General features: G+C 44.4%; 1 protein-coding gene across 1 annotated transcript; it reads left to right on the top strand.

The window, feature by feature from the left end:
* Positions 1 to 17,284: 17,284 nt before the first annotated feature.
* Positions 17,285 to 42,688, top strand: LOC144690062 (otogelin-like protein). The gene is made up of 6 exons (XM_078557573.1): positions 17,285 to 17,505; positions 22,562 to 22,694; positions 32,210 to 32,390; positions 34,852 to 34,976; positions 36,240 to 36,455; positions 42,467 to 42,688. The coding sequence occupies exons 1-6, from the start codon at positions 17,329 to 17,331 to the stop codon at positions 42,649 to 42,651; spliced, it is 1,017 nt and encodes a 338-aa protein (XP_078413699.1). The 5' UTR covers positions 17,285 to 17,328; the 3' UTR covers positions 42,652 to 42,688.
* The last annotated feature ends 29,401 nt before the right edge of the window (positions 42,689 to 72,089 follow it).

Raw genomic sequence — 72,089 nt, 5'->3', positions numbered from 1 at the left:
AAAGATTGATGTGGGAGAAATGGGTTCCGATTCATGGAGCACTGGTACCAGTACTGGGGAAGGAGAGAGCTGTTCCATTGGGACGGGCTTAATTTGAACCATGCTGGGACCAGTGTCCTGGCGAATTGTATAACAAGGGCTGTAGACAGGACTTTAAACTAATTAGTGGGGGTGCGGGGGCATTTAATTGAAGGGAAGTTTAAAAAATCAAAAAGGAGCGAGAAGCAGAGGTGCAGGATAGTGAAGAGGCGACCGATGATCAAAGTGTGACAGGAAGGGGCAGAAAATACAAGCAGAGGAGCACAGCACAAATTAGAATCAGAATGAGTGACAATGGTAAAAAGTCAAAGCTTAAGGCTCTTTATCTGAATGCAGGCAGCATTTGTAACAAGATAGATGAGTTGACGGCACAAATAGAAATAAATGAATATGACTTGATAACTATTACAGAGATGTGGTTGCAGGGTGACCAAGACTGGGAACTCAATATTCAAGGGCATTCGATGTTCTAGAAAAATCGGCAAAAAGGAAAAGGAGGCGGGGTAGCTTTGTTAATGAAGGGAGGTATCAGTGCGGTGGTGAATAGTGATATAGGTGCAATAGATCATGATGTAGAATCAGTTTGGGTGGAAATAAGGAATAGCAAGGGGAAGGAATCATGGGTGGGAATCATCTATAGGCCCCCGAAGAGTTGCCTCACTGCAGGACAAAGTATAAACCGGGAAATAATGGGGGCATGTAAGAAGGGCACTACAATTGTCATGGGTGATTTTAACATGCATATTGACTGGACAAGTCAGATTGGCAGAGATAACATGGAAGACAAATTTGTAGAGTTCATCAGGGATTGTTTCTTAGAGCAATACGTTGCAGAACCTACCTGGGAACAGACTATTTTAGATCTCGTAATGTGTAATGAGGTGGGATTAATAAGAGATATCATAGTTAAGGATCCTCTCGGGTCTAGCGATCACAACATGGTAGAATTTCAAATTCAGTTTGAGGATGAGCAACTCTGGTCTCAAACCAGTGTCCTTAACTTAAATAGGAGCAATTACAGATGTACAAAGAAAGAGTTGTCTAAAACGGGCTGGGAAAATAGACTAAGGGGAAGGTCAGTGGATGAGCAGTGGCTGACACTTAATCAGGTATTTCTTAACACTCGGCGAAAATTTATCCTGGTCAAAAAGAAGGACTCAATGAGAAGGATGAACCACCTGTGGTTAACAATGATGGTCAAGGAGAGTATCCAATCAAAAACTAAGGCATACAAAGTATTTGACAAACTAATGGAACTAAAGGCAGACAAGTCACCAGGACCTGATGGCCTGCAACCAATGGCGTTAAAGGAAGTAGCTGCAGAGATCATGGAGCTATTGGTCGGAATATTCCAGAACGCACTGGATTCCAGGAGGGTCCTAGCAGATTGGAAAACCGCTAATATGACGCCCCTGTTCAAGAAGGGAGGGAGACAAAAAGCAGGAAACTATAGGCCAGTCAGCCTAACATCTGTCGTTGGGAAAATTAGTCCATTTAAAAGAGTCCATTATTAAGGAAGAAGTAGCAGGATATTTAGAAAAGCTTAACACAGTCAAACAGAGTCAACATGGTTTTGTGAAAGGGAAATCACATTTGACAAATTTGCTAGAATTCTTTGAGGATATAACAAACAGAGTTGATAAAGGGGAACCGGTAGGTGTAGTGTATTTGGATTTCCAGAAGGCATTCGATAAGGTGCCACATAAAAGGTTATTGTGCAATATAGAGGCTCACAGTATTGGGGGTAACGTATTAGTATGGATTGCAGATTGGTTAACACACAGAAGACAGAGAGTTGGGATTAATGGGCCTTTTTCAGTTTGGAAAGACGTAACTAGTGGAGTGCCACAAGGATCAGTCCTAGGGCCTCAATTATTTACTATCTATATTAATGACTTGGAGGAGGGGGCAGAATGTAATGTATCCAAATTTGCTGATGATACAAAAATAGGTGGGAGGGCATGATGCGATGAGGACATAAGGAATCTGCAAGGGATATAGACAGGTTGTGTGAGTGGGCAAAAACTTGGCAGATGGAATTTAATGTAGGAAAGTGTGTGGTCATGCACTTTGGTAGAAAGAATCAAAAGGCAGACTATTATTTAAATGGAGAGAGACTCCAAAAAAGTGCAGGACAGAGGGATCTGGGTGTTCCTGTGCATGAAACACAAAAAGCTAGCATGTAGGTGCAGCAAGTAATTAAGAAGGCAAAAGGAATTTTGGCCTGTATTGCGAGGGGCCTGGAGTTTAAAAATAGGGAAGTTTTATTACAATTGTACAGAGTGTTGGTGAGGCCACAATTGGAGTGCAGTAGAGTACCCCACCCCCACTAGGGCTATCTGTCACTTGCTTGTCCTGCTTTCTACCCTTAATGTCACATTCTATAGCTAATATCACCACCATCAACAACCCTTTGTCCTTTTGTCTATGACATCTTTGGCAATCTCTTCTTTGTCTCCACCTATCACTGGCACTCGATCCAGCTCTACCTGTCGCACCCCCCTCTCAACCAGCTTATATTTCATCTCATTTCTATTTTTCCTTAGTTCTGATGAAGAGTCATACAGACTCGAAACGTTAACTGTATTCCTCTCCGCAGATGCTGTCAGACCCGCTGAGTTTTTCCAGCTATTTTCGTTTTTGTTTCAGATTCCCAGCATCCACAGTATTTTGCTTTTATTATAGTATGGTTTTGGTCCCTGTATTTAAGAAAGGGTATACTGGCATTGGAGGCTGTTGTAAGGAGATTCACTAGGCTGATTCCTGGGATGAAGGGGTTGACTTATCAAGAACGGCTAAACAGGTTAGGCCTTTATTCATTAGATTTTAGAGGAATGAAAAGAATGATCTTATTGAAACATACAAGATTCTGAGGGGGCTTGACAGGGCAGATGTTGAGAAGATGTTTCCACTAGTGGGGGAATCTCGAACTCGGGGACAGAGTTACAGAATAAGGGGGCACTCATTTAAAACTGAGATGCAAAGGAATTTCTTCTCCCAGAGGGTAGTTGATGTCTGAAATTCTCTAACCCAGTCAGCTGTGGAGGCTAGATCACTGAAAGTATTTAAAGAGGCAGTAGATAGATTTTTGAAATATTAGGGAACTGAGGGCTATGAGGAGCTGGCACAAAAGAGGAGCTGAGGCCTGGGGCAGATCAACCATAATCTTATTGAATGGCAGGACAGGCTTGAGGGTCTGAATGGCCTACTCCTGCTCCTATTTCTTATGTTCTTATGTTAAACGTGGCAATAAGTGAGTCAGGTAAGATGACCCTCTGAAGTACAGAAGCAGGTGGGCTTTTTATTTTGTATTTAAAGATAATTTAAGGAATTTGAACTAAATGGGTATTAAATCCAACCAAGTAACACCCAATTTTCAGGTACTACGTGACCATCTAAGAACCCAAAATGGCAGCAGAAAGCACGCTACTGAGCAGAAGTGCATCATTTGCCATATTGGGTAAGGAGAAAAAAGAGGCAACCTTTCCTCGCACCTGGTTCAGGTCCTGATGCAACATTGCTAGTGCTGCCAAGATCATATGCAGCAGGTATTCTAACTGTTTCAACGCAGCCTTTTTCTATGTTTGTGTCCCATGCTGTTGTTCATTTAAGGGCTGGCTTTATGACTGCACACTGCTGGTGAGCTCACCTGCCTGCACCATACATCAGAATATGGCACTGCGTCCTTGTTATAGAGTTGATTTTCCAGGCATCTTTTCTTGGTGGACTTAACTTTATTTACATGACAGCAGCAGCAACTACATGTGTTCATCTAACTCTATCGCTAAAGAAGTACTCTATCCTAGAGGTTCCCCGTGCTGCTAACCCATTGGTTTACACAGATTATGCGATCTAACAGAACAGGTTTATTCTTAAAATTACAGTTCTACATTTCTCACAACTATAATTACTATACTCCTCCCCTTTTAATTTTTCTGTACATTTTGTATTTACAAGGATATTTATCTCATGACATTAAACTATTTACACAGGTCATGAAATTACAAGTTCAGTCTTTCAGGTGGTTTCCTGATCCATGTGGAACGTTGCAGCTCCACGACTTCCGATTCTTTTGCGAGAAACACGTTCTCTAGAACTGCATTAACATCAGGTACCTCATTAGACACGTGCAGCTCAGTGTCTTCCACTCTGACAGAGACATCGGGCATGTCTGTCCTTGGTTGAGCAACTTCAACAGGAACAGGTTGAGTAATGGTTACAGGTGGAACATCATTTTGTTTTCTCTCTTTTTCTTAAATGATCCACATGCTTATGGGTGATCCGACCCGCTACTTCTACATGGTACAACAATGGTCCGGTCACAAAGCTAACTTTACCAGGTAACCACTTTGGTTCTCCACCAAAATTCTTTACATATACTGCTTCTCCAGCAGTAAATTATCACTCACAAATATGCAAATCGTAAGTTGCTTTTTCGTTCCCTTGACTTTTCTCCACCTTCCCCTCCAAATTGGGAAATATCAGGCTTAGTCTTGTTCGAAGACGGTGCCTCATCAGTAATTCTGCAACCTCTTCCTATGTGTCTTTTCCTTTTTACCACGGAATTTAGTCTCAGCCTTATTTTTGACTCCAGTGTCAGCCAGACTTCTCTCAGATGCAATCTCAACTTGTCTTAGTTCAGTGGTTGAGTTACCTATGACTTCATTACCTGCTCTCATCTTGGAAAGTTCTACGACTTTTGCTTTCAAAGCCTCTTCAGCTTCATTTAGCTGATTCTTCAGCTCTTCTGTCTCCTTCTTGTATCTGTTGGCTTCCTCCTGGAAACTTGAACATTGCTGCATCCTCTCTGCCAACTGGTTTTTCAGTTTGTTCAGAGAGGTGTTAAATTCTTCCTGTTTCCCTTCATACTTTTCCAGAAGCACAAACTTTGACCTGAGGGATCCTTGTCGTGTGTGAATGTCTTTCAATAAGTTTTCCTTTTCTTTGCGAAGCTCACTCACTTCGTCTTGAATTCTGTAATTCAGCAGTCTCCTTGGATTTCTTCTGCTGTTCTACCATGTCGTTGTTTAAGACAGTCTTCAATTCTTCAGGTTGCTGAATGCTTACACACTCCTTTTCATCCTATTGTGGTCCTTGGACTCTCCAGGCTCTTTCTGAAGTACCTTGCCTTGTTCTTTTTCCAACTCAGGAACTCTTCCAGCTTCCTTTTGAAATCTCACTGGCCAAGCAAGGTTAATTTCCCTCAACCAATTTTGACCTAGGAGGCTTGGTCCTCTACTTTCTAATAACATCATTGGTAGTTGTGCCAATTGGTGTCTATAATGAACAGTTAATCTGGTGATAGCTTTTACCTGGATTTCTTCACCTGTGTACATTTTCAACTTGGCAGATGTTTGTTCCAAATTTGATTACTGATCACCTTTATTTAAATATCTAAAAGTGTGTTCTCCTATTACAGTGACAGAAGCACCCGTGTCTCCTTCCATTTCTAATAGTTTACCATTCATTTGCACTGTGTCAGTAATTGGCTCTGTCTTCCCAACTTTCATGTTGAATAATGAATAAATGACAGAATTGGATGTTTCTGGCTCTTCTACACTGTAGACTTCATTGGACGTCGATTGTTGTCTGGAAGCCTGTTTAAATCTCGCTTTGCAATGTTTCAATATGTGTCCTGTGACAAAAATAACACTCGACATTTTTAAATTGCCAGCCATTAGGAATACGATTGTTTCCATGTCGATAAAAATTAATTTGCTGCTAAGCTGTTTCCTCTCAGTTTTCAGTTAGTGGGGGCTGTTTTGTTGCTTCATAGCAGAGTCCCAGCTTTTTGCATCACTTTTGGCTGAGTTTCCTGCCCAATTAGGCGAAAAGCACTATTTTGCGCCCCTTAACTTGCTTGGTAAATCCCTTACTTTCCATCGCAAGCGCTATTTCTAATACTTTCTTAAAACCAAGATTCACTTCAGCCAGCAATCTTCGCTAAATAGCATCCTTCTGCACCCCACACACCAAACGATCCCTGAGCATGTCTTTCAGGGTTTCACCGAAATCACAATATTCCATTAGTTGTTTTAATTTCACCACATAGGTAGCAATGGTCTCCCCCAGGGCTCTATTTCGTGAATTGAACCTGAACATCTGCATTGTGACTGAGGGCTTGGGTTGAAAACGTCCCATAACGAGGTCTCCTAATTCACTGAAAGTCTTTGAATCTGGAGCAACTGGACACTGTCAAGTTTCAAATTAAACTGTAGGTCTTGCTCCCACAAATACTCAGGAGAATCATTCTCCTCTTCTCCTCCCCCGTGATTTTGTTGGCTTGAAAGAAGAACGCAAGATGTTCTATATATTGAGACCAGTCATGTGTGACTGGTTCAAAGGGATAAATTCTGCCAAACTGAGGCATCTCAGATGAGTATATCTTCCTTTCTTTTTAATTTTCTTAGATACTCACAATTACTGGGCGAGGTATGGCAATGGATTTGATTTATCCTCATCGCCAGTTTGTTATAGAGTTGATTTTCCAGGCAATTTTTCTTGGTGGATACATTTAACTTTATTTGCAAGAATGCAGCAGCAACTACATGTGTTCATCAAACTCCATAACTAAAGAAGTTCTCTATCCTAGAGGTTCCCCACGCTGCTAACCCATTGGTTTACAGAGATCATGTGATCCAACAGCACATGTTTATTCTTAAAGCTACAGTCCTACATTTATCAAAACTATAATTACTACAGTGCTGCACCTTTTTTTGGTCTATTCATTTAAATGGATATAAATTTGTGGGGAACATAACCCTGATTTACTGACATTCCCTTCTGGGAAGCAATGTTATACCACTAAAATTTGTAAAATCAGCCTGACAGAATATGTAATATTCATGGCTTATGTGCCATGCACTAAGTGTTCCACACACTCCAATAGCCACAGCAGGTTAGCTTGTTGAACAAATTGTATTGTCATACTCATGTCTTCCATTTATGACTGTTTATGTTCAGGTCTTGTTTCGTACCATGGAAAGTGCATCCAACCTCAGGATTGTCCGTGTTCATACAAGGGGGAAATATTTAAAAGCGGGCAGAGCATCCAATTGTTTTGCCTTGATTGGTATGAATTTTGGCCATGTGATTTCAATTATTCTCCAGTTGTATTGAATCATATAATTGTAGATTATTACAATACAGGAATAGACAATCATGTCAATATTAGGCGTTTCTCTCCAAGTACAATAAGCGTCTAAACTTTTAGGTTCATTGATTCACTAATGTCCTTTAGGAAAGAAATCTGCCATCCTTACCTGGTCTGAACTACATGCGACTCCAGACCCACAGCAGTGTGGTTGACTCTTAAATGCCCTCTGAAATGGCAAGCCATTTGGTTGTATCAAACTGCTACAAAGCCTAAAAGGAATGAAACCAGATGGACCATCCAGCCCTATCGACCCCGAAAGGTCCTTCTTACATCTGGCGGCTTGGATGGATGTCCCACAGTCTAGGCAATTAACAGCCTGCTCATGGATTCATACCTTACAGACAATGTCCCAGCCACCACCATCACCATCCCTGGGTATGTCCTGTCCCACAAACAGGACAGGCCCACCAGAATGAGAGCACAGTGGTACACTGTCATGAGGGAGTTGCCTTGGGAGCTCTCAATATCAACTCTGGAACCCATGAAGTCTCATGGCTTCAGATCAAATGTGGGCAAGGAAATTCACCTACTGTCCCCCCTCAGCTGATGAATCAGTGCTCCTCCATGTTGAGCACCACTTGGAGAAAGCACTGAGGGTGGCAAGGGAACAGAATGTACTCTAGGTGGGGGACTTCAATGTCCATCACCAAGAGTGGCTCGGTGGCAAAACTACTACTGACCAAGCTAGCTGAGTCCTAAAGAACATAACTGCTAGACTGTGTCTTTGGCAGGTGCTGAGGAAACCAACAACAGGGAAAAACCTACTTGACCTTGTCCTCATCAATGTACCTGTTGCAGATGCATCTGTCCTAGACAGAATTGGTAGGAATGACAATCGCACAGATCTTTTGGAGACAAAGCCCCGTCTTCACATTGAGGATACCCTCCTTCATGTTGTGTGGCACTACCACCTTGCTAAATGGAATAGATTTCAAACAGATCTAGCAACTCAAAATTGGGCATTCGTGAGGTTCAGTGGGCCAAAAACAGCAGCAGAATTTTATACAACCACAATTTGTCACCTCATGGCCTGGCATATCCCCCACTCTACCATTACCATCAAGCCAGGGGATCAACCCTGGTTCAATGAAAAGTGCAGGAGGGTATGCCAGGAGCAGCACCAAGCATACCTAAAAATGAGGTTCCAACCTGGTGAAGCCATAACATAGGGCTACTTGCAGACCAAACAGCATAAGCAGCAAGTGATAGGCAGAGCTAAGCGATCCTACACCAATGGATCAGATCTAAGCTCTGCAGTCCTGACACATCCAGTCATGAATGATGTTGAACAATTAAACAACTAACTGGAGGAGGAGGCTCCACAAATATCCCCATCCTCAATGAATGGGGAGCCCAGCATCTCAGTGCAAAAGATAAGGCTGAAGCATTTGCTACAATCTTCAGCCAGAAGTGCCGAGTGAATGATCCACCTTGGCTTCCTCCTGAGGTCTCCAGCATCACAGATACCAGTCTTCAGTCAATTCGATTCACTCCATGTGATATCAAGAAAGGCTATGGGTCCTGACAATATTCCAGCAACAGTACTGAGGACTCGTGCTCCAGAACTTGCTGCGCCCCTAGCCAAGCTGTCCCAGTACAGCTACAACACTGGCATCTTCCCGGTAATGTGGAAAATTGCCCGGGTATGTTCTGTACACAAACAGAAGGAAAAATCCAACCCAGCTAATTACTGCCCCATCAGTCTACTCTCAATCATCAGCAAAATGATGAAAGGTGTTGTCAACTATCAAGTGCTGTCAAGCGGCACTTACTCAGCAATAACCTGCTCACTGGTGCTCAGGTTGGGTTCCAACAGGGTCACTCAGCTCCTGACCTCATTATAACCTTGGTTCAAACATGGACAAAAGAGCTGAACTGCAGAGGTGAGGTGAGAGTGACTGCCCTTGACATCAAGGCAGATTTGACTCAGTGTAGCATCAAAGAGACCTAGCAAAACTGGAGTCAATGGGAATCAGGGGGAAAATTTACCACTAGCACAGAGGAAGATGGTTGTGGTTGTTGGAGGTCAACCATCTCAGTTCCAGGATATCACCGCAGGAGTTCCTCAGGGTTGCATCCTAGGCTCACCTATCTTCAGCCGTTTCTTCAATGACCTCCCCTCCATCATAAGGTCAGAAGTGAGGATGTTCACTGATGACAACGTTTGGCACCATTCGTGACTCCTCAGATACTGAAGCAGTCCATGTTCAAATGCAGCAAGGTCTGGACAACATCCAGGCTTGGTCTGATAAATAGTGTAACATACATGCCATACAAATGCCAGACAATGGCCATTTCCAACAAGACAGAATCTAACCACCTCCCCTTGACATTTAATGGCATTACCATCACTGAATCTCCCATCATCAACACCCAGGGGGTTACCATTGACCAGAACCTAAACTGGACTAGCCATATGAATACTGTGGCTACAAGGGGCTGGGCATTCTGCAGACTGGAACTCATCTTCTTTCTCCCCAAAGTCTGTCCTCCATCTACAATGCACAAGTCAGGAATGTGATGGAATATTCTCCACTTGCCTGGATGAATGCAGCTCCAACAACACTCAAGAAGCTTGACACCATCCAGGACAAAGCAGCCCGTCCACTACCTTCAACAGTAACTCCCTCCACCACTGATGGACAGTAGCAGCAGTGTGTACAATCTACAAGATGCACTGCCGCAACTCACCAAGGTTCCTTTGACAACACCTTCCAAACCCACAACTCCTACCATGTAGGACAAGGCAGGTGCATGTGAACACCTCCGCTTCCAAGTTCCCCTCCAAGTCACACACCAACCTGACTTGGAAATATATCGCCGTTCCTTCACTGTTGCTGGGTCAAAATCCTGGAACTGCCTGCCTAACAGCACTGTGGGTGTACCTACACCACAGGGACTGCAGCGGTTCGATGAGGCAGCTCACCACCACCTCCACAAGGGCAACTAGGAATAGGCAATAAACGTTGGCTTAGCCAGTGACGCCTACATCCCATGAATGAATAATAAAAAAACCCCAGAAAACCAAACACCAGCAAGAGCATTTAAACATCAAGACAGTGCAGTATTTAATTAGAGGCTTTGAATGAAACAATGCAGCAAACTGGCATATTCTTTTTTCTGACATGGTGCTCTTATGTTGATTTTTTTTTATTGCAGCAAATGCCAAGGTGGACAGATGGATTGCAGTGACTTGAAATGCCCAGGTAGGATTATGCCTTCTACAAATCCTGTGATGCAGAAAGGAGTATATTATTTAGAACTTTCTAAAGGTGTAATTGATTGGAAAGTAGAGGGAAAGCAGAAGCGTATAAGGATTTTCAGATGATATTTGATAAGGTGGCCTAATCAAGAGAATCAAAAGAAAGATGACTGCCCACATAAAGTCTAAATTCTGATGCAATTCCAATTCCTCTTCGATTTCCCTTTTTACTTTTGGTTAGTGGGGCCATGCACTGCTTCTCTCAACCCACCAACAGGATGGGGCATGGATCTCCCGGACACTGCTGCCAGCAGTCCGGAACATCTCTGCGTTTTAAACATTCTGCTATAACAGTGGTGATCCAATGTTGGGATGAACATAGAAACTAAGAGCAGGAGTAGGCCATTCAGCCCTTCAAGCCTGGGCTGGAACTGTAGGAATTCTGTTCTCAGGACTTTAAAGTAGGTCAAGTAGGGGGTACTGGAGGCTGGAAATGGGAGGCAGCCGAAGGGTGGAATCGGGGTAGGGTGGAGCGGAGGCTGGAAACAGGAAGCAGGCGAAGGTTGGAAGGGAGGGGTGATCATCCAGGGAAGGCAGGGTGGGGAGAGAGTGTCAGGGAAGGGGGAGGTTGAATGGTGAGAGGGACTGTCCAGGGAAGGGAGTGAGGGGTGTGGAGACCCTCTGGGGAAGGGGGTGAGGGGAGAAAAAGAGTGGCCAGATAAGTCAGAGGAGAGGGTCATGTCTGGGGAAGTGGTGGAAGACCGTCCAGGAAAGGGGAGGTAGACTGTCCAGGAACCCGGGCACAGGTGGAGGACTCTCTGGGAAGCGGGGAGACTGTCCCTGGGAGGAGGCCAGGGCGGAGGCAGCAATGGAATAAGCAATAGACAGAGCGGGTCCAAGAAGTCAGGGTCGGTGGTGTTGATGGTAGGGTCCTGGAGAATGAACTGAGGACACTGGGCAGAGGAGGGAATAATCACAGTCAGAGGGGGGAGTGGGTTATGGAAAGGTGGCAGGTGTAGGGTGATAGTCTGATTGGTGAAGGTTTCATTGGTGTTGGGGGGCAGTTGGTGTCAGGAAGGCGGACTACACAGGTGGCTCAGGTAATGGGAAGGGTCAGGGTGGGCATGGGGATGGTAAAGGTTGTCAGCTCTGAGGGGAGGGAAGGAATGTGAGCGTGGATAGTAATAAGGTAATGGGGGCGGGGGGAGGGTCAAGGGTGACAGAGTGGAGAGGAATGGTGATATTGGATGGGTGAATGCTGATATGGGGAAGTTGGTGGGTGGCAGAGGGAGGGTAGAAGGTGGTGGAGCAAGTTTGACAGGTGACGTGCACCATTTAAAAAAATATGACCTGGAGAACGCAGTTAGTCAGTAAGTGCGATTCCTCAAAGTGGGAGGAGGCTCTTTTCGGGTGGGTACTGTTCAAGGTCAGCATAATTGACCAACTAAAGGGACACCCTAATAATCAGGAGGCAACTGGATTTCAACCATGCACAGATATGTTCTCCCCTCTATGGTTAAGCCCACAAGGCATCAGGCTTGTTCCAACTTGGGTCTCATAACTTCGAGGTCCCAGCAAGGTGTGGCGCTGCCATTCATTTTGTGCCATTTGCTATTGGCTGCTGTCAGAGGATGAAGGGAGGGAAGGAGGTGGATGCCACAAAGGGGCACAGCTGGTGGACGGCAGCAAACCTGCGACTCTAAACCTTCATCCTCCAGGTGAATGGTCATCCCTGACAAGTGCTCATGTGGTTAGTCTTTCTATGTTATCAAGGGAATGGTCTCACTATACAGTCTCAAGGGTAGTGGAGGCAAGGTGAAATAGTGTCAGAGGGAGGCTTCTTGCATATGGCTGTCCTCACCCCGGTCAAAGAGCAATGGCTCCATGTGCAATCATGTATGAACGGGAGGAACATCATCTCTGGTCTTCAAGGATGTCCTTCACCTGAAAGGAGTGGGGTAGCGATGCCATGTCTAGACAGAGGATAGGCACAGGCCTTAGCACAGGCTTGCTGGCTCTGAGATGGAGGCAAAACTTTAAAAAATATGCTCACTAAAATTATGACTTGAATGAATTCACAGATCCACTAGATGGTGCAGGCTCCAGGCAACTCTGCCTTTGTATTGGCTCTCAACCAAATGAGGAGAAGCAGGGGCCTGTTACAGATTGGTACAGGGTCAGGAGGAGCAACGCCCTGAGCAACAAGAGACACCGAGGCCTCAGGATGGTCAGGATGCTGACGAGTAGGGTCCACTGCACAGCGAGCATTGGCCGAACCACGGGGGTTTATTGCAGGCGGTGCAGTTACATACAGATGAGTGAAAGGCAACGTTGGAGGTGTCTGCGGATGTCCTGGAATGTGGTTTCTCACATCTGCCAGGTTCTCCACAATAACCTGTGGCCGCAAGGACTTGGAGGGGATCCCATGCTGGTGGCGTTGAATGTCACTACCACACTAAACTTTTTTGCCAGTGGCTCCTTCCAGGGCTCCACTGGGGACTTGTGCAGCATTTCCCAGTCAGTGTAAGGCAAGTCACATGGGAGATGACAGATGCCCTGTTCAAGAGGGCGCACCAATTTGTCCAACTCTGTGTGGATCCCAAAAGCCAGGTTGCAAGACCATTGGGATTTGCAGAAATCTCAGGTTTTCCGCAATGTAGGATGCTATTAGCTGTACACCTGTGGCCTTGAGAACTCCCTGGCAACAGCTAGTCACATTCATCAATAGAATATGGTTCCACTCTTTGAACGTGCAGCTCATATGTGATCACAGAAGACAAATCCTGCCTGTTTGTGCTCAGTTCCCAGGGAGCTGTTATGGCGCCTACATTTTGACCACTCTCAGGTGCCACAGGTTTTTGAAGGACCTCAGCGATTGCAGAGCTGACTCTTCAGGGACATGGGATACCCCAGAAGACCTGGCTGACAGAGTGCTGCTGAGGAGAGCAACAATGATGCACATGACTCCACCAGGCCCATGCTTGAGCAGATGATAGGTCTCCTAAAGATGAGATTCAGATGTTTGGGCCATGCAGCCTGGGCTCTCCAATACTCACCACAGAAAGTGTCCTGGAACGTCATTGTCTGCTGTGCCCTGCTCTTTGCGCTACAGAGGGGGCATGTCTTGCCTGAAGGAGACATGGAGGACTGTGATGTCTCCTCCGACAAGAAGACGGTGAAGGGGATGCAGCTGACGAGGGCCAGGCAGTTGCCGACCCACATGCAGAGGCCATAGCAGGGCTGTGTCACAGCAAACAGTCCTGTGACAACCTGATAGCTACCAGATTCCAGGCAGAGTAAGCTGCCAATACATTTCTTTAACATTTTGGTTTTCTATCCTCTGCTGGCTGGAAGGGCCCCAGCTCCTTTATGGTTACAGACAACATACTTTGCCCTAATGTATCTTGATTTATGAGAGCTGAATTAAATTGCTAGTTACAGTCTGCCCTGTTGGTGGTTTGATGCTTTGCATGTGCCAAACTATCTGGATATGCAGAGCCCTGCCGCTAAACAACACTTCGTTCTCCTGTGACCGCAGGAATCTGTAAGTGGGATTGTCATTTTACACATGCCTCTACAAAGCCCTTGTCCTTGGCAGCTTGGAAGCAATCTCAAATCTAACCTCAGCAGAGATGCACTCATGTCACCCTCACACCTGCCCACAAAGAGGAAGGGCGGGGCGGTGGTCGACCTGGCAGAGGGCTTTTGCAGGCAGTGCCAGCTAGATGGGTTCACAAGGAGGAGCAGCATGAGAATACCATTTGGTCCCTCCATGCAGCTTGATCAGGGACGATCATGTTCCTGCCACCCACCCCTCCCCCCGACTCCCACCCGCCAATCGCCACTGGCCTATAGTAAGCCCATATCCCTTGACATTTTTATCATGTTGAGAAGTTTCCCTGTAACTTTGGAGTCCAGTCACTGAGAGTACTTCACCTGCGCTATGGGTTGTTGAGGTGCAACCACTCCAGACCCTCCAGTGCTGAGACCCCTACAAGTCTCAGTCCTGGATGGCCTTAGCATTAGTACGAGACTGTGCTCTGTCATTGTGGATACCCCAGTCAAGGTAAAATTCTTTCCTGCATGGACCCTGCAGAGGCCTGTTAGAGCTGATGCTTTTTTAAGAAATTCATTCATGGGATGCCGTCATTGCTGGCTAGTCCAGCATTTGTTGCCCATCCCTAATTGCCCTCAAGCAGGGGCATAGATTTAATGTAAGGGGCAGGAGGTTTAGAGGGGATGTGAGGAAGAATTTTTTCACCCAGAGGGTGGTGGGAATCGGGAACTCATTGCCTGAAAGGGTGGTAGAGGCAGAAACCCTCATAACATTTAAGAAGTATTTGGATGTACGTTTGCAATGCCATGGCATACAAGGCTATGGGCCTAGTGCTGGAAAATGGGATTAGAATAGCTAGGTACTTGTTTGACCGGTGCAGACCCAATGGGCTGAAGGGCCTTTTTCTGTGCTGTAGACCTCTATGACTCTATGACTGTACTGAATGTCCAGAATTCCACCGCCAGTCTGGGAGCCCTTGCACTTGTTCTGGGCATTCTTGTCTTGCAGAAAGACAGAAGGATTGATTGTCATCCCAATGGTTGCATGAGCAGTTCAGGAGCATACTGGCAGCTGCTGAGCCCTCCCCAGTGTAGTATATGTGTATCTGACATAGCAAAGGTTAATGTGGGACTGGGAACAGTACTGCCCACAGTGTGATGTAAAGAGACACATGACCTGAGAATAGGATCAGCTGTGGACTGGACAGAGACTTGTGTAGAAGCAAGCATGGAGTTAGCTCATTACTATGTACAAATGTACAGGGTATAGTCCAAGCAATCTGTTATCAATAAATACTTAATTATCAACCGTACAAGACTCAGAACCTCTTCATGAGCCCTACTGAATGTACAACATACAACATGGTGACAACGAGTGGAGAAACCCAGAACCTCAGAAGCTGGAGCAGAAATTCAAATGTTGGAAAACTAAAGGTAGCAGCATTCTGAACTGATTGAAAGCACCTGAAGCAAAGACACAGAGGGAGATCGCCTGAAAGAAGCTCCATTGCAGAATTGGAAGCAGAAGAAAAACTCTACTGTGCAGCCAAGGACTCCACGAAAATCTTGTGGAGCTCAATCGTGAATGCAATCAAAGGACCTAGCAGGGATGAGCATTAAATTCAGTTCTCAGCCAGGACTAACTTAACAAGGTTCAGTGCTGTAAAAACGCCAGAAAAGCCCGTTTCCGAAATCGCTGCTGCTACTTTGGTTCAGAGTCAGCACCATACCACATGGTGGCTGAGCTCATTACAATAAAAAGAAAAGCAGAAGGTTTAAAATCTCAATCAAAGCCAGGAATAGATTGTAAAATACCTGAAAATCCTCCAATAGCACAGCGATGGCCCAGAATAGTTGTCTGAGTAAATTGCTGCACAAAGCTAAAGACGAAAAGAGGTCCAGACCACCATCAGCGCAGGAGCCTGCCAAAACACGACAAGCATGGAAAGATCCTTCAAAAAAACTGTTACTGCAGCGCCATACTTAAAACCTGCATGCCATTTAAAGCTGTACTCACCTGAACTTTAAAGCAACTATGGACAACAAATCAACATTACCAGACCAATTTGGACTGATCCAAGGGCCAGACGAAACACAAGATAGGGAACTTTGGAAGAAAAGATTCTTAAGATACATGTTAGCTTCAGGGTTAGATAAAAAGACAGAAACTGAATAAATGAGCATATTACTTTATTCAGTAGGTCTGATGGTCAGTGATGTTATTGTGAGGCAAGGAATAAACAAATTCTCAGGTAAATTGATGAAGTTCTGATATCATTCAATACATATTTTGATCTAAGAAGATACACAATTTTAGAGAAAGTGAAATTCAACAAATATGTCCAACAGCCTGGAGAACTGGTTGACTCCTTTATAAATGAATTATACAGATTAGCTGAAGGCTGTGATTATGGTGACTTTACGTCAGAACTCATAAGAGACAGATTTGTTGTAGGAGTGGCTGACAATACCTTTTCAGACATACTACAAGCCAAGGAAGATCTGACTCTAGATAACTGAACATACAACATACAACATCCAGTAAGTGATCAAAAAAGCAGATATCCTGAAACTGATATTAGACTAAGACAATGAAGTGGCTGGCACACATTCGGTGCAGATGTCTCATCTGCTGGTGAGTGCTGCAATGCAAACTCCTGCCTGACATCCCTGTGCACTCACACACTTAGACTGCCTGATGCCCTTATGAGAGTCAGTTTGCAGTCAGTAGACGGTGCAGTTAACCAGGTGGAGTGCAGCAGATCATTCACCCTCTTCCCGCACTGCTGGGCGTCTCTGCACTGGATTATATGGCCACTAACTTCCACTGAGACCTCTGCCTATGCTGCTGTGGTCAGATGGAAGGCCCTCCTGCTGCTACCCCAGGGAAACAGCACCTCCCGCCTTTCCTGGATAACATGGAGGAGACTTTCCAGAGAGACATCACTGGGCCGCAGGGCCACATGCTGTCTGCATTTTTGTGACATCCTGGATGAGTAAACCAGAGCTCCTAGCTTGCAGTAAGTGAGTGACTGTCTGGCTGTCCTTTAAATAGGGGGCCTGGACCTTTGACCCCATGAGGTAACAGTGGGAAGGGCAACTTCCTGGCGTGATATTCACCATACTCTGCATAGAATCATAATGAGCTAAACAGGACAAGATCGCATACACTCAGCTGTCCCGCCCTCCAGTGGAAATCACTGACTTCCACTCCTGTCACCGAATTTAGACTTCACAATGGAAGATTCTGCCCAATTATTCTATTCTATAACATTTTTCTTTTAAAAGGTGGACTTGTATATTTCCAGGAACTCCTATTTCATTTCATATTATCAGTGTTTGCAGTTTTCTTATTGCTTTAGCAAAACTAGTCGGTATGATATCAGTCACCATGTATTTGTTGTCTCTCCACTCAGTGATTTGTTCGGTCAGTGGAAGTCAGTACATCACGACCTTTGACGGGACTCGTTATTATTTCAGTGGAGGATGCACTAATATCTTAGTGACAACTGACTTGTTCACTGTCTACCTTGGCACAAACACGTGTGAAGAGGTAAGAACAGTGACTTTGCTGATAATTAAATTCTGCAAGGATAAAGCAATAGGAAAATGGTGTGTTGATCTCATTTCATAGTTCCTGATCTTAGTTCTCTCTGTAAAATGGACACAAGAATTTTTAGGAGCAGAAAAAGGCTAAAAGAGGTTAAGCAAGCCCATCCAATTAAAGAGATCAACTCTTCCTATATATCTTCCCCTAAATCTTTGGTCTTAAGAAATACATTCAGTTGTTCCTTGAACCCACTTTTCTGTTCATGGCATATCTGTGTCACTTGCAAGGCCAGCATTTATTGCCCATCCCTAATTGCCCTTGAGAAGGTGGTGGTGAGCTGCCTTCTTGAACCGCTGCAGTCCATGTGGTGTAGGTACACCCACAGCGCTGTTAGGGAGGGAGTTCCAGGATTTTGACCCAGCGACAGTGAAGGAACGGCGATATATTTCCAAGTCAGGATGGTGGGTGGCTTGGAGGGGAAATTCCAGGTGGTGATGTTCCCGTCTATCTGCTGCCCTTGTCCTTCTAGATGGTAGAAGTCACAGGTTTGGAAGGAACTGTTGAAGGAGTCTTGGCAACTTGCTTATACTATCTGCTTCATTGACCTTTGCTGGCTACTTTATCTACAAGTCTGTTATTCTTTGTGAAAGATCTGCCTGACTTCCTTTCTTACTCAAAATTTCTTACATTTTTATCTCTGTTCCCTTGAGCTTGAAGCCTTCACTACAGTAAACAGTTCAGCTTGATCATATTGTTTCATGAGCTCAAGAATTTCAATCAGATTATTTTGAAGCCTATGTACCAAAGGAAACTGTTGTGCTACATTAAGAGGTGCCAAATGGAGGCCAGGCATTTTCCCCACAACTGGAAGATGAATCATTCTTATGCTGCTGAATTTAACCACTTAATTTCAGCATTAATATAGGTCTGTGGGAAGAAAAGAAGTATTCCTGATAGCTCACAGGAAAACAGCACTATCTTTTCTTAAAATTTATTCATAGGATGTAAACTTCCCATCCCTAGTTGCCCTTGAGAAGGTGGTGGTGAGCTGCCTTCTTGAGCCACTGCAGTCCATGTGGTGTAGGTACACCCACAGTGCTGTTAGGGAGGGATTTCCAGGATTTTGACTCAGCGACAGTGAAGGAACGGCGATATATTTCCAAGCCGGGATGGTGAGTGACTTGGAGGGGAAATTCCAGGTGGCGATGTTCCCATCTATCTGCTGCCCTTATTCTTCTAGATGGTAATGGTCGTTGGTTTAGAAGATGCTGTCTAAAGACGCTTGGTGAATCCCTGCAGTGCATCTTGTAGGTGGTATACACTGTTGCTACTGAGTGTCGGTGATGAAGGGAGTGAATGTTTGTGGATGGGGTGCCAATCAAGCGGGCTGCTTTGTCCTGGATGGTGTCAAGCTTCTTGCGTGTTGTTGGAGCTGCATTCATCCAGTGGAGCAAATGTTACTTGCCACTTGTCAGCCTAAGCCTGGATATTGTCCAGGCCTTGCTACATTTCAACATGGACTGCTTCAGTATCTGAGGAGTCATGAATGGTGTTGAGCATTGTGCAATCATCAGTGAATATCCCCACTTATGACCTTATGATAGGAGGAAGGTCATTGATGAAGCAGCTGAAGATGGTTGGGCTTAAAGCACTACCCTGTGGAACTCCTGCAATGATGAATTGGAACTGAGATGATTGACCTCCAACAGCCACAACCATATTCCTTTGTGCTAGGTATGACTCCAACCAGCAGAGAGTTTCTACCTGATTCCCATTGACTCCAGTTTTGCTAGGGCTCCTTGATGCCACACTCAGTCAAATGCTGTCTTGATGTCAAGGGCAGTCACTCTCACCTCACCTCGGGAGGTCAGCTCTTTTGTCCATGTTTGCACCAAGGCTGTAATGACGTCAGGGGCTGAATGGCCCTGGCAGAACCCACACTGAGTGTCAGTGAGCAGGTTATTGCTAAGCAAATGCCGCTTGATAGTACTGTTGATGACCCCTTCCATTACTTTACTGATGATCGAGAGTAGACTGATGGGGCAGTAATTGGTTGGGTTGGATTTGTCCTGCTTTTTGTGTACAGGACATTCCTGGGCATTCTGGGTAGATGCCAGTGTTGTAGCTGTACTGGAACAGCTTGACTAGGGGTGCAGCAAGGTCTGGGGCACAAGTCTTCAGTACTACTGCCGGAATATAGTTAGGGCCCAAAACCTTTGCAGTATCCCCACATTGGTATTCCCACATTGTAGCATAACATACTTTCTATTTTATTAAATGCCTATGTTGCACCTGCAAGCACAAAACCACCTAGTGTCTGTCCTCCCCCTCAACCAAGCCACCTTCCCCCCACGCATTGAAAGGGACTATGCTTTTGCATGGACATTACAATTTGAAGGACATTTCCCAGGGACAAAAGTCACGTTAAGGCTACCCCAAATTTGAGGGAAGGGAGAAAATTGCCAAGAAATGAGTTAAACTCATCTGTATTACCTCAGGTGTCATTTATCTGTGCTTCTTCCTTAATTACACTTGCTTGTCTTGATTCATTATGCTAATTCATTGTTAGGCTAATCCACAATGCTTGAGAAGGAAACAATGTTGCTTGATAGTTTGGCCAATACTTTGCTCCTCTGTTCCAGCATTTGACTGCACTTTGCACTACATTTGCCATCCATAGTAGGGCCTGTCTGTTGTGTCTTTCAGAATGGGAGAGCTGTTACACATCTGGCTCCACGGTGTCTTGGTGGGGAATTGCCTGGTTTCAATGATCAGGCAAACCTGATTAATTGAGGGCAATGTCCTCCTGCAACTTTTCGTCCTTCTGCATAGCCATCAACTGATTGACCATTGAAGGATTTTTGTTGTGATAGGACTTATTGATTGGTGATTCTTGCTCACCATGTCACAGCGTGCTGTAAAGTATGTAGACTCATCCTATCTACTTTGCCCCACCTGATGCACCCACTGCAGTCCATGGCTGCTTCCTTGTCAGGAGAGATTCTGCCTATTTCACAGTAGCCTTAATATCTGGATGTTGTTCCTGCTATCTGCCATACACTGATGTGGTTGGTAGTAGCAGCTCACCCCAATACTTGGTGCTACCTGATGCTTGCCTCTCAGCACACGGCAAAATACTTGTTCTTGTGACATGTGGTTAGGTCTGGAATTAAAGTATATTGCACCTAGATGTCACTGGAAACCAAGTTGAAAGGCCAAATTGTAGGAAGGCACCAAGTTTGGAAGAAATGAAGAAGAAAATGGTCAGCCAGGTAACAGTGATTAAATGTCACCATGTTTAGATTTTTAAAAACTTGGAGATTGGAGAAGAAAGTTCGAGGAAGATAATGCATTCCATGTCATTGTAAAGGATGATAGGTTCGAAATGTTGTAATGAGTCTTTATTTGGACACATTGATAAACAGGAGTAGGCATGTGTAGGATGGCATATTTGGAGAACAAGGCAGGAAACTTAAGAAAAGTTTGGCGTGGATATAGCAGTTCCAGGGAAAGTGGTAGATTTACCAATGTCCGAGCAGTAGGAGGCACGGTTCTTAATGAATACTTTGCCCTTGTCTTCAAAAAAAGAGAAGGACAAATCTGACCTTGTAATTGAGGAGGAGTGTGAAATATTAATTGAGGTAAACAGTAAGAGATATTAAGATGTTTAACATCGTTCAAAGTGGATAAGTCACTTGGCCCAGCTGAAATTTATCCCAGGCTTCCAAAAGAAGCAAGAGAAGAAATAGTGGAGGCACCACAATAATTTTCCAATACTCTCTGGTTACTGGCTGGAGGACTGCTAATGTTGTGACATTATTAAAATGAGAGGAAGGGACAGCCTGAGTAATAACAGGCCAGTCAGCCTAGCTCCGATAGTGGGAAAATTATTGGAAAACGTTCTGAAAGCCAGTGTCAATTTTTTTTAGAAAGGCATGGATTAATCAAGAAATCAGCATGGATTAGTTAAGAATAGTCAGCATGGATTAGTTAAGAATAGTCAGCATGGATTAGTTAAGGGAAGGTCACGTCTAACTAACTTGATTTAATTTTTTGGAATCACAACGAGGGGGGTCACTGAAGACAGTGCATTTGGTTTAGTCTACATGAATTTCAGGAAGGAATTTGACAAGATCCCACGAATACCGTAGAGTGCAAGAAGATAATAATGGGCCAGTCAGGTGGTTGGAACAGTGGCAGATAGAGTTCAGCCCAGAGAAGTGTGAGATAATGCATTTGGGGAAGGTAAGGCAATGGAATGAACAATAAATGGTAGATACTGAGGTATGGAAGAATGCATGTTCACAGGTTCCTGAAAGTGGCTGGGCAGGTAGATAAATTGGTCAAGAAGGCATATGGGATATTTGCCAAGGCATTGGGTATAAGAGCTGGGAGGTAATGCTGGAACTGTATAAAACACTGGTTAGGCCACAGGTGGAGTACTGCGTGTACATATCTCTCGAAAAGACATGATTGCACTATGGAGGGTACAGAGGAGATACAGGAAGATGTTGCTTGGACTGGAGAATTTTAGTTATGAAGAAAGTTTAGATAGGCTAAGATTGCTTTACCTTTGGAAATGAAGAGGCTAAGAGATCTACCTGGAATGTATAAAATTATGAGAGGTCTAGGTAGAGTGGATAGCAAAGTCCTATTCCCCTTAGTTGCAGGGCATAGATTTAGGGTAAGAGGTTGGAGGTTTAGAAGGGACTCAAGGGGAACTTTTTCATCTAGAGAATGGCGGTGATAATCTGGAACTCACGGCCTGAAAGGGCAATAGAGACAAAAACCCTCATCACATTTTAAAATGTATTTGAATATGTAGTTGAAGTACCAAAATCTGGAGAATAGGCTGGATGGCTACTTATTGGCTGGAAGAGACATAATGGGCCCATTGACCTCCTTCCATATCACAAATTTTCTGTAGTTTTGTGGGCTGGATTTTATGGCCACAAATCAGCTGTGCCCTAATTTTTCTACGTTTCAATGATTCTACTGCCACAGATCAGTAGCTGATCCCAGTTAACACTTTGCTAATCTGGTTTTCTGTTTTATTTAGGCTGACAATGGTAACTGTATTGAATATGTCACTCTGACAATCAAGGCAATTGGAATATCAATAACGCTTACTAAAACTGGCCGTGCCTTTCTTGGAAAAAATGAAACTGAACTTCCCTTTGTCTATGGGTCAGGTAAGCCCCACTGCTTCAGAGTTCAGGCTGTGTGTTTTTATGTTTCTTTGTTTACCTGAACCTATTTATCTCTCTTAGAACCTCTCTTGGTCTGCCACACGGCCCATTTGATGCAGGAATGTGCTCTTGAAGCAAGGTTGAATTCTTTCTGATTTTCTTGTTACATTGCTAGAAGGGTACAGTAATGAAAAGTGAATTTTTAATGAAGAGGTCTGAATGAATGATCTAGGAATAGGTGTTCAAATCCAACTGCAGCAACTGGTGAATTTAAATTCAGATAAATAAATAAGATATGGGATTTTTAAAAAACTGGAATAAGTAATGGTGACCATGAAACTACAAGATGGTTGAAGGCATCTGCTTACAACATTTTCCCTTTTGAGTCGGAAAGTGGGAGTTGGGCCATTTCCTGATGTGTTCCTGAGTTATGAAAGTCAGCCCCTTTACATTAACTTTTCATCTTCCAGAGTTGGGGTTGAGCTGGAGTTGAAGCCTCCAAGGCCGCAATGGAGGTGGGTGGATGCTAATGCAGGAAGGTTAGAAGGCTGCCTCCATTCACTGGAACATCTCTACATGGTTGTTAGGCTTCCTAGCCCTTACCATCCCATTTCATCTCCATGTCCCCCATGAATCCTTCAAACCCTTTATGCTTGCCATGCACCCAGGACCTGATGGCCTATGTCCCAGGACTCTAAAAGTATAGTTGCAGAGATAGTGGGTGCACTGGCAATAATTTTCCAAAATCCCCTAGATTCTGGAACAGTCCCAGCAGATTGGAAGCTAGCAAATGTAACATTGCAATTGAAGAAAGCGGGGAGAGAGGAAACAGACCAGTTAGCCTGACATCAGTCATTGGGAAAGTGCTGGAGCCTATTATTAAAGAAGTCTTAACAATACACTTAGAAAATCATAGTATGGTCAGATGAAGTCAATATAGTTTTAAAAAAAGGAAATAGTGTCTGGCAAATTTATTACCTTGAGGATGGAACTAGTAGGGTAGATAAAGGGAAAGATGTAGTATACCTGGATTTCAAAAAGACATTCGATAAGGTGCACATGAAAAGTTAATAGGTAAGATAAGGGCTTATGAAGCTGGGTTAATATACTGGCATGGATACAGGGTTGGTTAATGGAGAGGAGGCAAAGAGTAGGCATAAATGGTTTACGTTGTAAGGGTGGCCGAGTTGCTACTATTGTTGATAGAGTTGATCTGCAGATATTTCTTGGGTGGAAACATTGGGATGTGCATCCCGACGTCCTGGCACGTCATTCAGACTTTCAGATCGGCGGGCGCGCACCCAAGTCGGCTGCACACCCACTGAACTGTCAAAGGCCTATTAAGGCCATTTAAATATCAATTAAAACAATAAAATGAGTTGCCCGTCCAACCTTAAGTTTGGCGGGCAGGCAAAAAGCCCAGGTGGCCTTCGCATTTTACATGGAACCTCATCCACGGGTGAGATGACGTTCCATGAAGGGTTTATAAATTAAATACATTTTTTCATTAATGTTCCTTGACATGTTCCAGCTCATGTGACGCTGAGGGACGTGTCTTAAAATATTTTCCTTTCTTTATTTAAACTTTTAAACCTTAAACTATTCTCCCTGAGGCACAGAGTTCTGTGCTCTTTCGCGCAGACGTGCAAATGAGCGCAGGCCCCAACTCAGGGAATCTCCCCCACCCGCACAGGGAGCGCACAGCGCTTCTGGGCACACAACACGCTGGGCGGGCTTTAATTGGCCCGCCCACGTAAAATGGTGGCGCGCACCTGATCGGGTTTGCGCCCACCCCCCGCACAATCCCCCTCCCAACGGGGGGACATTTCTGCCCATTAAGTTTATTTACAATATCCTCAGCAACAACTGCACGTGTGCTTTCAACTCCGACTCTATCTCTACACTGACTGCTGAGATAGCCCATGCTACTCTCCTATTGGTTACTACAGATCATGTGATCTTCCCTAAAAGTATTATTCCTAAAGGTTCATTGCACACTAAATAAAACCATAATTACTGCAGTTTGTTTTCAGGTTGACAGACTGTGATCAGTAGAGTGCCACAAGGATCAGTGCTGGGGCATCAGCTATATACAGTCTACATTGGTGACTTAGAAAGTAATGTATTTAAGTTGTAAAATTGATGTTCAGAGAGACTTGGGTGTGCTCGTACAAGGAACTGCGAATGTTACTTGCCACTTGTCAGCCCAAGCCTGGATATTGCCCAGGTCTTGCTGCATTTGGACATGGACTGCTTCACTGTCTGAGGAGTCGTGAATGGTGCTGAACATTGTGCAATCATCAGCAAACATCCCCACTTCTGACCTTATGATGGAAGGAGGGTCATTGATGAAGCAGCTGAAGATGGTTGGGCAGAGGTCACTACCCTGAGGAACTCTTGCAATGATGTCCTGGAGCTGAGATGACTGACCTCAAACAACTGCAACCATCTTCCTTTGTGCTAATATGACTCCAACCAGTGGAGAGTTTTCCCCCTGATTCCCATTGATTCCAGTTTTGCTTGGGCTACTTGATGCCACACTCGGTCAAATGCGACCTTGATGTCACGGGTAGTCACTCTCACCTCACCTCGGCAGTTCAACTCTTTTGTCCATGTTTGAACCAAGGCTGTAATGAGGCCAGGAGCTGAGTGGTCCTGGCAAAACCCAAACTGGGTATCAGTGAGCAGGTTATTGCTAAGCAAGTGCTGCTTGATAGCACTGTTGATGACCCCTTCCATTACTTTACTGATGATGGAGAGTAGACTGATGGGCCGGTAAGTGGCTGGGTTGGATTTGTCCTGAGTTTTGTGTACAGGACATACCTGGGCAATTTTCTACATAGCCAGGTAGATGCCAGTTTTGTAGGAACAGCTTGGCTAGGGGCACGGCAAGTTCTGGAGCACAAGTCTTTAGTACTATTACCAGAATATTGTCAGGGCCCATAGCCTTTGCACTATCCAGTGCCTTCAGCCATTTCTTGATATCACGTGGAGTGAATTGAATTGGCTGACGACTGGCATCTGTGATGCTGGGAACCTCCAGAGGAGGCCGAGATGGATCATCCATTCGGCACTTCTGTCTGAAGATTGTAGCAAATACTTCAGCCTTATCTTTTGCACTGTTGTGCTGGGCTCCTCCATCATTGAGGATGGGGATATTTGTGGAGACTCCTCCTCCAGTGAGTTGTTTCGTTGTCCACCACCATTCACGACTGGATGTGGCAGGACTGCAGAGCTTAGATCTGATCCATTGGTTGTGGGATCACTTAGCTCTGTCTATCACTTCCTGCTTATTCTGTTTGGCACACAAGTAATCCAGTGTTATAGCTTCACCAGGTTGGCACCTCATTTTCAGTATACCTGGTGATGCTTCTGGCATGCCCTCCTGTACTCTTCATTAAACCAGGGTTGGTTCTCTGGCTTGATGGTAATGGTAGAGTGGGGAATATGCCGGGCCATGAGGTTACAGATTGTGTTTGAGTATATTTCTACTGCTGCTGATGGCCCACAGCACCTCATGGATGCCCAGTCTTGAATTGCTAGATCTGTTCGAAATCTATCCCATTTAGCACGGTGTTAGTGCCACAAAACACGATGGAGGGACTTTGTCTCCACAATGACTGTGTGGTGGTCACTCCTACCGATACTGTCATGGACAGATGTATCTGTGGTAGGCAGGTTGGTGAGGATGAGGTCAAGAATGTTTTTCCCTCTTGTTGCTTCCCTCACCACCTGCTGCAGACCCAGGCTAGCAGCTATGTCCTTTAGGACTCAGCCAGCTCGGTCAGTAGTGGTCTTACCAAGCCACTCTTGGTGATAGACATTGAAGTCCCCCATCCAGAGTACATTCTGTGCCCTTGCCACCCTCAGTGCTTCCTCCAAGTGGTGTTCAAAATCAAGGAGCTCTCATTCATCAGCTGAGAGAGGGCGGTACATGGTAATCAGCAGGAGGTTTCCTTGCCTACGTTAGACCTGATGTCATGAGACTTCATGGGGTCCAGAGTCAATGTTGAGGACTCACAGGGCAACTCCTTTATTACTGTATACCACTGTACCCTCGGTCTGGTGGGTCTCTCCTGCCGGTAGGACAGGACATACCCAGGGATAGTGATGGTGGTGTCTGGGACATTATCTGTAAGGTATGATTCCGTGAGAATGACTATGTCAGGCTGTTGCTTGACTAGTCTGTGAGACAGCTCTCCCAATTTTGGCACTAGCCCCCCGATGTTAGTAAGGAGGACTTTGCAGGGTCGACAGGGCTGAGATTGCCGTTGTCGTTTCCGGTGCCTAGATTGATGCCGAGTGGTCTGTCCACTTTCATTCCTTTTTTGTGACTTTGTATTGGTTGGTTACAACTGAGTGGCTTGCTAGGCCATTTCAGAGGGCATGTAAGAGTGGAGTCACATGTAGGTCAGACCAGATAAGGATGGCAGATTTCCTTCCCTCAGGACATTAGTGAACCAGTTGGGTTTTTTTACAACAATCGGTAATGGTTTCATGGTCGTCATCATCAGGCTTTTAATTCTAGATTTTTGTTGAATTCAGATTTCACCATATCTGCTGTGGAGGGATTCAAACCCAGGTCCCCAGAGCATTACCCTGGGTTTCTGGATTACTAGTCCAGCGACAATACCACTACACCATCATCTCCCCTCTCTTAGCGGTGGATCACTCAGCTTGAAGAATGCAGTTAGCTGCAAGAATTAATATGAATTGTAGATGTCCTCTGATTCTTGAGCCTTCCACTAACCAGTGCAGTTTTTCCCTATCTATTTTGTCCAGTAATAATCTGGATTAAGATATGGCAGAGCAGGTTTTATGTCTGGACATAGGTAAAGCTAAGGATCAGGTTCTACCGAGGGAGTTTGAGGAGCTAGATTCTAAATTAATAAACAGAACCTGAAGGGTAATCTCTGGCTTACTACCCAAGTTATGCACAAATTGGCATTGCGTCTTGCCAAATCTAATCATGAAGGCTCACTGTTTCACCTGTTTTACTTATTCCAAACACATTCACCTCTTTCTTTGTTGGCTATACACTAAACATGAGCGGTATTTTTTTCACATATGCAAGCACTTGCAAAACCAACAGCTCCTTTCAGGATTTCTTTCTCACTTCTCATTCTACACACTTGACTTTCCATTCCTCAGAACCTCATCCTGATTCCATTGTGTTTCTTCCGCAGTTCTTCGCATCTACACTGTATGTGACTGTGCTTAACATCTCTATTTTCTTTTTCAAGGCCACCCACTTACTTTTGCTCTGTCTTTCTGAAGGACAAAACAGTGTATAATGATAGGTGAAGATCAAGATCAAGACAGGAATAGGAAACCTCACCCAAATGGAGTAGGATCCCTGCAGATTAATGGTTTGGCTAAAGTTATGAGCATTAGAAAAGATGAGGTTGTTGGCTTAGCTGAAATAAACATTATGGGTTATAAATTGGTCTGCATCCATTTTTCAGCATGGGGCATGCAATTTATGACCTGTGTATGCCTGATCTCATTGAGGCAGGTAGCATACAAACTTGGCCTCCTCATTTACCTGATTGTAGCATTGGTCCAAGCATTGCTGAATGCTTAGGCATTTAGCATGGGGGTGTGCAGCATGTGTGGATATCTCATGGTGCAGCCAACCTGCTCATCTTAAAGGCAGTCTCCTCTTAAAAGGGAGCTGCTGCTGGCTGCATGTAAGAGATGCACAGATGGAGCCCCAGGACAGGGCTCCTAGTTTCATGAATGATGTGCTGGAAACTTTCATGGTCAAGGTGGACAGGGGGGGGAGGTGAAATTTCCACAAGTGCCAGGAGGTTTTCAGCAGGTTCTCAGAAGGAAATGGAAACAGGCGGCCAGGGAAGTGAACACAAGGAGTCTGGCCCAAGGACCTGGCAGCACGCCAAAAGAATGTTTAATGGTCTTACACAAGTAGTCGAGATCTGTGAATGCATCTTCAAAGGACCTCAGACTCACCACACACCAAATGACTCAGGCTGCTCAATGCACTGCCTGCTCTCCAATCACCAAACAGCTATTGACAGTCAGGAGGTGAGGTACTTGCTGCAGAATTCCAAGCCTCTGATCTGTTTTTGTAACCACAGTATTTATGTAACTGGTCCAGCTGGTTGCCCCCAGGAGGTTGCTGGTGGAGAATTCAGTGATGGTAATGCCATTCAATGTCACAGGGAGATGGTTAGATTCTCTCCTGCTTTCAGATGGGGTTTTCTGGTCCCTCCCACCGGCCAGATCTTCCGGTCCCACCAAAGTCCACAGACATTTGAAGGGCTGGCCTCATCCACTGCAGAGAAACCTGCCATGGCCGGGCTTGAAAGTCACTTGCCGCTTACCAGTCCAAGCCTGAACATTGTCTAAGTGTTATGACACAGCAGTTGATAAAGGCTGAGTTATTTAAAATCCCAGAGGGAAAATTTAAACAACTGTCATAACCTAAATTTTCAATTGGTATGTTTGAGATGCAACTCTGAATTCAGGAATAAAACCCACCAAGCCTCAAGAGGTTTTTTATATAAATTAAATTAAACATTTATTAATTTAACAACAAATTTAAACACATACATGTCTACAAATTACTTCTATAATAAACAAATACCCAAATTAATCTTCACCAAGGCAACAATAACCCATAAACAGAAACCAGGCAAAGCATATTTTATCTTACAAATTCAAAATGATGTTCTTTTCAATTTGGTTCCTTCATACAGTGTGGGGGTTACAGGCTTAGATCTTACATGCCCCTGACTTACACACAAAACTCTTCTGTATATATCTAGCCTTCCCTTTGAATGTAAATCCTCATTGTATCACCATGCCCTTTGAACTCCATCTCTCCTAACAATTAAACCCCTTTCATAGTTCCAATTGTATTAGTAATATTGGTGTCTCCTCGCTAGGTGCAAGGTTTCACCCCCAGTCTTTGAATGGTTTATTCAACAAAATGCAAATGTACCCTCTACCTTACTGTTTATATCTCAAAACTACTATACATCAAAGCACCCAGACTAGCTGGCTTTAATCCTGTTAAGGCACACACACTTACAACCACAGACACAGGCCCTACTCCAACTCCAATTTAAAATAATTTCCAATAACATTATATACATTAATATCTTCATGACACTAGGTCTTGCTGCATATGAACATGGACTTTTTCAATACCTGAGGGGTTACGGATGGAACTGAAGACTGCAATCATGATCTTTTTCCAGTAATAAAATATAAATTGTTATAGGAAATAAATTAAAATGCATCACTTTTGTTCCAGACGGTACTTGCTAATTAGCCTAGGACTTAGATGAAATTAAAAATGCTGAAAACCCACAATAGGGTAGATTTTCAACTTGCCCAGGAGGTGTGAAATTGGCACTGCAGGAACCTTCTGTTTTTGTAGCGTCTGCAATGGATGGCTGACCTGCAACACTTGTTTTATACTTAGCAAGTTGATAATCCAAGATAAAAGCAAAAAACTGCAGATGCTGGAAATCCAGAACAAAAATAAAAATACCTGGAAAATCTCAGCGGGTCTGGCAGCATCTGTGGAGAGGAACACAGTTAACGTTTCAAGTCCGTATGACTCGTCAACGGAACTAAGTAAAAATAGAAAAGAGGTGAAATATAAGCTGGTTTAACGTGAGTGGGGGGGGGTGCGGGTAGAACTGGATAGAGGGCCAGTGATAGGTGGAGATAGCCAAAAGATGTCATAGACAAAAGCACAAAGGGGTGTTGAAGGTGGTGATATTATCTAAGGAATGTGTTAATTAAGGGTACAAAACAGGACAAGCAAGGTACAGATAGCCCTAGTGGGGGTGGGGTGAAGGGAAGGGATTGAAATAGGCTAAAAGGTAGAGATAAAATAATGGATGGAAATGCATTTAAAAATAATGGAAATAGGTGGGAAAAGAAAAATATGTATAAATTATTGAAAAAAAAAGGGGGGGATCGGAAAGGGGGTGGGGATGGAGGAGAGAGTTCATGATCTAAAATTGTTGAACTCAATATTCAGTCCGGAAGGCTGTAAAGTGCCTATTCAGAAGTTGAGGTGCTGTTCCTCTAGTTTGCGTTGAGCTTCACTGGAACAATGCAGCAGGCCAAGGACGGACATGTGGGCATGAGAGCAGGGTGGTATGTTGAAATGGCAAGTGACAGGGAGGTCTGGGTCATGCTTGTGGACAGACTGAAGGTGTTCTGCAAAGCGGTCACCCAGCCTGCGTTTGGTCTCTCCAATGTAGAGGAAACTGCATTGGGAGCAACGAATGCAGCAGACTAAATTGAAGGAAGTGCAAGTGAAATGCTGCTTCACTTGAAAGGAGTGTTTGGACCCTTGGACGGTGAGGAGGGGGGAAGTAAAGGGGCAGGTGTTGCACCTTCTATGGTTGCATGGGAAGGTGCCGTGTGAGGGGGTTGAGGTGTAGGGGGTGATGGAAGAGTGGTCCAGGAACGATCCCTGTGGAATGCCGCCGGGGGAGTGAAGGGAAGATGTGTTTGGTGGTGGCATCACGCTGGATTTGGCGGAAATGGCGGAGGATGATCCTTTGAATGCGGAGGCTGATGGGATGATATGTGAGGACAAGGGGGACCCTATCATGTTTCTGGGAGGGAGGAGAAGGTGTGAGGGCGGATGTGTGGTAGATGGGCCGGACACGGTTGAGGGCCCTGTCAACCACCGTGGGTGGAAAAACTCGGTTAAGGAAGAAGGAAGGCATGTCAAAGGAACTGTTTTTGAAAATGGCATCATCAGAACAGATGCGACGGAGGCGAAGGAACTGAGAGAATGGGATGGAGTCCTTACAGGAAGCGGGGTGTGAGGAGCTGTAGTCGAGGTAGCTGTGGGAGTCGGTAGGCTTGTAATGAATATTGGTGGACAGTCTATCACCAGAAAGTGAGACAGAGAGGTCAAGGAAGGGAAGGGAAGTGTCAGAGATGGACCATGTGAAAATGATGGAGGGGTGGAAATTGGAAGGAAAATTAATAAATTTTTCCAGGTCCGGACGAGAGCATGAAGCAGCACCGAAGCAATCATCGATGTACTGGAGAAAGAGTTGTGGGAGGGGCCTGGAGTAGGACTGGAACAAGGAATGTTCCACATACCCCATAAAGAGGCAGGCATAACTGGGTCCCATGCCCCAGTTGATAATCCACTTTAGTAGGTGTGAGAGTCCTCCAAACAATAAAATACAGGTCAACTACTTCCTGCCTCTGAAACAATAATGTTGAACATCTGCAGTAATTAAGATTGCTTGGAAGATAGAACATAATGGCTTAAAAATGTAATAATAGCTGAAAGAGGAAAATTAAGAACTTCTAGGAGCAGGAAACAGCCAACAAGTCTGTCAAATGCCCCATGCTACCAAATATCTCAGTCCTTTCTCCCACCAGAAAATGTTCTAATTGCCTCTTGAGCCTATTTGTACAGCCTACTGCAGGCTTTTTTCTTGATAACTCAATTGAATGAAGAAATTCCACCTGGCTCCCCTTTTTACTCATAGCTTCTCAATCTTCTTTAGGCGCTGCCTTGAGTGTTCACCTGGCGTCCTCGATATTCCTGGAGATAATGAGTGTGTCCGGTGTTCACATCCAGTATGATTTCAAGGGAGGTAGAATCTACATGATTCTCCAGCCAAATATGATGATAAAAACCCGGGGGCTCTGTGGAACATACAATAGGAATCACATGGATGATTTCATGTAAGTAAATATTTTTCTGTTTCTAGATGTCTTTATTGTGCAGAGTGTTTCCTCCAGCCCCAGAAAATAAACCTATGAAGCATCACCGCAGCCCCCCACCCCCCACCCCCGCAACATCACCTGCCCTGAAATCTGTCCAACCCTGCCTCCACGATCCCTCCTCAACCACCCGTCCCCCATGATCACCAATCCTGCCCAATCACTGATCATTCACATTCACTGGACTTCCACCAAATCATACCCTAACCCACTGCCTCCTGGATCTGTCCACTCCCATCTCCATGATCTTCTCCTAATTCCCCCCCACAACAATCATTAACCCCCTGATTTACTGACCAACCCCATGGTTATTGATCTTCCATGATCACCAACCCGCCATCTGGTACCGATTCCCCTGCGACCGCTGATCCACCCTGCCATCACAAACCCCTCCAACCACAGTCTACCCAAGTGCCACCCCCACGATCTCTCCCTCCCACACCATTAACCTTCAGATGTGGCATATGGCACTGTCTTTGTCACCAAACAGGCAGCCGGGTTTGTCACTCAGGCTGGCTAGCAGGCATGGTTGAAGTTTCATGCCTTTTGAGAAATTATGTCCTCCCATAGCTTCTCCCCCAGGCTTCAAAATGACACTCCTCTAAATAGGGTCCATAGGTTCAGGGAGAGGCCATTCAGCCCCCAGAGCCTGTGCCAACATTGAGATCGTGAATGTATAATACCAAACAGGATTAAAAGGCTAACTTTTATACAGGTTGTACTGCACATGTTCATTTCAGTGACATCAGAAAATTTCTTTGTATTTGATGAAAACTACTTTCACTGGACCTACTTGTGCTCTTTTTGCCTGCATGTCCACTTTCATCGATGTCAACACTACTGGTCCACTAAAGAGCTACCTACCCTATTGGTCTCCTACCCAATTAAGTCATTTACATTCGAAATTTATGTGAATGATGCAGTTCAGACGTTGGTTTGGGACCTGGAATACATCCTGGTGTCAGGTTCTTGAACATTCTTTGAAAACCCGGCCCAATGTTTCAGATCAATGATCTCATTCAAAACTTTGTTACTGCCCAGTGCCTGAATAGCCAGGAACCAGAAAGCTTGACCACCTCAATAGAAGCTGTGTTTGTAGAGTTTAGTGCTGCATCTGGCGGTAGAGCACACATGATACCATTTTTTACGCTGAATCCAGCACATCTGGAGGCAGTAGTTCCATATTGGTTGCATAAGCATACTACCGGACAATATTTTGTCATTGGCAGCAGTGTAATAATGTAAGCAGAACATTGCAGAAAAACATTACAAGAATCGTTCCAGGGATGAGGGACTTCAGTTACTTGGATAAATTGGAGAAGCTGGTGGAATGTTGAGAGATTTTATAAAAGTGCTCAAAATCATGAGGAGTCTGAATGGAGTAGATAAAGATAAACTATTACTATTGGTGGAAGGGTTGACGATCAGCAGTCACTGATTTAAGGTGGATGGCAAAAGAACCAAAGGTGACATGAGGAAAAGCTTGCTCACACAGAAAGTAATCAGGATCTGGAATGAACTGCTGAAAAGGTGGTGGGGGCAGGTTCAATCATGGTTCTCAAAAGGCAATTAGGTTATTATCTGAAGGGAAAAAATTTACAAGACAAAAGGGGAAAGAACTATGGGAGTGGCACTGAGTTGCTCTTGCACAGAGCTAGCATGAATATGAAGGGCTGAATGTGGCCTCCTTTGCCGTGATGATTGCACACAAGCTATACAACAGAAATATCCCTATTTGAAGAGTTTCTTCCTCTCCTGGCCTATAATTTTTATTTTTTTATTTTTACATTTATGGGGCATCTTCAGCTGTACCACTGTTACAACTGGTTAGGCAGTGAAACCCATTTGGTTTACTAATGTCCTTTAGGGGAGGAAATCTGCCATCCTTACCTCCTCTGGCCTACATGTGACTCCAGACCCATAGCAGTTTACTTTTAACTGCCCTCTCAGCAGTTAACTCTGTCCTTGAATTCAGCGGCAATTAGGAATGGGGAACAAATGCTGGCTTTACCAGCGATGCCCACATCCAATGAAATAATTTTTAAAAATTGTGGCCCTACCTATGTTGGACGTCTTAGAAATGGTGGTGTCTGGAATGTTGGCATTAGTAGGGCGGAAAACCTCTTGACCTATTTTGAAGTTGTTGTTGCCTTATTAATGCTAATTTGGCCAAGCTAACAAGAGTTGTGTTGTTGACTGAGAGCATGATTACTCTTGGCTATGAATTTTCACATTTAAAGAATATTCCGTTGTATGAAACTCTGAAGACAGAATAAGTTTAGAATCATTTTTTTTTCAAAAGGAATGCATTTTGGAAGAGGAGAGATTAAGAAATGCAGTAGTCAGTTTAATGTACAAGTCAAAGACGATATTATTCCTTGCTTTAAATCAGTAACTTAGTTTATCTTTATTTATTATATAGGTCCTCGAGTAACCAGGTTGAATCTGTTCCGATGGCCTTTGCGAACTCCTGGAAAGGAAGTACACAGTGTGCTGATTCACCTTTGTTTCCAGTGCATAAACCTTGTAAGGTTAACCATCAAAAAGGTAAAGATTGGTTAGAATGTTTTACTCTAAGTTGTGGAGAGCACCCAGTGGATGAAATCTTCATGGTCTTATTGAGACGGCTCTGAAGGCTGGGTCACATTGGCAATGCAACGGCCAACTGAGTGGCCACTTATGGACAGATTGGCGACACTGCCAGGATCTTACCTCCTCCAAACTAAGGCTGAATCCCAGAAGATGGCTGGAGGTTGCCTTCCAGCAACTGGCCAGGGGACCAGCAAGGCCTCAGTTATTGTTTTCCCTCCAAGCTTGGCAGCTGTGGCCACACTCATTTTGAAGTGTTTTAGTGTCTTCAGAGGGCACCTCCAACTTGAGGCACCACAGCTGTGTCCCTCCTATATCCACCTCTCTTAGTGGAGCTGTCAGGTGCCCAGAACCGCAGGCAGTCCCATTTACCTGCCTGCCACCCCTAATTGGACAGGTCTCTCAGAGGCAGCCTCTTAATTGGCTGCCTCCAGGAGAATTGTGCAGCTGGGCATGACTCACAGACTATTGGGTTTGGGACCTGCATTTATCCCTAATAGGAGAATTTTTCAAATATGGTAAGATCCCACCCATTATTTCTCAAGTGGACATGAACACAAATGTTGTGTCAAAATATTTAAGATTTCAGAGTATATGAACGGCATGCTATGTTTGGGTCTAATATGCTAATCTCGTATGGTAGTTTGAGTATCTGCACCATTTCTCCATTACCTGCTGAGTTCTTAATTTCAGCCATGTACTTACTTGGAAGTATTACGCACAGGGCAATTATCTTCATTAAGGAATGGACAATAAGAAACACAGTTACTGCTGGACTTGCTGTTCTGAATTTATCAGCCAACATGTGCAGAGGAGCATTAATGGCATTGGCAGATGTAAATTCACTCACATTCTGGTTCATCAATAATGTATGGCAAAGAAAAAGAAATAAACTTTTAAAAATCCTAATTATTTTAGCAGGAGCAAACTAACAATGAGACACAAATTATCATTGAAGTTTCATATGTCAAAGGAACGCTGATAGGAAGCCATCACACTACAAAAAGTTTGGTCTTCTGGAATTTTGATGTTCAAATTAAAGACAATTACTGCAAAAGTGGGTTATAGCTCATGAGATTTCCATGGAATAGAAATTCATGGGTGATAGTTTTGTCCCTTGTAACTGTGAGCCATGGTGTGCAACAGCTTTTGACATGTTATGCATTCTGAAGTCAGCGCATGGACAGTAAACCACACTTATGCTTTTGTTCTTTGTTATAGAATCATATGCAACAAAGAAATGCAGCATCATCAGAAGTCACATATTTAAGAATTGTCATTTCATCAGTCCAGAATCATTCTATGATCAGTGCAGACGTGATGTTTGCAGCTGTTCAGACTCTAAAACCTGCCTGTGCACAGCTCTAGCTCACTATGCTCATGTTTGTCTCCTGCATGGAGCCTTTATTGACTTCCGAGCTGCAGTTCCTGAATGCAGTAAGTATGTTCTCTGACTGTTGTCATGATATTGTTTGTGATGATCTGTATAGCATGAATGAACAAACCCACAAATAATAATCTAGCTTGTTTCCCTTTGAAGTTTTCGTACTACAACAGCTGTGGAATGGGCCTGTTTAAGTTTAATAATTAAACTATTAATTATAACGTTCACAGCTTTATCTCTCTTCAATCGTATTTTAATGGTAGATGGATGGCATTTTATTTTCTTGATAATAATCTACGGACCCCTGAAGTATTCTAGCAATCTGCGTAGATCGAAGCAATGGGCAATATATGCTAGCAATCAATTGTTAGCAATGCTCACATCCTGAGGATGAATAGTTTAAAAAAAAAATCTTTATTCCTAATATTTGTTAATTTAGTTTTATTGGTTTCATCAAAGGAGTAAAAAAAAAACTTGCTTGTTTTTCTGCAACAAACTAGCAAACAATCCTGAAATTCTCCAGCTGGTTAAAATACTAAAAACAAGACACTGGCTAATTAGTGGTTTAACTGGGTAACCTCACTGTCCAATCTGATCGCCCTAAGAACCCTGGAATGGGAAGGACAAGTTCAGCAGTATTTATTCCTGAATTTAATGTTAAGATTGTGGGAAGGCTATCTGACAGTTTACCAGTGTTTTTAGTTGTGTTGATGGCAATTATGTTGGCTTTAGAGTGGGTGGTGAAAGTAAAGCCATTGAGAGTCATCATTTGTTCAGATTCATCATCAGCAATGGTCTCTATCCACTCCTGTTTTTCTGAATCCAGACAGGATTTTATATTTGAAATGTTTCATTTATTGTATAACATGCAACAGTTGGGTATTGTGGTGTGTTTTTTTATGGATGTCAGCACATAAAGGTGAGGTAGGGAGTGAGGCAGCAGATTCGTTGGCTAAAAGTTCTATAAATCACTTGATTCTATATACAGAGATTTCATTAGGGAAGACAGAAACTAAATCTATTATTAAACAACAACAAAAGTGGGATATGGATGAGAAAGGAAACATTTATATCAGATTCAAAACAAGTTATCTACTAAATTCACTGGCAAGTGTAGAAGGGATGAGGAATGATTATCTGTGATTGTGAGTAGGATTAGGACTGGGCACTGTGGGTTTAATAAACCTCTGTATTTAATAGGGAGACATGTCGATGGTTTGTGTCAGGAGTGTGGGGAAGGATTCCTGCAATCGGTGGAGCACGTTTTACACATTGTACCAAGTTTGCAGCTGAAAGGGGAACTATGCAGTCTAATTTACAACAGAACGGTATACGGTGTGATACGGTGGCTAGTATTTTAGTAGTTAGATTTGGGTATTGGGATATTTATAAAGTCGTGTTGTCTTTTTTATATTTCACAGGATTAGTGGGTAGAATTTAGTTTTTTTCTTTGCATTGCACTTCTTTCTCCAATACAGTAGGGAGCAGTAATAGACTAAAGAGGTGTGAATTTTCCAGAAACCATAAAGAGAAGAAAGAAGCTTTCATTGTTCTATGCTGTGTTAGCTGATCTCAACTGGAGAAGTAAATGGAATGTCACATTTGGTCTCAGTATCCTTGAACTAATGGAGGGGTCCTGCTCCTGATCACTATCCAGAAACTCATGGGTGCATGTGATTATTGGGTGAGAACGGAAATAGGGTTATCCAGAATCTCTACAATTAAGTAGTCTGCTCGCACTCACTATTTAGGCTCAGACATGAATAATAGGCACTTGATTTATTACTGATATTTTGCCGCTGCCCATGAACTGTTTCCAATAAGAATTTGTGCTGTGATCCCATATAGGACTATTCACTGTTGTCATTTTGTGAAGACAGGAGGTTGAGAGCATAGATCTAGATTTGAACTATTCCACTATGCTTAAGAAATAGTTATCTTGCCTCTTTAGTTCCATGTAAATGCTCCATCAAAGTGTCTAAAAATGGCATATCATTAGAGTTAGGAAATTATTTTAGCTGTATGATAACCTTGACTTATTTTAGCAGGATTTAAAAGGGTGCCCCTTTATAGTTACACTGGACTTGTGGTGTCAGTTTTTGACCTTTCAGTGCACTTCTTTAAAAAGCATTTTGATGACTTGGGTGACTCAGTAACCACTCAAACCAATTCCAGGGCACTGCTAATAATTCTAATTTTAATTCTAATCTGCCTGTTCCTGCCCCACGGAACTCATTTTTTGCTATCTTGACTCCATTCTCTCTCCCCTTGTCTAGTCTCTTCCAACCTACATTTGCGATTCCTCTGACACCCTACATCATATCAACAATTTTCAGTTCCCTGGCCCCAACCGCCTCCTCTTCACCATGGACGTCCAATCCCTCTACACCTCCATCCCCCACCGGGATGGTCTGGTGGCTCTCTGCTTCTTCCTCGAACAGAGGCCCAAACAATCCCCATCCACCACTACTCTCCTCCGTCTGGCTGAACTTGTTCTCTCACTGAACAATTTCTCCTTAAACTCCTCTCACTTCCTCCAAATAAAAGGTGTGGCTATGAGTACCCGCATGGGTCCCAGTTATGCCTGTCTCTTTACGGGGTATGTGGAACATTCCTTGTTCCAATCCTACTCTGGCCCCCTCTCACAACTCTTTCTCCGGTACATCGATGACTGCTTCGGTGCTGCTTCATGCTCTCGTCTGGACCTGGAAAAATTTATTAATTTTGCTTCCAATTTCCACCCCTCCATCATTTTCACATGGCTCATCTCTGACACTTCCCTTCCCTTTCTTGACCTCTCTGTCTCAATTTCTGGTGATAGACTGTCCACCAATATTCATTACAAGCCTACCGACTCCCACAGCTACCTCGACTACAGCTCCTCACACCCCGCTTCCTGTAAGGACTCCATCCCATTCTCTGAGTTCCTTCGCCTCCGTCGCATCTGTTCTGATGATGCCACTTTCCAAAACAGTTCCTCTGACATGTCTTCCTTCTTCCTTAACCGAGGGTTTCCACCCACGGTGGTTGACAGGGCCCTCAACCGTGTCCGGCCCATCTCCCACGCATCCACCCTCACACCTTCCTCTCCCTCCCAGAACCATGATTATCCTCACTTATCACCCCACCAGCCTCCGCATTCAAAGGATCATCCTCCGCCATTTCCGCCAAATCCAGCATGATGCCACAACCAAACACATCTTCCCTTCACCCCCCCGGCAGCATTCCGCAGGGATCGTTCCCTCTGGGACACCCTGGTCCACTCCTCCATCACCCCCTGCACCTTAAACCCCTCCCATGGCACCTTCCCATGCAACCGCAGAAGGTCCAACACCTGCCCCTTTACTTCCTCCCTCCTCACCGTCCAAGGGCCCAAACACTCCTTTCAAGTGAAGCAGCATTTCACTTGCTCTTCCCTCAATTTAGTCTACTGCATTCGCTGCTCCCAATGCAGTTTCCTCTACATTGGAGAGACCAAACGCAGACTGGGTGACCGCTCTGCAGAACACCTTCGGTCTGTCCGCAAGCATGACCCAGACCTCCCTGTCGCTTGCCATTTCAACACACCACCCTGCTCTCATGCCCACATGTCCGTCCTTGGCCTGCTGCAATATTCCAGTGAAGCTCAATGCAAACTGGAGGAACAGCACCTCATCTTCCGACTATCCTGAATATTTAGTTCAACAACTTTAGATCATGAACTTTCTCCCCCATCCCCACCCCCTTTCCGATCCCCCTCCTTCCGATATTTTATATACATTTTTCTTTTCCCACCTATTTCCATTATTTTTAAATGCATTTCCATCCATTGTTTTATCTCTACCTTTTAGCCTATTTCGATCTCTTCCCCCCACCCCACCCCCACTAGGGCTATCTGTACCGTGCTCGTCCTGCTTTCTACCTTTAATGTCACCATTAGCACATTCCTTAGCTAATATCACCACCATAAACACCTCTTTGTCCTTTTGTCTATGACATTATCCAGCTCTACCTGTCCCACCACCCCCCCCCTTAAAACCAGCTTATATTTCACCTCTTTTCTATTTTGCCTTAGTTCTGATGAAGCGTCATTCGGACTCGAAACGTTAACTGTGTTCCTCTCCGCAGATGCTGTCAGACCTGTTGAGGTTCCAGGTATTTTTGTTTTTGTTTTGGATTTCCAGCATCCGCAGTTTTTTGCTTTTATCACTGCTGATAATTGATCAGCCACTGATAGGGCCTGGAGAGCTGGACCCGTAACTGCAGATTTAGATTCCCACGCCCATCATGGGGTGAGGGGTCCTAGCTGAACAAGCATGGAAAATTTATAACTGCTGGATGCTAGTGAGTGGTTCACTTTTAGCAAGCTCTATTTGTTTTCTCTCTACTTTTCCCTTTGTTGCTGCCTGAGGCAAATAAACTTTACAAAGAAGCATGCAAGGCCAGCCAGGTGAACCCCTCGACATTTCCTCTGTCCTGAAGGGAGACGTCTGGCCTTCACTCAGCATGTCTCTTGCAATTACATAGGATTTCTTGGCACATAAACAGGCATTTGGCCCAACCAGTCCCTACCAACGCTTATACTCTACTCCTCCATCTTTTCTCACCTAAATCTACCATTGTATCACAACTTCCTATTCCCTTCTCATATGCTTGTATAGCTTCCACCATTTGCAGCTAAAAATCTGATATGTCCCACCTCTCTATTGTGTTCAAGGGATGAAATGGCCTACATCTGTACTTATCTCCATGTTGTTCCTATGTGCCAGTGCTTCAATGTACATCAATAACACTCTTCCCCTTGTCATTACTCAAAGTTCCCTTGCAACTTTTTCAAAATCTCAGGAATGCATGTGTAGTGTGGTGGGGGTTTAACAGAATAGTTATGGTAATAAGCGATGTGGACCAAGAGGTAACAGTGACATCAGCAGTCATGTGCTAAAGACTCTGTACGGCAGATAGAGCAGGCAGTGCTCAGGAGAGATGTGCATACTTAGCTCATTATGTATATATTGTACATAATGTAAATAGAACATTGATTGAAGTGACTACTCGAGTCAGGCTACACTCTATGTAGATAAGATACACCAAGCTGACAGTTTATGAAACAATATGCAATTTCATAAACTATTTCATTAGCCAGGTGCCTGATATGCACAAAAGTCCATGATTAGCAATCTTCCAACGAAACTCAGAAGAAATTCACACTAGGGCAGTTTCTGTTTTGTGTAATAAGAAGAAATCCCTGTCTCTACAGGGACATACCCTACTTACTCCTTTTATGCTTTTGAGACAGTATAAATCCAAAAGTTTAAGATTTCTACTTGAGCTTTAGCTTGCTAAAACTGCACAACACACCAGTATCCAGCATTTATAATTTCCCATGCCTGTTCATGCCAGGACCTCCCACCATCCCTCCCCCTCCTCCTGGTTAAGCACATGGTCCTGTAGGAAAGAATCCAAATTCCCAGTTCTCCAGGCCTTGTTAATGGCTGGCTAATTATTAGCAGTGTCCTGCAACTGGCTTGAGTGGACTGCTGAGTCACCCATAAAAGGTCGCCAGTTCAAATTTCTGTTTCCAGATGTGCCATCTTGAAGATAATTAGGCCACAAAAGCTTGCTATCTTCATTCCAAGTAGGTAACTGGGAAAGATTGTAAAGTAAGTAATTATGGCAGGAGCATTCTCACCCCATGATGAAGACTACCAATGATTATATTACAGTCTATTTCGGATTTGGAATGTTCCAAACTCATTGAAAAAGAGGAAATATTTATGAATATTGTGCAAGAGAACAGCAAAGTTGCAAAGAGTAGGGGATATAATGAGATAAGTTAAGAAATAGGCAGTTCAAGATTATAAACGCCCTGCATTCCATAAGAAGGGAAGAATAAAGATTCCCACAGTCTGAGCACTTCAAAGAAAGGATGAGGCTAAATTGGCACAATGAATGGGGAATGGAGGTAAATTCCCAATATTGCTTGACTAATGAGGTGCTTTCAGTTCAATTTATATGAACAGGACTCAGAAAAATTGTCAATCTTGTGACTAATTCCTCTTTCCTTTCTTTCCCATCTGTCTTACAGCAATGAATTGCACTAGGAATATGGTGTATACTTTAACCAACCATGCATGCAAAAGAAACTGTTACTACCTCAGTACAGGAAGTAGCTGTCTCAAGCTTCCATCATCAGGCTACTTGGAAGGATGCAACTGTCCTGAGAACATGTACTTCAACCCACACATTAAAAACTGTGTTGCCAACATGTAAGAAAACTTTCATACCTCCGTAAAGAATCAAAGCCTCAGAGAAATCACAGTTTGGTACTTTGGTCCTAAGCATTTCTGATCCACACATTCTTTACATGTGGCTTTCTCTTGATTTGTAAATTAGTTGTGTGTCAAAATAAGGCACATCAATGTTGAATAAGAGAAAAAACATATCATTTATCAACTTGGGGATAGTGTGGGAAAACACTGATGAGGAACAAGAACTCAAGAAATAGGAGCAGAATTAGACCATATGGCTCTTCCAGCTGCCCTGCCAATCAATATGATCAGTTGATCTTGGGCTTCAACTCCATTTTCCTACCTGCTCGGCATGAGAGGCCAAAAATCTGTTAATCCCAGCCTTAAATGTATTCAACGATGGTGCACCCACAACCCTCTTGGGTAGAGAATTCCAAAGATTCACAACCCTTTGCGTGAAGTGATTTCTCCTCATCTCAGTCCTAAATGATTGGCCTGAGACTGTGTCCCTGTGTTTTAGATTCCCCAACTAGTGGAGACAGCCCCTAAGATCTACCCTATCAAACCCCCTCAGAATTTTGTAAGTTTCAATGTGTTGGAAGATCAGTGATAATCGACTTGAATGGCGGAGCAGGCTTGATGGACCAAATGGCCTTCTCCTCCTCCTATTTCCTATGTGCCTATGTTGTCAGTAGTTTTAAGGTTCTCAAAATCAAAAGCAACTAATGTTTGGTACAGAGTAAACCTCCCTTCTCCTACTGTTTGCAACTTTGCTGCTCTCTTGCACAATCGTCATAATATTTCATCTTTTACAATGAGTTTAGAACATTCTGAATAATAAAATAGACTTGGCATAATCAATGGCAGTCTTCGTCATTAGGGTGAGAATGCTGTTGCCATGTTTAGAAACTCAATTCCCAAATATGCAGATGACACCGAATTGGAGGGATGGTCAACACTAAGGAGAACTGTAACAAATTAATAAACTTGCAGAATGGGCAAATAATTGGCAAATGAAATTCAACACAGATAAATGGAAGGAGTAAATTTTGGGACGATGAATAGAGAGGTCACTTATTACTTGGAGTTGCAAGCCTAAGTGGGGTAGAGGAACAAAGGGATCTCAGAGTACAAATACACCAATTACTATAAGATGCACCACAGGTTAGCAAGGCCACAAAAAGAAGCAAACCAAGCACTAAGCTTTATTTCCAGAGGAATAGAATTAAAAAGTAGGGAACTTAAGCTAAACCTGCATCGAAACATGATGAGACCACACTTAGAGTACAGTGTGCAGTTCTAGTCATCATTTTAAGGAGAATATAGAGGCAGTGGGAGTGCGGAGAATGCAGAGAAGATTCACAAGGATGATGCCAGAAAGGCATGGGTGTACATATCAGAAAAGGATTAACAGGCTGGGTCCCTTTAGACCATAAGACCATAAGACATAGGAGCAGAAGTAGGCCATTCGACCCATTGAGTCTGCTCCACCATTCAAAGAGATCATGGCTGATCTGATAATCCTCAACTCCACTTTCCTGACTTTTCCCCATAACCCTTGATTCCCTTACTGATTAAAAATCTATCTATCTCAGCCCTGAATATACTTAACAACCCAGCCTCTACAGCCCTCTGCGGTAAAGAATTCCACAGATTCACTAGCCCCTGAGAGAAGAAACTCCTCCTCATCTCTGTTTTAAATGGGCACCCCCTTACTCTGAGATTATGCCCTCTGGTCCTAGACTCTCCCACAAGGGGGAACAACCTCTCAACAACTACCCTGTCAAACCCCCTAAGAATCTTGTGGGCAGAATTCGCCCTCGTTGGGCGAGTCCACCCCAGGCAGGGGTGGTCGGAAACCTGACCGCTGCCCATGATCAGGGCCCGACCACAATTTCATGCTGGTGGGCCAAGAAGGGTCCAGCGGGGACCTGTCGGCCGCCGGGTCCAATGGCGGCCCAGCAGCCTGTATAAAAATGGCCCAGGCAGCCCCAGAAAGGCTGCCAGGGAAGGACGTGTGTCTGCTGCTGCAAGGGTGGAGCCAGGCTGGAGAGCAGGTCGACTGGGCACTCAGCACCCCCGTTTTTCTGACAAGCCTCGCTGCCCTCCTGGAGGAGGTGGCTGCCAGAAGGAACACCCTTATCCCCGGAGATGGGAAGAAGAGGCCACTGCACCTCACAAAGAGGGCATGGGAGGAGGTGGCAGCTCGGGTGAGCAGCCACAACACGGTGCGGCGCACCTGGGTGCAGTGCCGGAAGAGGTTTTATGACCTGCTGTGCTCAGGAAAGGTGAGTACCCTGTTGGCATGGGTCAGTGTGTTCAATTATTGTGGGATGGCTGTACCCCCGTGGAACTCAGGGATGTTAGAGTCTGAACGCCAACTGTCAATCACACTGGAGCTGGCCAAGGGGCTGAGCCTGGTAGCTTTGACTGAGTGCCTTGCAGCTTGAGGGCCACGACTCGGATGTGCCCTCTGAGGTGTTTCTCAGCTGGGGTTGGCCAGGCCGCAATGGTGCTGCAAGTAGAGAAAGGACGAATCAATGCTCCCCTGTCCTTTTAGGAGTAGACATCCCATAACAATGTCAAGAGGTTGCAGACTGGTGGAAGACCCCTGCACCCTCTCATCCCCTCCCGCTATGAGCAGGAGGCCTTGGAGCTTGAGAGGCGCCATGCACCTCGATCAAGCAGCCGCGGAGAGGCTGAGATGTCAGACAAAGGTAAGAGTGCAATGCACAGAGGTGAGAGTTTTGGCTTGTACCATCCTTCTAGTGCAGTCTCTTCATTGATGTCAGCATCGAACCTGGAGTCCCCATTGACCATTGAAAGATGTTAGCACCATGATGCAGATCTCCATTGTCTCACCAGGGTGCCTGGCATGCACGGTGACAGTGTGACGACTTTAACTAATGACATGTCCTTGCTCTCCCTTTTAGGTTCACCAGCAGGCATTCACTCTCTGGACACTGAAGGGCCACCCCTGACCCTGGAGGACCACCATGCTCCCCAAGCACCTGCATCACACCCGCTCTCTGAAGCAGGCACCAGTGCAGATTCCAGCACCTCAGTGAGCATTAGTTCAGCAGGTACTCGGTGCACATTGATGAGGGCACTTCACACTCGCTTGAGGTGCAGGTGGAGGCAGACAGTTTCCAGAGCACCGGCAGTCGGAGAACTGCTGGGGGTGAGGACGATGCTTAGCCGAAGGCTGATGGGCCTCTGGAGTTGTCCATTAGGCAGCAGATGCTGGACATGCAATGGGGTGTGTGGGAGGATTCAGTGGAGATCCGAGAGGATATGCGTGCCATGTTCTCCGTTGTGGAGGAGTCCCTGCAGAGCGTGAGCAATGCGTTGACTCTCATGGCTGAGCGCAATGCCGCTTCCTTTGAGAGAGTGGCGACTCTCATAGAGTGGCTGCTCCAGGAACAGAATCAGGGGTTCCTGGGGCTGCGCTCAGACCTGCAAGCCCTCAGATAGGCACTGACCTCAGCTGGTCAGTGTCCGTATGTGAGATGGATGGGGCACCCAGTATCCCAGCTAGGTGCCCATCCATCACATGTTTAACAGGGAGGTCCAGAGCGACCTCATGTTGGCGCATGAGCTGCTTGTCGTCTCTGCAGACTCATCTCAGGGCACTCTGGATGATGGCGAGGACTTGAAATGTCAATTGTGCTCTCCTCCGCCAATGCTGCCAGACCTGCTGAGTTTTTCCAGGTATTTCTGTTTCTGTTTTTGTTTTGGATTTCCAGCATCCACAGTTTTTTGCTTTTATCTGCTGACTCTGCTGTCTGGTTGGCCTTAATAACCTTGGTGGTTGTCCTCTGGCCAGTGGAGCCCCATGCTGGCCCTACCAGGGAGGGAGTGACCAGTGCCACGGCTGGCATCTCTCCAGTCATCGCAGTCTTATCAGATGCCACGATCACTGGCAGAGGGGCGGAGGAGATGCTGCCATCACCCAGTGTGCCCTGAGAGGAGCCTGCAGAGACGACAAGCAGCTCATGCGCCAACACGAGGTAGCTCTGGACCTCCTTAGTTCTGTTGAAGGGTCATGAGGACTTGAAACATCAACTGTGCTCTCCTCCGCCGATGCTGCCAGACCTGCTGAGTTTTTCCAGGTATTTCTGTTTTTGTTGCAGAGTCAGCAGGTTGTCTCCAATGCTGGTGCCGGAGGGGGGAGCACCAAGACTTAGCACCCATAACATAAGTTTAAAGCACCTTATGCACAAGAGGGACTAGTCACGGGTGATCTTTTGTTCCCCCATTTTGTTTTTTTTTTAATGGTATGACTACCAACACTGGTTTTTTTCTGTTCAAGACTAGGTGAGTTCCAACATACAATTACATTTGTTTTTGTGTTATTGACCTAAGTCTGCTTAATTTGTTTTGTTGGTTCAGGTTAGGCCAGAATGTAATGCTGGACTTGGGTTGCTTGAACCTTTATTGCACAGGCACTGAGGTATCCTGGGGGTTAAGGAAAGGGTAATTTCTGCGATCCAGGATAGAGACGGCAGCTCTGGCATGAGGTGGTAGTTCTTATTTGGCAGCCTAGCTGAAGGAGTGTTGGATCAAGATGTCCCTAGTATCCCTGCCTCCCTGGAGGTTACCGAGGTCTGTCTCCACACCCTCAGCGTTCTCCTCACTGTGCTGCTCTTCTGACTTACTACTGGATTCATCCTCTGTAGCCTGTGGAGCTGCGTTAAGATCCTCTTCCTCCAGTGGGTCCCCCCTTGCCAGTGCCAGATTGTGGAGAGTGCAGCATACAACCACTATCAGTGATACCCCCTCTGGGGGGTGTTGTAGGGCTTTCCCTGTAAGGTCCAGGCATCGGAAACGCATCTTGAGAAGACCTATGGTTCTCTCAACCACTGTCCTTGTGGAGGCATGACTCCTATTGTACCGCTGCTCTGTCTCTGTGTGACGGAGAGGCATCCATGAGCCACTTTTTCAAGGGATAGCCCTTGTCTCCCCGCAGCCATCCATCCAGCCGGGCTGGAGCACTGAAGAGCCTCAGCACCTGGGAGATGTAAGCGTCATGGGAGCTGCCTGGGTACCTTGCACAGACTTGTAGAATCAGCATCCTGTGATCACACACTATCTGCACGTTCATGGAGTGGAAGCCCTTCCTGTTGACGAAGGCACCGGGCTCACCTGCTGGTGCCTTGATGGCCACATGTGGGCAGTCGATTGCACCCTGGATGTGGGGGAAGCCAGCCATCGTAGCAAAGCCTCTGGCTCGCTCAGCCTGGCTGGACTCATTAGTACAGAAATGAATAAATGTCATTACCGCCTGAACAGAGCTTCTGTCACCAGCTTGATGTAACTGTGGACAGCTGGTTGGGAGACTCTGCGCAGAATCCCACTGAGCCCTGGAAAGAGCCAGAGAAGTTGAGGACCACTGTGACCTTCAGAGTCACTGGCATAAGGTGTCCACCCACACAGTCGGAGCTGAACTCGGGCCTGATCAGCTGGCAAATGGAGAGGCGGAGCCTCCTTCAGCATTGCACCTCAGACATATTGAGGTAGCTGCATCGCCACCTGTAAACCCTGGCAGCAGGATAGTGGCATCTTCTGCGGCCCCTTCCACCTTGAACTTGCTGCTGGCCCTGCACCCCTTATGCCCATGCCTCTCCTCCCACAGGTCCCTCCCCTGGAAGCTGCATAGGGATACCTGGCCTCCTCTTCCTTCTGCCCCTCTCTTCCTCCTGAGAGGAAGTGCCTCCAGCAGAGACCACAATCCCCATCACTGAGATAAGGGAAGGCTGTCTGATACTTGGAAGGGTCCACATGGTCCGAATCCTCAGGGGGCCTGGAAGACACCAATGAGTCCAGAAACGAAGCCTGGAAATGCTAAGAATGAAGCCCCGATCAGAGAATAAGTTCCAAAACTCCTCACCACTCACACTGGCAATGCTGCTGACTCTTCTTATCCCGCCCATGGATGAGGTTCTGCAAATTGTGGGCTGCCCGTTTTGCCCATGTGATGAGCGAAAACCTGCAGGGGCAACGTTAAATTCCCATCAAATGGGTTGTCAAGGGCTTTATCTGGCCTGTTAATTAATGCTGGGCGCGGCTCTGGCTCCTGCGCGCGCCTGCTAAGCCAAATATTGCGTGAGTGCGCAATGACATTGGGACGCTCGCCCGACGTCATCGCACATCATTTTATGCTTGAGTGGGTCAGGTGCACGCCCACCTGCTCAGCAAAAAATCCTGCCATATATGTTTCAATCAGGTTGCCTCGCATTCTTCTAAACTCTAGTGAGTACAGGCCCAACCTACTTAACCTCTCCTCATAAAAAAATCCCTCCATACCTGGGATCAAACTAGTGAATCTTCTCTGGACTGCCTCCAATGCCAGTATATCTTTCCTTAGATAAGGGGACCAAAACTGTTCACAGTATTCTAGGTGTGGTCTAACTAGTGCCTTGTATAGTTTTAGCAAGACTTCCCTATTTTTGTATTCCATTCTCTTTGAAATAAAGGCCAACATTCCATTGGCCTTCCCTATTACCTGTTGAACTTGTATGCTAGCTTTTTGGGATTCATGCACAAGGACCCCCAAATCCCTCTGTGCTGCAGCTTTCTGCAGTCTTTCTCCATTTAAGTAATCTTCAGCTCCTCTATTCTTCCTGCCAAAGTGCATAACCTCACAATTTCCCACATTATATTCCATCTGCCACGTTTTTGCCCACTCACTTAACCTGTCTATATTCATCTGTAGACACTTTATGTCATCCTCACCATTTGCCTTGCCACCTATTTTTGTGTCATCTGCAATCTTGGCAATAGTACGTTCATTTCCCTCATCTAAGTCATTAATATATATTGTAAATAATTGTGGCCCCAGCACTGATCCTTGGTGCAGTCCACTAGTTACAGGTTGCCATTCAAGCACATCAGATAAAGGGACGACAATGAGAAAGGGGACGGGAAATACAGGAATGAAGGTGTTGTATCTGAATGCATGCAGTAGACGAAATAAAGTAAATGAGCTTGTGGCGCAGATTGAAATTGGCAGGTATGATGTGGGCATCATGGAGACATGGCTGCAAGGGGATCAGGACTGGGAGTAAATATCCAAGGATATACATCCTATCGAAAAGATAGGCAGGTTGGCAGAGGGGGTGGGGTTGCTTTGTTAGTAAGAAATGAAAATAAATCGATAGCAAGAAATGATGTAGGGTCAGATGATGTAGAATCTGTGTGGGTAGAGTTGAAGAACCGCAAAGGTAAAAAAACCATAATGGGAGTTATGTACAGGCCTCCGAACAGTAGTCAGGATGTGGGGCACAAGATACATCAGGAGATAGAAAAGGTGTGTAAGAAAGGCAAGGTTACAGTGATCATGGGGGATTTCAATATGCAGGTAGACTGAGAAAATCAGGTTGGTAGTAGATCCCAAGAAAAAGAATTTGTGGAATATCTATGAGATGGCTTTTTGGAGCAGCTTGTGGTGGAGCCCACTAGGGAACAGGCATTTCTAGATTTAGTGATGTGTAATGAGGCAGATTTGATAAGGGAGCTTAAGGTGAAGGAACCCTTAGGAGGAAGTGACCATAATATGATAGAATTTACCCTGCAATTTGAGAGGAAAAAGCTGGAATCAGATGTAACGGTATTACAGTTGAATAAAGGCAACTACAGAGGCATGAGGGAGGAGCTGCCCAGAATTGACTGGGAGATGAGCCTAGCAGGAAAGACAGTGGAACAGCAATGGTAGGAGTTTCTGGGAGTAATTTGGGAGACACAGCAAAAATTCATCCCTAGAAAGAAGAAGCATACTAAAGGGAGGACGAGGCAACCATGGCTGACAATGGAAGTCAGGGACAGCATAAAAGCTAAAGAGAAAGCATACAATGCAGCAAAGAGCAGTGGGAAACCAGGGGATTGGGAAGCCTACAAAGACCAACAGAGGACAACTAAAAAAGAAATAAGGAGGGAGAAGATTAAATATGAGGGTAAACTAGCCAGTAATATAAAAGAAGATTGCAAGATTTTTTTAGATATATAAAGGGTAAGAGAGAGGCAAAAGTGGACATTGGGCCACTGGAAAATGACGCTGGAGAAGTAGTATTGGGGAACAAAGAAATGGCGGAGGAACTGAATAGGTACTTTGCATCAGTCTTCACAGTGGAAGACACGAGTGACATCCCCAAAGTTCAAGAGAGTCGGGGGGCAGAGGTGAGTATGGTGGCCATTACCAAGGAGAAGGTGCTAGGAAAACTGAAAGGTCTGAAGGTGGATAAATCACCTGGACCAGATGGATTACACCCCAGAGTTCTGAAGGAGATAGCTGAAGAGATAGTGGAGGCATTAGTGGTGATGTTTCAGGAATCACTGGAGTCAGGGAGGGTCCCAGAAGACTGGAAAATCGCTAATGTAACCCCTCTGTTTAAGAAGGGAGTGAGGCAAAATACGGGAAATTACAGGCCGATTAGCCTGACATTGGTCGTTGGTAAGATTTTAGAGTACATTATTAAGGATGAGATTTCAGAATAGTTGGAAGTGCATGGTAAAATCGGGCAAAGCCAGCATGGTTTCATCAAGGGGAGGTCATGCCTGACAAATCTGTTAGAATTCTTTGAGGAGGTAACGAGTAGGTTAGACAAAGGAGAGCCAATGGATGTTATCTACTTTGACTTCCAGAAGGCCTTTGACAAGGTGCCACACAGGAGGCTGCTCAGTAAGATAAGAGCCCATGGTGTTAGAGGCAAGGTACTAGCATGGATAGAAGATTGGCTATCTGGCATGAGGCAGAGAGTGGGGATAAGGGGGTCCTTCTCAGGATGGCGGCCGGTGACTAGTGGAGTTCCGCAGGGGTCAGTGTTGGGACCACAACTTTTCACTTTATACATTAATGATCTAGATGAAGGAACTGAGGGCATCCTGGCTAAGTTTGCAGATGATACAAAGATAGGTGGAGGGACAGGTAGTATTGAGGAGGTAGGGAGGCTGCAGAAGGATTTGGACAGGTTAGGAGAATGGGCAAAGAAGTGGCAGATGGAATACAACGTGGGGAAGTGTGAGGTCATGCACTTTGATAGGAAGAATAGAGGCATAGACTATTTTCTAAATGGGGAGAGAATTCAGAAATCTGGTGTACAAAGGGACTTGGGAGTCCTAGTCCAGGATTCTCTTAAGGTTAACTTGCAGGTTGAGTCGGTAGTTAGGAAGGCAAATGCAATGTTGGCATTTATTTCGAGAGGACTAGAATATAAAAGCAGGGATGTGATGCTGAGGCTTTATAAGGCTCTGGTCAGACCACATTTAGAATATTGTGAGCAATGTTTGGCCCCGTATCTCAGGAAGGATGTGCTGGCCCTGGAGAGGGTCCAGAGGAGGTTCACGAGAACGATCCCAGGAATGAAAGGCTTAACATATGAGGAACGTTTGAGGACTCTGGGTCTATACTCAATGGAGTTTAGAAGGATGAGGGGGGATCTGATTGAAACTTACAGAATACTGAAAGGCCTGGATAGAGTGGACGTGGGGAAGATGTTTCCATTAGTAGGAGAGACTAGGACCCGAGGGCACAGCCTCAGAGTAAAGGGAAGACCTTTTAGAACAGAGACGAGGAGAAACTTCTTTAGCCAAAGAGTGGTGAATCTATGGAATTCATTTCCACAGAAGGCTGTGGAGGCCAGGTCATTGAGTGTATTTAAGATGGAGATAGATAGGTTCTTGATTGGTAAGGGGATCAAAGGTTATGGGGAGAAGGCGGGAGAATGGGGTTGAGAAACCTATCAGCCATGATTGAATGGCGAAGCAGACTTGATGGGCCGATTGGCCTAATTTCTGCTCCTTTGTCTTATGGTCTTATGGCCATCCTGAAAATGCTCCCCTTATCCCAACTCTGTGTCTCCTATTAGTTACCCAATCCTCTATCCATGCTAATACACTACCCCCAACACCATGGGCTCTTATCTTATTAAGTAGCCTTATGTGTGGTACCTTATCGAACACCCTTTGAAAATCCAAATATATTACACCCACTGATTCCCCTTTATCTATCCTGCCTGTTACCTCCTCAAAGAATTTTAATAAATTTGTCAGGCATGATTTCCCCTTCATGAAGCCATGCTGACTCTGCTTGATTTGATTATGTATTTCTAAATGCTCTGCTATTATATCCTTTATAATAGACTCTAACATTTTCCCAACGGCAGATGTTAAGCTAACTGGCCAATAGTCACCTGTTTTTTGTCTCCCTCCCTTTTTGAATGAGGGTGTTACATTGGCAGTTTTGAAATCATCTGGGACTTTTCCAGAATCTGAGGATTCTTGGAAGATTACTACCAGTGCATCCACTGTCTCTGTAGCTACTTCCTTTAATATCCTAGGATGCAACCCATCAGGTCCAGGGGACTTATTGGCCTTTTAGCCCCATTAATTTCCCTAGTACTTTTTTTCTAGTATTTATTTTCTACCCTCCTTTTGCCCCTTGATTATTTAGTATTTTTGGAATGCTATTAGTGTCTTCTACCGTGAAGACTGATGCAAAGTAATTTATTCAATTCCTTTGCCATTTCCTGATTCCCCATTATTATTTCCCAGCCTCATTCTCTAAGGGGCCTATGTTCACTTTAGCCTCTCTCTTCCTTTTTATATACTTAAAGAAGCCCTTACTGTCCGTTTTTATATTCCGTGCTAGTTTACCCTCAAAGTTCATTTTCTCCCTCAGCCAGGATAGGAATCAGATAGGAAGCCAGGAACATTTCCAGTGCCTGGGACCAGCATGTGTGCAGGAAGTGTGCCCAGCTGCAGCTCCTGGAAGCTCAGGTTTCAGAGCTGGAATGGCAGCTGGGGACACTGTGGAGCATCCGCGAGTCTGAGAGCATCGTGGCTAGCATGTTTAGAGAGGTGGTCACACCGTGGATGAAGGGACTTGAGGAAGGAAAGGAATAGGTGACCACCAGGCAGTCCAAGAGAAACAGGCAGGTAGTTCAGGAGTCCCCTGGGGTCCCGCTCGCAAATCGGTATTCCATTTTGGAGGCTGATGAGGGAGCTGGTTCCTCCAGGGAGTGCGGACAGAGCCATACTACTGGCACCATAAGCAGCCTGTCTGTACAGGAAGGGAGGAAGGGAGGAAGAGCAATTGTAATAGGGGATTCTATAGTCAGGGGAACAGATAGGCACTTCTGTGGCCATCAACGTGACTCCAGGATGGTATGTTGCCTCCCTGGTGCCAGGGTCCGGGATGTCACTGAACGGCTGCAGGGCATCCTGAAGGGGGAGGGTGATAAGGCAGAGGTCATGGTACATGTTGGTACTAATGACATAGGTAGAAAGAGAGATGAGGTCTTGCATCAAGAATTCAGGGAGTTAGGCAATAGACTAAAAAGCAAAGCCTCTCGGGTTGTAAGCTCTGGATTACTCCCAGTGCCACGTGCTAGCGAGCTCAGAAATAGGAGAATAGCGCAGATGAATACGTTGCTTAAGAGTTGGTGCAGGAGGGAGGGTTTTAGATTCCTGGATCACTGGGACCGTTTCTGGGGAAGGTGGGACCTGAACAAGCGGGACGGTCTACATCTGAACCAGAGCAGGACTAACATCCTTGTGGGCGTGTTTGCTAGTGCTGTTGGGAGCAGTTTAAACTAAGTCGGCAGGGGGAGGGGACACAGAACGTTAGCAGAATAGGGACACATCATAATACAGTAAAACAATCAAGTCAGAGGGACTACAGCTGCAATAAGCTTCAAGGGAGTAAGGCAAGGCTGAATGGCCTCTACTTTAATGCCAGGAGTATTACAGGTAAAACGGATGAGTTAAGGGTGAGGATTGACATGTGGAATTGTGATATAATAGCCATCACTGAGACGTGGTTGAGGGAGGGGCAGGTTTGGCAGCTCAACATTCTGGGATATAGAATCTTCAGGTGAGACAGGGGAGGGGGTAAAAGAGGAGGAGGCGTTGCATCATTAGTTAAGGAGTCAGTTACTGCAGTAAGGAGAGATGATATCTTGGAGGGGGCATCGAATGAAGCTTTGTGGGAAGAGCTTAGGAATAAAAAAGGGCAACCACATTATTAGGTGTTTATTATAGACCCCCAGATAGTCAGCAGGAAATTGAGGAGCAAATATGTGCACAATTTCTGGAGATGTGTAAAAACTATAACAGTAGGGTAATTATATTAGGTGATTTCAACTTTCCCAACATTAATTGGGATAGACATAGTGTTAAGGGCTTGGATGGAGTGGATTTCTTGAAATATGTACAGGAGAACTTTTTGGGTCAATATGTAGAGGGTCCAACAAGGGACGGTGCATTGCTAGACCTAATTCTGGGGAATAAAGCCACACAGGTGGCTGAGGTGGTGGTGGGGGAGCATTTTAGTGATAGCGACCACAACATGGTACAGTTTAAGTTTGTTATGGACAAAGAAATCGACAAGTTGCAAAAAAATGTTTTGGATTAGGGGAGAGTGGATTTTAGTAAAATACGGCAGGATCTGGCCAAGGTAGACTGGGAACAGTTACTTATGGGGAAATCTACAGAGGAACAGTGAGGGGTGTTCAAAAAGGAAATGGGGAGGGTACATTCCCTCTAGGGTGATAGGAAGGAGTAACAAGCCCAGAGAACCATGGATGACCAGAGATATTCAGGTTACGATGAGAAGGAAAAGAGGGGCTTTTAGCAGGTACAAGGGAAGCAAATCAGCAGAGGCATTAGTGGAGTACAGACAGTGCAGGGTGGAACTTAAGAAAGCAATTAGGAGAGCAAAGAGGGGATATGAGAAAGCTCTGGCTGGTAAAAGTAGGGAAAATCCCAAGATATTCTCTAAGTATATCAATGGGAAGAGAATAACCAGGGAAAGAGTAGGGCCCATAAGGGACCAAGGGGGAAATCTATGGGTGGAGCCATAGGACATCGCTAGAGTGTTGAATGAATACTTCACATCCGTCTTCACCCAAGAGAATGAGGATGAAGGTATCGAACTCGGGGAGAGAGACTGTGAGGTTCTTAAGCAAATTGATACAGAGAGTGACAAGGTATTGGAGGTGTTGGCAGGCTTAACAAAGAACTTTTTCCATTACAAAGAACAAAGAAAAGTACAGCACAGGAACAGGCCCTTCGGCCCTCCAAGCCTGCGCCAATCATATCGCCCGTCAATTAAAACATTTTGCACTTCCGGCTTCCGTATCCCTCTATTTCCATCCTATTCATGTATTTGTCAAGCTGCCTCTTAAACACCACTATCGTACCTGCTTCCACCACCTCCTCTGGCAGCGAATTCCAGACACTCACTACCCTCTGCGTAAAAAACTTGCCCCGCACATCTCCTCTATAGTTTTCTCCTCTCACCTTAAATCTATGTCCCCTAGTAATTGACTCTTCCACCCTGGGAAAAAGCTTCTGACTATCTATTCTGTCCATGCCACTCATAATTTTGTAAACTTCTATCAAGTCACCCCTCAATCTCTGTCGCTCTAGTGGACAAGTCTCCAGGTCCGAATGATTTGTATCCCAGACTGCTGAGGGAGGCAAGGGAGGAGATCGCAGAGGCTCAGACCCAAATTTTTAATTCCTCTCTGGCCAAGGGGGAGGTGCCAGAGGACTGGAGAACAGCTAATGTGGTTCCGCTATTTAAGAAGGGTTGTAGAGATAAGCCAGGGAACTACAGGCCAGTGAATCTCACATCAATGGTAGGGAAACTATTGGAGAAAGTTCTATCTCCACTTGGAGAGGCAAAGTTTGATCAGGGATAGTCAGCATGGCTTTGTCAGAGGGAGGTCATGCCTAACAAATTTGATTGAATTTTTTGAGTAAGTGACCAGGTGTGTAGATGAGGGTAGTGCAGTTGATGTAGTTAATATGGATTTCAGCAAAGCCTTTGACAAGGTCCCACATGGGAGACTTATAAAGAAGGCAAATGCACATGGGAAAGAGGGTAATTTGATAAGCTGGATTCAAAACTGGCTTAATTGTAGGAGGCAGAGGGTGATGACAGAAGGATGCTTCAGTGACTGGGAGCCAGTGTCCAGTGGCATACCACAGGGATCTGTGCTCGGTCCCCTATTATTTGTCATTTATATAAATGACATAGATGACTATGTGGGGGGTAGGATTAGTAAGTTTGCGGATGACACAAAGATTAGCTGGGTGGTTAACAATGAGATTGAGTGTCTTGGGCTACAGGAAGATATAGATGGGATGGTCAAATGGGCAGATAAGTGGCAGATGGAATTTTACCCTGAAAAGTGTGAGGTGATACACTTTGGAAGGAGTAATTTGACATGGAAGTATTCAATGAACAGCATGACACTAGGAAGTTCTGACAAACAAGGGGACCTTGGCGTGTGTGTCCATAGATCTCTGAAGGTGGAGGGGCATGTTAGTGGGGTGGTGAAAAAGGCATATGGGACACTTGCCTGTATCAATCGAGGCATAGATTACAAAAGTAGGGAGGTCATGTTGGAGTTGTATAGAACCTTGGTGAGGCCACAGCTGGAGTACTGTGTGCAGTTCTGGTCACCACATTATAGGAAGGATGTGATTGCACTGGAGTGGGTGCAGAGGAGATTCACCAGGTTGTTGCCTGGGATGAAAGATTTAAGTTATGAAAAGAGGTTGGATAGACTTGGGTTGTTTTCATTGGAACAGAGAAGACAGGGTAAAATTGATCGAGGTGTACAAGATTATGAGGGGCATGGACAGGGTGGCTAGGGAGCAGCTGTTCCCCTTGAAGGGTCAGTCAGAAGGGGGCATAAGTTCAAGGTGAGGGCAGGAGGTTTAGGGGGATGTGAAGAGAAACTTTTTCACCCAGAGGGTGGTGACGATCTGGAATGCGCTGCCTGGGAGGGTGGTGGAGGCGGGTTGCCTCACATCCTTTAAAAAGTACCTGGATGAGCACTTGGTATGTCATAACATTCAAGGCTATGAGCCAAGTGCTGGTAAGTGGGTAGGTCAGGTGTTTCTCACGTGTCGGTGCAGACTCGATGGGCCAAAGGGCCTCTTCTGCACTGTGATTCTGTGAAAAGGGTGAAAGGTTATTGAGGGTAGCTGGGAATGTGGAGTTGAGGTTACAATCAGATCTTATTGAATGGTGGAGCAGGCTTGAGGGGCCAAGTGGCCTACTCCTGCTCTGAATTTCTGTGTCCACATTACTTGTCTCATCCCAGTAATTAGCGAATGAATCTTTTATCCTGACTCTGTCTCCTACCTCCAAACCAATTACTGGCATATGTTCAAATGTTACCTCCAATTCTAGGCATCTTGCTAATAATCTGTTGTGTGGAATCTTACCAAATTAATTTGGAAAGTCCGTATAAAGAACATCAATGGACTCTGGCCTCCCTCCCATGCTCATGACCTGCTGAAAAAATTCATCGAGATTAATCCAATCCCTGCTGACTATCTTTAATTAGTGATATAGTGTTCAGCAGACTGTCTCTGATGATCAGTTTTAGTGGGGGATGTGGTGGCCAAGTGGTATTGTTACTGGCCTATTAATCCAGAGACCCAGGGAAATGTTCTGGGGGCATGTGTTTAAATCCCACTATGACAGATGGTGAAACTTGATTTCAATAAAAATCTAGAGTTAAAAGCCTGATAATGACCATGAAATGATTGCTGGTTGTCATAAAAACCCATCTAGTTCACTAATGACCTTTGCACATGTGACTCCAAGCCCACAGCAATATGGTTGATTCTTAGGCCAAGCCCACAGCAATATGGTTGATTCTTAGGGATGGGCAATGAATGCTGACTTAGCCAGTGACACCCACATCCCATGAATGAATAAAAAAAAATCCGTGAATGAAAAAACTTCCCTATGATTTACATTAAATTGATAGATTTGTCATTACCTGGTTTCTCCCTCCCTTCATAAATTATGGAGTAACAATTGCAGTTTTCTAAATCAAGAGCTCAACTCTTCATTTCTAACTCAGATACAGCAAATATGCAATTGATATTTTCCCACCAGCTAAAAAAACCCACCCTGGACCTCTCTGACCTTGCAAACTACTGCCCCATCACCTCACTAGCATCCACCTTTAATGGGATCATATGTTCCTCGACCACTCTCCCTTTAGTATACTTACAAGCTCTCTTAAAATAAAAGAAAGATTTGTATTTATGTAGCACCTTTCAAGACTACCAGATGTTTGAAAGCACTTTACTGTTAATGAAGTGATGTTGAAGTGCAGCCACTGCTATAATGTGCAAACATGGCAGCCAACTTGCACACATATAAGAACAAAAGACTTAGGAGCAGGGGTAGGCCAATTGGGCCTTTGAGCCTTCTCCACCATTCGATAAGATCACAGCTGATCTGGTTGTGGTCTTAACTCCTCTTTCCTGCCTGCCCCCTATAACTCTTGACTCCCTTGACTATCAAATAACTACTTAACTCAGCCTTGATGAAATTCAGTGACCCAGCCTTCACTCTCTGGAGAAGAGAATTCCACAGTTTAACAACTCTTCAAGAGAAAATATTTCTCCTCATGTCGGTTTTAATAGGGAAACCTATTATTCTTAAAATATGTCCCCCTAATTCTAGTCTCTCTCACAAGAGCATCGGCAAATTTAGCTACCATACATTCGGTCCCACAGCATCTAACCTGTCAAGACCCCTCAGGATCTTATATGTTTCAATAAGATCATCTCTCATCCTTTGAAACTCCAGTGGGTTTAGGCCCAACCTGATCAGCCTTTCTTCATAAGATAAGCCCTTCATCTCAGAAATGAGTTGAGTGAACCTTCTTTGAACTGCTTCCAATATCCTTTTTCAAATAAGGAGACCAAACTGTACACGCTATTCTAGATGTGGTCTCACTAAGACCCTGTACAGCTGCAGTAAAACTTCCCTACTTATATATTCCATTCCTCTTGCAATAAACACCAACATTCTATTTGCCTTCCTAATCACTTGCTGTACCTACATATTAACGTTGAGCACCATGCACCAGAACACCCATCTCCCTCTTTACTTCATAGTTCTGTATTCTCTCTCCATTTAAATAAGATACTGTTTTCCTATTTTTCCTACCAAAGTGGACATGTTCACATTTTCCCACATTATACTCCATCTGCCAAATTTCTGTCCATTCATATATCCTATCTATATCCCTTTGTAGACTTTTTTCCTCCTGTTGACAACTTACTTTCCCAGCTGTCTTAGTGTTATCAGCAAAGTTAGCTACCATACATTCGGTCCCTCCATCCAAGTCATTGTGTAGATTGTAAATAGTTGAGGCTCCAGCACTGATCCCTGTGGCACTCCACTACTTACAGCTTACCAACCCAAAAGTTACCTACTAATCCCTACTTTCTGTTTCCTGTTAGATAACCAATCCTCTGCCCATGTTAATATGTTACCCTGGTGCTCTTATCTTGTATATTAACGTTTGATGTGGTACCTTATCAAATGTCTCCTGGAAATCCAAATACACCACATCTACAGGTCTCCCTTTATCCAGCTCATTTGTTACTTCCTGAAAAACTCTAATAAATTAGTTAAATAAAATTTACCTTTCACAATGTCATGTTGACTCTGCCTGATCCTATTATTTTCTAAGTATCCAGCTTTAACCTCCTTAATAATGGATTCTAGCACTTTCCCTACGACAGATGTTAGACTAACTGGCCTGTAGTTTCCTGCTTTCTGTCTTCCTCCTTTACAGAATAAAAGGTGTTACATTTGCTATTTTCCAACTCACTGGGACCTTCCAGAATCTAAGGAATTTTGAAAATTATAACCAATGCCTTTACTATCTCTGCAGCCACTTGATCTGATATGATTATTGTCAACTAGAGGCTCTTTTGCAATGAGGCTATTGATTAATTCTATCTCATTGCTCATGACATCCACTATATCTCCTCTCACATGATCCCTTCCTCCCACTATTTAGCTTAAAGTCCACCCTGCTGAATCGCCAGAACACTAGTTCCAGCAAGATTCAGGTGAAAGCAAGCCAACGACACAGCTCTGACTTGCCCCAATACTGGTTCCAGTGCTCCATGATTTGAAACCCATTTCTCCCATACTAGTCTCTCTAATCATACTTACCCTGGATGACAGGGTTCTTCTTTGAGGAGACATTGAGGAGACTGGACCTGTTTTCTTTAGAGTTAAGAAAAATGAAAAATTCATTAAGTAGATTTTTTTATTCATTCACAGGATGTGGGCACTGCTGGCTGGGCCAGCATTTACTGTCCATTCCTAGTTACCCTTGAGAAGGTGGTGATGAGCTGCCTTCTTGAACCGCTGCAGTCCATGTGGTATAGGTACACCCACAGAGCTGTTAGGAAGGGAGTTCCAGGATTTTGACCCAGAGACAGTGAAGGAACGACGATATATTTCAAAGTCAGGATGCTGAGTGACTTGGAGGGGAACTTCCAGGTCGTGGTGTTCCCATACATCTACTGCCCTTGTCCTCTAGATGGTAGTGGTCGTGGGTTTGGAAGGTGCTGTCAAAGAAGCCTTGGTAAATTCCTGCAGTGCATCTTGTAGATAGTACACACTGCTGCTACTGTGTGTCAGTGATGGAGGGAGTGAATGTTTGTGGATGTGGTGACAACCAGCGGTCTGATTTGTCCTGGATGGTGTCAAGTTTCTTGAGTGTTGTGGGAGCTGCACTCATCCAGGCAAGTGGGGAGTATTCATCACACTCCTGACTTGTGCCTTGTAGATGGTGGACAGGCTTTGGGGAGTCAGGAAGTCAGTTACTCGTTGCAGGATTCCTAGCCTCTGACCCTCTCTTGTCGCCATAGTATTTATGTGGCTTGTCCAGTTCAGTTTCTGGTCAATGGTAACCCCCAGGATGTTGATATTGGGGGATTCAGTGATGGTAATGCAATTGAACATCAAGGGGAGATGGTTAGATTCTCTTTTGTTGGAGATGGTCATTGTCTGGCACTTGTGTGGCACATATATTACTTGCCACTTGTCAGCCCAAGCCTGGATATTCTCCAGTTCTTGCTGTATTGGACATGGACTGCTTCAGTATCTGAGGAGTCATGAATGGTGCTGAACATTGTGCAATCATCAGTGAACATCCCCACTTTTGATCTTATGATGGAAGGCAGGTCATTGATGAAGCAGCTGAAGATGGTTGGGTTGAGGACACTACCCTGAGGAACTCCTGCAGTGATGCCCTGGAACTGAGATGACTGACCTCCAACAACTGCAACCATCTTCCTTTGTGCTCGGTATGACTCCAACCAGCGGAGAGTTTTCCCCCTGATTCCCATTGACACCAGTTTTGCTAGGGATCCTTGATGCCCCACTCGATCAAATGCTGCCTTGATGTCAAAGGCAGTCACTCTCACCTCATCTCAGAAGTTCAGCTCTTTTGTCTATGTTTGAACCAAGGCTGTAATGAGGTCAGGAGCTGAGTGGCCCTGGCGGAACCCAAACTGGGCACCAGTGAGCAGGTTATTGTTAAGCAAGTACCGCCGCTTGATAGCACTGTTGATGACCCCTTCCATTACTTTACTGATGATGGAAAGTAGACTGATAAGGCAGTAATTGGCTGGGTTCGATTTATCCTGCTTTTTGTGTACAGGACATACCTGGGCAATTTTCCACATAGCCAGGGAGATGCCAGTGTTGTAGCTGTAATGGAACAGCTTGGCTAGGGATGCAGCAAGTTCTGGAGCACAAGTCTTCAGTACTATTGCTGGAATATTGTCAGGGCCCACAGTCTTTGCAGTATCCAGTTCTTGCAGCTGTTTCTTGATATCACATGGAGTGAATCGAATTGGCTGAAGACCGGCACCTGTGATGCTGGGGACCTCTGGAGAAGGCCGAGATGGATCATCCACTCGGCACTTCTGACTGAAGATTGTTGCGAATGCTTCAGCCTTATCTTTCGAACTGATGCGCTGGGCTCCTCCATCATTGGGGATGGGGCATTTTGTGGACCCTCCTCCTCCAATGAGTTGTTTAATTGTCCACCACCATTCACAATTGGATGTGGCAGAGCTTAGATCTGATCCATTGGTCGTGGAATTGCTTAGCTCTGTCTATCGCTCGCTGCTTATACTGTTTGGCACGCAAGTAGTCCTGTGTTGACACCTCATTTTTAGGTATGCCTGGTGCTGCTCCTGGCATGTCCTCCTGCAATCTTCATTGAACCAGGGTTGATCCCCTGGCTTGATGGCAATGGTAGAGTGGGGGATATGTCAGGCCATGAGATTGTGTTCTGTAACTGTCGGAGATACAGTTTTCATGCGAAATTTTGGAAATGGTCCTAGTCGGGTTCTTGGTATAATTGCCTCTGAAGCTGAACCTTTGTTATACCAAGTGGAAGTGTAAGGCCGGATTGTTTGAAAACATGTGGATCATCTAAGGAGTAGAGAGGCACTTCAGCAACCAGTTATTCCACCTGTAATTGACATTGAACCTTTAGCCCCTGAGATGCCAGATCGACTTAGAACGGACATACCAGATGCTTCTATTGAATTACCAAATCCTGAACTGCTGTTGTCTAGGGATGCCCCTGTTCATGTTGATCCAGTGGAAGAATCTGAAATCATAGAGCTACGACACTCTAACCGAATTAGAAAACCACCTCAGAGACTTAATCTATAATTGCATGACCTGTGTATATATGTTGCTGATTTTTTAAAAATTCATTCATAAGATGTGGGCATCGCTGGCTAGACCAGCATTTATTGCCCATCCCTAATTGTCCTTGCTCAGAGGGCATATAAGAGTCAACCACATTGCTGTGGGTCTGGAGTCACATGTAAGCCAGACCAGCTAAGGACGACAGATTTCCTTCCCTAAAGGGCATTAGTGAACCAAATGGGTTTTTACAATAATCGACAATGGTTTTATGGTCATCACCAGACTTTTAATTCCAGATTTTTATTGGATTTAAATTCCACCATTTGCCATGGCAGGATTCGTACCCACATCCCCAGAGCATTACCCTGGGTTTCTGGATTATTAGTTTAGCCACGGTACCACTACGCCATTGCAAGGTATTCTTTGTAAATAAGAAATGTAAAAAAACTCAAGGGGGAGGAATGTAGCGATTGTAGGTAAAATCGTTCCTACTGCTTTTAGGGGTCACATGATTGTGCTGAGGAATCAGCCCTTAGCGTGGGTAATCTTCGGGGCAGAGATTTCTAGTCGTGGACCTGGTTCAAGCATGTAGCTTCTACAAAAGCCCTGTAAATAAAGTTATCTGTTTCAAGTTAGAAAGCTGTCCAGTACATCAAGTGTAACACAAATCTCTCTAACTCCTGGGATGGAAAACTCCGGTCCTAGGGTTTGTCACTCTTTAGTGTCATTAGTTTCTTCATTATTGTTTTGGTAATGATCATCTTCCCTCTAGTTAACTCACATTACATACCATTTCGCTAGTATTTGAAAACGTAGGGATTAAGGCAATTATGTGTTTTTTTCTGAGTTATAACTATCAAGATCCCTCAAGAACATATATGGTTTTGAATGAAAAGATACTGTAATGTTAGCTTCATCCAAGATTTGGACATATAAAATGAAAGCAAAGCTAGCTAAGGTGAACTGGCAAATTAGGTTAAAGGAAATGTCATTAGTGAAGCAGTGATTGACATTTAAAGGGTTATTTCAGAATAAACAGGATAGATACATTCCAATGAGAAAGAAAAATTCCAAAGGGAACCAACCATGTTTGGTTAACTAGAAAAGTTAAAGACAGTGTCAAACTGAAAGAAAAAGCATATAATTGTGCAAAGATGGGTGGCAGGTCAGAAGATTGGATAGAATATGAAGAACAGCAAAGAATGACAAAAGATTAATAAGGAGGGAAACATTTAGGGTAAGAGAGACAACTAGCTAGAAATATAAAAATGAATAGTAAGAGTTTCTATATTTAAATAAGAAAAGAGTTAACAAAGTGAATGTTGGTCTTATAGAAAGTTTGGGGAATTAATAATGGAAAGTAAGGAGATGGCCGATGAATTGAACATTTATTTTGCATCGGTCTTCACTATAGAGGACACAAGTAACATCCCAGGAATAGCTATAAATCAGGAAATGGAAGGGAGGGAGGAACTCAGGAAAATTACAATCACCAGGGCTTTCGAGCAAACTATTGGAGTTGGGGGCTGACAAATCTCTGGGTCCTGATGGACTTCATCCTTTCATCCTAGGGTCTTGAAAGAAGTGGCTAGTGAGTTAGTTGATGCATTTGTTTAAATTTTCCAAAATTCCCTAGATTCAGGGAAGGTTCCATTAGATTGGAAAATAGCAAATGGAACTCCTTTATTCAAGAAGGGAGGGAGACAGAAAGCAGGAAACTACAGGACAGTTAGCTTAACATCTGTCATAAAGAAAATGTTAGAAGTTATTATTAAAGATGATATAGAGGACACTTAGAAAAATTCAAGGCAATCAGGCAGTGAACATGGCTTAGTCAAAGGGAAATCATGTTTAACAAACTTATTGGAGTTCTTTGAAGGAGTCATGTGTTGTGGATAAAGGGGCCACATCAAAAGTTATTGCAGAAAATAAAAGCTCATGGTGCAGGGGGTAACATATTGGCATGGATAGAAGATTGGCTAGCTAACAGGACACAGGGAATTAGCATAAATGGGTCTTTTTCTGGCTGGGATCTAGGTATCCTAATGCATGAATCACAAAAGACTAGTATGTAGGCACAGCAAGAAATTAATAAAACAATTAGAATGTTTTTTTTATTCGTTCATGGGATGTGGGCATCGCTGGCTGGGCCAGCATTTATTGCCCATCCCTAATTGCCCTTGCTTAGAGGACATTTTTTTTGAGTCAACCACATTGGTGAGGGTCTGGAGTCACATGTAGGCCAGACCAGGTAAGGACAGCAGATTTCCTTCCCTAAAGGACACTAGTGAACCAGATGGGTTTTTACAACAATCGGCAATAGCTTCATGCCGCTGAATCTTCGGCTCCCCCACTCGCTGAGGTGTAAAATGATGCGGGGTGACGTCAGGTGTGCGTCCCGACTTCACTGCGCGTCATTTAGATTTTCAGTTCGGCAGGCACGCAGCTGACTCGGCCTGTCAAAGGCCTGTCAAGGCCATTAATGAACTAATTAAGCCTATTGAGAAAGCTACCGGTCCGACCTTAAGGCTGGCGGGTAGGCAGAGAGCGCAGGGGCCTTCACGTTTCTCATGGAACCTCATCCACAGGTGCGATGAGGTTTCATGAAGGGTTTATAAATTAAATACATTTTTTCATTAAAGTTCATTGACATGTCCCAGCTCATGTGATGCTGTCACATGAGGGGACATGTCTTAAAAAATGTTTTTCTCTTTGTTAAAATTTTTGGAACTTAAACTAATCTCCCTGAGGCGGCTCTGTGCCTCAGGGAGATTTCTGTGCTCTTTCGCGCGCATGTGTGAAAGAGCGCAGGCCCCGACTCAGGGAACCCAGTCCGCACAGGAAGCGCTCAGCGCTTCTGGGTGCGCGTCATGCTAGGCGGGCCTTAATTGGCCCGCCCATGTAAAAAGGCAGCGTGGATCCAATTGGGGGTGCCCACCCCCTGCACAAACCCCCGACAGGGGGAAAATTCTACCCATCGCCATCATTAGACTTTTAATTCCAGATTTTTATTGAATTCACATTTTACCATTTGCTGTAGTGGCATTTGAACCCAGGTCTCCAGAGCATTACCCTGGATCTCTGGAACACTGGTCTAGATAGATACCACTATGCCACTGCCTCCCCATTATTGTTTATTGTGCGGGGAATCGATTACAAAAGTGTGGAAGTTATGCTTCGGTTGTACAGGGCACTTGTGAGAACACATCTGGAGTATTATGTACTGTATTGGTCTCCTTATTTAAGGAAAGATGTAAATGCATTGGAAGCAGTTCAGAGAAGGTTTACTAGACTAATACCAGGAATGGGTGGGTTGTCTAACAAAGAAAGGTCAGAGAGGTTAAACTGGAGTTTAGAAGAGTAAGAATCGACTTGGTTGAAACCTGTAAGATCCTGAGGGGTCTTGACACGGTGGATGTGGAGAGGATGTTTCCTCTTGTGGGAGAATCTAGAACTAGGAGTCAATATTTAAAAATAAGGGGTCGCTCTTTTAAGACGGAGATGAAGAGAAATTTTTTCTCTCAGAGGGTAGTGAGTCTTTGGAACCCTTTTCCTCAAAAGGTGGTGGAAGCAGAGTCTTTGAATATTTTTAAAGCAGAGCTAGATAGATTCTTGACTAACAAGCGGGCAAAAGGTTACGGGGGGTGGGCTGGAATGTGGGATTGAGGTTACAATCAGATCAGCTGTGATTTTATTTAATGGCGGAGCAGACTCGAGGGGTTGAGTGGCCTATTCTTGCTCCTAATTCATATGTTTGTATGTTCATATGAACAGCCAGAAGCACTGAACCTTTAGGATACATGGACTATCAAAATCAGGGTCAGTCAAATGCATCTATGTTAAGGAAAGTGCTTAATGTTTGGATGTTTGCTTTGTCCTGATGACACAGTGTATGTGGTTGCAGACTTGGTAAAATCTCCCCTATAATCTAGACTGACACTACACCAGTACACTATCCTTTTAGTGTTAAGTTAAATCATTGACTTTTCTGCCTATTCTGGTGTTTCAGGTGGACACCTTGGAACTATTTATCCCCTTGTGCCTTACCAATATTTCTCTCTGAACTAACACCACTCAAAGCAGATTCATTACTTCATTACTATTTGTGGAACCTCACTGTGTGCGACGTAACTACTCTGTTAACATTTTGGACTGGGCAGATGTGCTGCTAGATCTTTTCCAAGTTTGTATTTCTTATATGTCTAAGTGGCTGCAGATAGCAACAGTATTTGTACATTATAATGCATGCCATGTGAAGTTCTTTAGAGTATTACTGCCAGAAGTATTAAACAACTGTATAACTGAAATTTTTAACTTTGTCCCTGCTTGTCTGACTATTGACCTCCATGCAGATTAAAGTTTTAAAATTTCCTTAACTTTTATTTTTCTTGAAGTATGCAGTGCCCATGCTACTTGAACGGGTCGGTGTACAAACCTGGCGAAAAGACACCACCACCTTTATCAATGAAGTACCAAGGATGGTGAGTGCATGTAGTAAATGAAGCATTTAATCTATTATCATGTTCTGTCTCTAAACAGGTTTGCTGTCACTTCTGACTAATGTTGAAAAATAGTGAGACATTTTGGGAACATTTTCAGTATAGAAAGGCAACTATTTTGCCTGAAATAGAGTTCTTACACTGCTTTTTAATCGTTGAGGTCTCCTTAATTGTATAACTGCCTCAGAAAACTGTAACAGCTTTAACATTTTGGTAGATTTTAGATCCTAAGTTTACTTTCGTTTGTTTTTGATAATTCATTTCAATCAAAAGTTTAAATGGCTTGTTTAGTTTGCGAGTAACATTTTCTCCACTTCAGTTGACACCAGTATATACAAATGTGTTTTCTCCCAACAGCTTTACTGGTACAGAAAACTAGATATTTGCATGTGTATTTGCAATTTGTATATAAAGACCATGGGCTGGATTTTCATCATTGACACAGGAATTGCGAGTCGGGCCATTTGCCAGCATCGTGTTCTGGAGTTCTGAATGAACCGGATACACCTGTAATTTTCATCCTGATGAATTGGGGCTACAGTGCCTTTTACAGCAGTGTAAACAAACCCTGCTGATCTAAATCCATTAGTGGGGTTTGGAGCTCAATACAAAGGTGCTTTTGGAGTTGCCTAAGCAGAGGGCCATCTGTTTATCTTTTTCAAAGGCTCAACAGATAGACTTCTAATCAAAAAGGTCGGGCATCTGTTTAAATAAAAGCAAAATACTGCAGATGCTGGAAATCTGAAATAAAAACAGAAAATTCTGGAAAAGCTCAGCAGGTCTGACAGCATCTGTGGAGAGAAAAACAGAGTTAATGTTTTGAGCTCTGAAGGGTCATACGGACTCAAAACGTTAACTCTGTCTCTCTCTCCACAGATTCTGTCAGACCTGCTGAGCTTTTCCAGCAGTTTCTGTTTTTATTCCAGACATCTGTTTAGTTTTTTTTAAAGGCACAGAGTCCATATGAAACATGACAATCAGATTTGCAACACTGTTGAATGAAGAAGAACACTTCCATCTACTGGACAAAGCACTTTAATGCATCTGAATACTAAAACAATGTTCAGTGATGATGAAGGAATGGCAGTATATTTCCAAATCAGGATGGTGTGTGACTGAGAGGGTAACATCTGCTGATCAATTCTTGGTGATGGTAGAGGTTGCAGGTTGAGGAGATATTGTTGAACATGTCTTGGTGAGTTACAGTGCATTTTGTGGATGCTGAAGGTAGTTGGGTGTAGGACACTACCTAACAGAACGCCTGCCGCGATGCCTTGGGGCCCAGAGGATTGGCCGACAGCAGCCACAGCTATCTTGCTTTGTGCTAGGTGTGACTCAAGCCAGTAGAGAGTTTTCCCACTGATTCCCATTAATTTCAATTTTGCTAGAGCTTCATGATGCCCAGTCAAATGCTGTGTTGATATCAAGGGCAGTTACTCTCACCTCACCTCAGGAATTCTGTTCTTTTGTTCATTAATAAGTCAAGGCTATAATGAGGTCTAGAGTTCAGAAATCCTGGAGGAACCCAAATTTAGCATCAACGTGGAAATTATCGGTGGGTAAGTGCTGCTTGCTAGTGGTACGATCCGAGCTGATGTTAATACTGAACAAGTCATATCCCAGAGTGAAATCTGGCTTGATTGATCCTGACTTTTATTTGAAACTGTAGAGGACAGTTACTGAACAAATTCGTAGGAGTCTGCTAATGAACATTTAACACAAAAAACACAAAACATTTATTAGACAAGAAAAATGAACCATATTTCATGAGACAAGAAGGTTGGAAATATCTCAATACAAGCGCAAAAAGATGATTCAAATATTCATTATTCTCTCACCCCCACAAATAAAAATTTGGAAAGATAAAACAATTTACCATATCTATCTTAAACTCCAATATTTAGCGTAAGTATGCGATACATGTGAACCAACTGCTGAACTGTGGACAGACACACCACACTCCAAAGTAAACGACAGATGTGACCAAAGCAGATTCATTGGATTTCTCAACAACCCACTCAGATGGTTGTCACACCGTGAGCCAATTAGTCTCACTGAAACTCTGTCTTTCTCACAAGCGTTTCCAATCTCCACATTCAAAGAACTCCCCTTGGGATTCTCTCCAAACATTGTTCCCACTTGGACGGCTTCATCCAGGGTTTCAATCTCGCCTTCTGAGATTCCTTTCTCCTGGATCTCCTAGTACACTCAAGCTTCGCCTTCAATTTCTGATCTTCGGCTGTGCCAAGCTGAAAACCACAGCTCCAGAAGGGTACCTTTGCCCTACAGCCCACAACATGTAGTCACCAACCTTTGGCTGCCCTCTCAGATCTTCTTGGCTTCTCTCGAGCCTGCTTCATTTCAAGTCTGCTGCTCACAGCTTTCTCTTTGACTCAGGCTATTTCTCTGCACCTTTCTCTCAACTTTACTTAACAGGATCTGTTTCTGATCTCTGTCTTTGTCCCTTACCTGAGACCTCCTTCTGGTACCTCTTTCTGTCCCGCTCCCTAGTTTGGGACTTTCTTGTTGGTTTGGGACCCTCTCCCTGTCTCCCTCTCCGTGCTGCTGCATGGGACACACTCTCTGCAATGGTGCTCCATTTCAGGTCACCTGAGCTGCAGTTTTACACCATTTCATTTCTTTGCTTGTTTTCCTTCTGTGCAGGCGCGCAGGGCTGGTTCCTGGCAAATGGAATTAAAATCTGTACGGCACATATGTGGCCAGTTCCGGGCTGGAGCATAGGCAGAGGTCCCGAGGCTCGTACAAAAGATCGAACTGCCGATTTAAGGTAAGTATCTGTGTTTTGTAGCACCTTCCACCTCGGAAGAAAGAAAGAAACCTATATGTGAAGGTTTCTTTACCATGTCTTTAGCACTTGCTTGACAAGAATTTAACATCGTAAGCTGCAAACACATAGCTTTTAACATACCATACAGATAATCTCTTCATTTTGTTTCACAACTACACGCTATATTCAGTTACAGAGGTCTAACCAAAAGTAAAGAATAATATACGTAACAAGTAAGATTAGGAGAGTTTAAAGATCATAGAATTAGCATAACTCAACACCTGCATTTCTTTTGTTTCTTATTCCCAGTCTTTAACTCAGCAAAGAATGTCTCATTTAAGTCCACAGCCCAATTGACATCCTTTTCGTTAGCTGTAGGTGTAATTCCATCCTCATACTCATTTTCCAAACTCAAAGGTGGTAAATTCTCATTTTGAAACAATAAGGTCAAAATGGCATCTTTATACATTAACGACTCATTCCTCCTCTGATCGAAATCTCTTCTAGTCATTTCAAGGATGTTATTGAAATGCTTTTTATGTTCACACAAAAGAGTTTCGTACTATTGCATGATTTAATCTTTGAACATTTTAAGATCTTGTAGTTTCTCCTGATCCCATTTAAAACAGGTCCTATTTAATTCTCTTTGAGTAACATCAATCACTTCCTCCCTCTGGAGTTTTATAGGTCGTTCTAATACTTCAACTTTTTTACATAATTCACAAACCACATCATTCCACTCCTTGGCAGGTTTTAAATGGTCTTTTGCAAACTGTCCACTTGCCTGGATTCCGGCCGCTGTACCCTGTAGAACACTGGCCAAGTGCTTGTAAATTAGTGTCTCTGGAAATTGACCCTTCCAGACCATACATCTCACCTTTCATATCCCATAGATTGCATCGAAGTTCAAGAATCTCATTGCACTTTTCACAATGTAGCTCCAACAGTCCATTAGTCTTGGTTCTTAATTCTGCATTCAACCAACTGTTCTGATTCACCAGCAATTCCTTTTCCTGCTCAAGGCATTTTTCACTTTACTTCATAGAGATGTCTGATGCTTGAAGTTCATTAAGTTTTGATTGAAGATCTATCTTTATTAAATTTGTCTCTACAAGTCTACCATCTACTTGTTACCATCTACAAAGGAGGAGAGTGTGAGAGGAGGACCCTGGGACAGGCAGCCAGCAGCACCTAGAGGATCTAGTCTATCTAGAGGATCTAGCATCTACTCGATACTCAAGTAGGAGTAAGGGTAAAATAAAAGCAAGGGTCCATATTCTATTTAGTTAAGATATATCTGGGGAGCTCAGTCCTGTGATTTGCACATCCTGCGCTATGTGGGAAATCCTAGTCGTTCCTGGCGGAGTTAGATAGGAAATTGAAAATCAGGACTTCAAAGGTAGTCACCTCCGGATTACTCCTGGTGCCAAGCAGTAGTGAGTATGGGAACAGAAGGATAGAGCAGATGAATGCGTGGCTGGAGAGATGGTGCAGGAGGGAGGGCTTTAGATTTCTGGGACATTGGGAACGTTTCTAGGGGAGGTGGGACCTGTACAAGTTGGACGGGTTACATCTGAACAGGAACGGGACCAACATCCTCGCGGGGAGGTTTGCTAATGCTGTTGGGGTGGATTTAAACTAAATTAGCAAGGGAATGGGATCCT

Source organism: Cetorhinus maximus, chromosome 2 (assembly GCF_964194155.1).
Source record: "Cetorhinus maximus chromosome 2, sCetMax3.hap1.1, whole genome shotgun sequence".
Classification (NCBI taxonomy): Eukaryota; Metazoa; Chordata; class Chondrichthyes; order Lamniformes; family Cetorhinidae; genus Cetorhinus; species Cetorhinus maximus.
Note: the sequence above shows the minus strand (reverse complement) of the source record. Positions and strands in the feature narration are given on the sequence as shown.

Bases quoted from the DNA above. Each gene is read 5' to 3' on its own strand.
- LOC144690062 (XM_078557573.1), top strand. From the start codon at position 17,329: ATGATATCAGTCACCATGTATTTGTTGTCTCTCCACTCAGTGATTTGT. The intron at 34,977-36,239 runs GTAAAGATTGGT...TCTTTGTTATAG, and splicing joins TAAGGTTAACCATCAAAAAG to AATCATATGCAACAAAGAAA. The intron at 36,456-42,466 runs GTAAGTATGTTC...TCTGTCTTACAG, and splicing joins AGCTGCAGTTCCTGAATGCA to CAATGAATTGCACTAGGAAT.